Source organism: Phaseolus vulgaris, chromosome 10, assembly GCF_051622355.1.
Source record: "Phaseolus vulgaris cultivar YP4 chromosome 10, ASM5162235v1, whole genome shotgun sequence".
NCBI classification, from domain to species: Eukaryota; Viridiplantae; Streptophyta; class Magnoliopsida; order Fabales; family Fabaceae; genus Phaseolus; species Phaseolus vulgaris.
In genome coordinates, this window is record NC_143507.1 from 19,956,149 (window position 1) to 20,028,237 (window position 72,089).

At 45.4% G+C, this 72,089-nt stretch overlaps 2 protein-coding genes across 2 annotated transcripts; one reads left to right on the forward strand and one right to left on the reverse strand.

Moving 5' to 3' along the window:
• Nucleotides 1-27,555: 27,555 nt before the first annotated feature.
• On the reverse strand, nt 27,556-28,191 carry LOC137817586 (uncharacterized). The gene has a single exon (XM_068620872.1). The coding sequence runs from the start codon at nt 28,189-28,191 to the stop codon at nt 27,556-27,558; it is 636 nt and encodes a 211-aa protein (XP_068476973.1).
• A 21,529-nt stretch (nt 28,192-49,720) lies between these two features.
• LOC150024677 (uncharacterized) lies at nt 49,721-50,419 on the forward strand. The gene has a single exon (XM_090296091.1). The coding sequence runs from the start codon at nt 49,721-49,723 to the stop codon at nt 50,417-50,419; it is 699 nt and encodes a 232-aa protein (XP_090152217.1).
• The last annotated feature ends 21,670 nt before the right edge of the window (nt 50,420-72,089 follow it).

Consider the following 72,089-nt stretch of genomic DNA (forward strand, 5'->3'; position numbering starts at 1 on the left):
AAACCTATCCAAATACGAGCATATCTCATACACTCAAGCTAGAGAAATTTAGTGTTTTAAATGTGGTAAGGGTCATTTAGCATCTCAATGTCCCAATGAAAGAACTATGATCTTAAGGGACAAAGATGAATATAGTAGCCAAGAAGGAGAAACTAGTGAGAGTGAAGAAAATGAGAAGAAAAAGAAAGAAATAGAAAAGCCAAGTGAGGGGTTGTTTGAAAAAGAAGAAGAGGAATCTAAAAAGAATGAGGAGTACCTTACAACACCTCCTACAAGCATAGTGAAAAAAGAATCTTTAAAGGGGGATTGTATAGGTAAATATGTAGTAGTTTACTTTGATGATATCTTAGTTTATAGCCAAAGCCTAGATTTCCACCTAAGTCACCTTAGGGAGATTCTTTTAATGCTTAGGGACAATAGCTTGTTTGTTTTTAGGCTTTATAGTTAACAAAAATGGAGTACATGTTTACCCCAAGAAAATCAAAGTCATCCAAGAGTGGCCAACTCCACAAAATGTAGGAGATGTTAGGAGTTTTCATGGTCTAGCAAGTTATTATAAGAGATTTGATCCTAACTTCTCATGTCTAGCTTCGCCACTCAATGAGTTAGTGAAGAAAGACACTCCATTTTGTTGGATGGAGAAGCATGAGCAAGCTTTTCAAAGGTTGAAAGCTCAACTCACCAATGCATCCATTCTAGCTTTACCAAACTTTGTAAAAACTTTTGAGCCTTAAACAAGAGGGGGGTTGAATTGTTTATAAAAGATTTTTGAAAACTTTATTTCCAGAAAATCAACCGGTTGTTTTTGTGATTCAACCGGTTGTTTTTATCAGCAGTTAATAAAAACAACTTAAAACATTTATATGTGAGATCAAGGAAAGAGAGAATCAAACAAACAAATTTATACTGGTTCACTCTTACACCAAGAGCTACATCCAGTCCCCAGAAATCACTAGGTAATCCAGTATAGAATCAAAACCAGATTACAAACACCACCACCAAAGTAGTGACCTTGAATCCCTCAAGAAACACACTACCTTTGGCAAACCACACCAAGAGTATTGATCTTGAACACCTCAAGAACACACAACACTCTTGGCAACACAACTACAGAAATACAGAAGATTGAGGAAGGATTACATATGATCAAAGCATAACTGAAAAGTATACAATTGCAATCCTATTCCATTCTCACTTGAAAATCCAAAGCTTGATGTGAATCTTGAAAACTTGAAATCAAATTTTCCAAACTGAATTCTCAAAGTTGCTTCTTACCTTCCAGGAGCATATAACAAACTATATATACTTCCAAAGGTTGGTTAAAAACATCTAAAGCAAGGAGCCTATTCAATTAGAAATCATTTAAGACATATTCACCAATCAAAACTGAATTATGTTAGGATTTTCAAAGAAACAATCGGTTGAAAACACGAAACAACCAATTGATTTGGTTTGACAGTTAAGTCAACCAAGTCAAACAACTTTCAACCTTTTTCAAAAACCTCTAAGAGCAAAACAACCAGTTGATTCGACAAAACAACAGGTTGTTTTTCACTTGGTTAGAAAAACACCCATTTTCAGAAAGGTTTTAAATCACATCAGTTTTAGATTCAACAAGGGAGTGAATTACACTTTAATCTACCTAGATCCCATCCACACACAACAACAACACCAGCCTTTCATCAAACACCTTGGATTTGGATTCTTCAAAGCTCTTGATCACTCTTGTTCAACAAAAATGATTTGGAAAAGCTTTGTCTTTGCCTTTACTGTCAAACAAATTTCAACAGGTTGAAATTTCGAAACAATAGGTTATTTTGACACTTAGTGGATTTTAATGCTGTCAAATAAAAATCAATCGGTTATTTCGAAAAATCAATCGGTTATTTCGAAAAATCAATCGGTTATTTCGAAAAATCAACCGGTTATTTCGAAAAATCAACCGGTTATTTCGAAAAATCAATTGGTTGTTTTGTTGAAAACCTTAACAAAATTCTGTTAAGTGGTTTTTAAGTTTTAAATGATTCCAACTGCTTTTGAGCTTTTGTTGTAACTTTTTTAACTGATCCTGCCTGTTGACCAAGACGCAAGAGCCTTGCCTCGTCAAACCTGGATCGACTTCTGCGCCGTGTTAGCTTCGGTCCTTCGCCTTGATTCACCTCAAGAACCTGCAAAAGACAGAACGGCGTCGCTGCAGCCAATCACGCTCCGATGCCCAAGTCAGCGACTGAACCACCAAATACTAAGAGAAAACTTAAGTGGTCACGTCACTACCGATCTACGTGGCGCTGGCGCAGAATTCCAAACATTCGTACCTTCTGCTTTTTTGACGCTCCACCAAACACCTCTCCAATCGCTCGACACGTGGCTTCATCAACGACATCTTTAGCTGTCGTTTGCGCTTCCAAAATCGTTTGAAAAACCCTTAAACCCTTTTCATTTTTACTGTTTCCTCATCTTTCTGCCTTCGAAACGCTCTGAGCTTTCTCTGCAAACCCACGACGCTCTTCGACTCTCTCAATCCCCAACTCCCTTCAACGTTTATCTGGTCATCGAAAGGTACCTCCTTTACTTCTTCTGTTGATATTTGCTGCATTTTAACCGATTCGCATCATCCATTAACTGTCTGGTGCATACGCTGTGGGTTGTTTCTTCTTCTTCTCCCTTTTCGTAACTTAGGGCTTCGTCTTCCATTACTTTCATCACAACGAACTTTCGTTCGTTCGTTTTTCATCCTTCGTTCACAATCGAGTCGACCTCTACGTCCTTCGCTCATCTTTCTTTTCCTTTTTCCCTTGCAGTTCCCGCGATGGCTCGTACAAAGACCACCGCGAATCCTCCTCCTTCGTCGCGAAACCCTCCATCCCAAGCGCATAACCCACTGCGAGCACCTGGTGCTCCCTCTTCCCAGGCTGAGAGGCCTGCAACCTCTCGCCCCAACCTTGCTCAGGCAACTCCACCAGTCGCCGGAGGAGCCTCCATCCCCTCTCCAGACTACAAGAAGCTATACCCAAGGGCCACCTCAACTTGGCTGAAGGAGACTTCTTCAGTAAACTCTGCTCTGGCGGTGCTTCGGTTGAAGAAAGGGGACGAACCCAACCTCTCGTTCCACAAGGAGCACGATGACAAACTGATGGTGCTGTCTTGCCCCCCTGACGTGCCGATCTGCGCGGATGACAAGGGGAACAACGACGAGTTGTTCTGCTTCGTGTATACTACCCTCTTCAAGAAGGTGAAACTCGGGTTTCCCCTCACCCGTTTTGAACGGGAACTCTTAACCGAGCTCGACATCGTCGCCGCCTAGCTCCATCCCAACAGCTGGGCATTCGTGCAGGCGTTTCAAATTATGTGCGCGCACTTGGGACTACCGGCCTCGGTAGATGTATTCCTTTTCCTGTTCGAGGCCAAGAATCCTGGAGATCGCCTTTGGGTGAGCCTGAACGGAATTGCTGGGAGGTCGATCCTTTCTATCTTCCAGCAATCTTACAAAGATTGGAAGGGAAAGTTCGTCCAAGTGCGCCAAAATGACCGAGACCCTTCGCTACTCGATGACTTTCCCTTGTACTGGGTAAACAAGGGAAATAAGGACTCCAAGGGAAGCTTCAGAAGGCCAACACATCTTCAATAATCACCTTCCCCAACTCTGGAAAAGCGTGGCAGCTGCTAACATCACCTTCCCCACCTCTTCAATAATCACCTTCGAGTTCCTCGAGAGCCAACTCGAAGCTCACATAGGTTAGCATTTACTTCGACCTTTAGGTTTCATCTTGTGCTGCATCTCTGTTACCTGTTATTGGGCATCCTGCTGGTCGCACACTAGATCTGGTTTTGTTTCCTGCACCATTTGTTTGTCTCGTTTGCACATGTACTCATATATTTTACCTTTGTCTTTGAGCTTACTTGTATATTTTTGCACTGTGCAGATCTCATGCTGGGCAAAGGCAAGTTGGCTGAATTGAGGGCGCTCGCCCGAACCCACAAACTGGCCTCGGGTTCCCAAACTGTGCCCAACTCGGTGGTGGAGATCGCCGCTGCTCAGGGCAGATCGCCCCCTCAAGGCCCGACCCCTCCAGAAGCACTGCCCGCTCCTCAACGAAAGAAACTCATCTTGAGGAAACCAAAGAGGAAAACTCCTCAAGTGGTCCAAAAAGATGAAGAAGAGGACGACGAGGCAACTGAGGATGGCCTCATCACCAAAAGGAGAAGGGTGGCACCTTCTTCACCACCTGCTCCACCTGCTCTTCCAACACCAACACCGCCTTCTCCTCCAGCTCCAACACCGCCAGTCCAAGCAGTACCTTTGGCGGCTGCACTTCCTACGGTTGAGGCTAACGAGCCCAACTTCATGGAGAACCCTCCGAGCGCCTCCACGCCATTCGTATCCGCTGGAGAGGGTCCTCCTTCAACTGCCTCAATCGCCGAAGCTGCGCCAGGTGGGGATGAAGGCGCTCATAACTCGCCAATAATCATCACCGAATCCCCCACGTCACCACCACGCCACGAAGCCCAACCTCAACAACCAATCCAAGAGGGCGGTGGTGAGAGCCAGCACCAGGCTCCTTCAGCGCCTCCACCAACAGCGGTTGCAAACCTTCCCCTCGCGGTCAAAGGAATCTGGGGGCCCTTCACAGCTAGGCTTAAAATGATGGCAGAGGACCTCCCCTCTATCATAACAAAAGCTGTGGAGAGCTCCAACAAGAAACTTCAGGATGATATCTCCACACTCGAAGAGGAGAATCGCCTGATAAGAATCGAGGCGGAGAAGTTATCTTGCAACCTTATGATGGCGGAAATCGAACACTCGAGGGTGGAGGACGCCATGAGCACCGAGCTGAGGGTGGCGCGTAAGGAGGCCACCGATCTGCGCCAGAAGTTGCACCTCCTAGCTCAAGAGAAAATCGAGCTGAAGAGCAAGCTCGTCCCCTACCGTCTCAAGGTGGCTGACCTGGAGGCATTAATAAAAGCGGATGCAGCCAAGGTAGAGAACCTTGAGAAGAGGTCAGTCGATCGGGAGGTTCTCTTAGGAAAAGTTGAAAAAGAGAGGGATGACGCCGTGGCTGAGCTCGCCGAAGCCAGAGAGGAGAATGCAAAGATCGCTGCAGAGCTGGCCCAGGCGCGGGAGGAAAACAAAAAGGTGGCCGAAGACCTCGCTCAGACTCGCATGGAAACTGAAGAACTGAAGAAGCGAGCTGACGAGCTGAAGCAACAAAACGAAGAGCTTGAGCTGAGCTCCGCCCAAGTCCTCACCGCTGGGTTTGACGCTGCCCTGGAGCAATTTGCCTGCCAATACCCCGATCTGGACCTCTCCATGGTGTCAATATGCAACGAAGTGGTGGATGGGAGGATCGTTCCTTCTGAAGATTAGCTGCTTCCCTCCATCATTTATTTGTCTATTTTTTCTGCACAAACTTTGTAATAACTTTCACTTCTTTGTATTTGAACTGATGCCACTTTATCATAAATCTTTCTACTTTTTCATATGATCTCTCTGTTTGCCTTGCTTTTTCTTGTAAAAATCGCTTAAACGAAATTGACTTAGCAATTCTGTGGGCGCAACTGTTTACTTACTGCTTCGAACTCGATCAAACTATCAACTTTCGAATGATAGCATGTAATAACTTGTGAACCTGATCTGCTCCATCAACACGGGCCCTTACTCTTGCCATCGTTTGAGTTTCTTCTGATCGCCCAAGAGTCTTGGCGATACCAGCTTCCTCTTGCCTTCATAACTCGACCATTTTTCCCTCATCTGGGGGTAGAGGCGCCTTTCGGATCCTCCTCTACCTTCTCTGAGTTTTAGAATAATAAGCCGGATAGCTAGGCGTTCTCTTCGAACCTACCTTAGCTATCCTTTAAACTTCTTCCACCCTTCACACCGTACCTGAACTCGTTCGACGGCGAGAAGGATTTTATCTTGCCTGAACTCGCTCGACGGCGAGAAGGTCTTTAACTCGCCTGAACTCGCTCGACGGCGAGAAGGTCTTTTATCTCGTGCCTCTACATTGCCCCAGGGGCTACATCTTCTCTCCCCGGGAGGCACTGAGGACTTTTTACTGGTGCCTCTACATTGCCCCAGGGGCTACATCTTCTCTCCCCTGGAAGCACTGAGGACTTTTTACTGGTGCCTCTACATTGCCCCAGGGCTACATCTTCTCTCCCCGGGAGGCACTGAGGACTTTTTCTCTTTCTCGCCTGCACTCGCTCGACGGCGGGGAGGTCTTTTATCTCTTTCTCGCCTCAGGACGCATGAGGGCGTTGAGGTCTTTTAAACGTCGCTGGTGCCTCTGATCGCCGAAAGACGATGAGGACTTTTAACTTTAACTGATGCCGCCAATCGCCGAAAAGCGATGGGGTCTTTTAAATTTTTAGAAAGCATGCAACATAACTTCAACTCGCCTTAAATCACATACGAGTGACAAGGTCTTTTTTCAAAACTTTCGTAATAATAACAAGCATGCAATCTAAAACACTTTAAGCTTTGAAAAACTCTTCTTTATTGGGTGGCCTCATTAAAAACCCTCCTAAGGGAAAAAAGAGTGCCCCCTTCAAACTGTTTTAACAGAAAGCTTGCAAGCTCTTCGTGTTTGTTTTTACTTACAAAGCTTTTAATTGTAATATAACTTGAGGTGCGTGGCGTTCCAAGTGCGAGGAATCGCCCCTCCTTCCAATGTTTCTAAGCGGTAGGCGCCGTTCCAGAGCGCCTCGGTAATCCTGAAAGGTCCCGTCCACTTAGGCGACAACTTGTTCTCCATCTCGTACTGGTGGGCCTTCCTCATCACCAGGTCGCCTTCTCTAAACTGCCTTGGCATCACCTTCGAGTTATACCTTTGTTCAATCCTTCTTTTCACTGCCTCAGCTTTTACTCTCGCCTCCTCCCTGACCTCATCCAGCAAATCCAGATTCAGCCTTCTTTCCTCATTCGAGTCTTCCGCTACAAATTTCTGGAATCTCGGCGAGCTCTCCTGGATTTCCACTGGAATCATTGCGTCACATCCATAGACCAAGCTAAACGGGGTCTCATGGGTTCCTGACTGCTCGGTGGTGTGGTACGCCCAAACTATACGGGGTACCTCCTCAGCCCACGATCCCTTGGCTTTCTCTAGCCTTCTCTTCAAACCTCTTAGCAATACCCGATTGGCGGACTCTACTTGGCCATTTGTCTGAGGGTGCTCGACGGATGCAAATACTTGTTGAATTCCCACCCCTTCGCACAGCTTCTTCAACAGGTGACTTGCAAACTGAGTCCTGTTGTCCGACACCAGGCGCTTAGGCACACCAAACCGGCACACGATGTTCTTCCACACGAAGCTCTCGATCTTGTGTGCGGTGATCTGGGCCACTGGTTCCACACGAAGTACTTGGTGAAATATTCAATCGCCACCACCAAGTACTTCATCTGCCTGATCGCCAATGGGAAAGGTCCCAGAATGTCGATTCCCCATGTATGAAACGGCCAAGGGCTGTAAATCGACTTCAACTCCTTGGGAGGCGCCTTGTGCCAATTGGCGTGCCGCTGACATTGCTTGCAACACTGTGCATACTTCTTGCAGTCCTCCCTCATCGTAGGCCAATAGTAACCTGCACGGAGGGTTCTTGCGGCCAGAGCTCGACCCCCGACGTGACTTCCACATATCCCTTCATGGAGCTCGGCCATGATTCTTGTACATTTCTCTACGTGCACACATTCCAGAAGTGGATGTGTGAACCCAAATCTATACAACTCGCCATCAATCATTGTGAACTTGCTAGAATTCTTCTTTATCTTCCTAGCCTCCGTCGGATCTAGCGGGAGAAGCCATCTGCCAGGCATCGCTGGTACTGTGTTATCCACGTGTCTGGCTCATGCGTAGCGCAGACCTGCGTCATGTTCACCCTCTCTCCCCGACATGCTCTTATTCTCAGCGATCTCTAGGTCTCCTGAGTCAAAGACCTGTGACTCCTCGCCGCTTTCTCCGTCGACTTGCTTATTTGAAGGACCAGGTGATCTGCTACAAATGCTCTAGGCGTCTTCAGAGTTTCTTGAATCACCGTCCTCTGCCTACCCCCCTTGCCCGAACTGGCGAGCTTAGCTAGCAAGTCAGCTCGGGCATTCTGCTCTCTGGGCACATGCACTACTTCAAAGGAGACAAAGGAACTCTTCAGCTCCTGCACATATTCCAGGTAAGCCGCCATTTGTGGATCCTTGGCCTGGAACTCGCCTGTTTCTTGCCCCGTGACCAACAGCGAGTCACTCTTAGCCATCAGCACCCTAGCTCCCATCTCCTTGGCCAGCAAGATTCCGGCGATCAGCGCCTCATACTCTGCTTGATTGTTGCTGGCTTTGAAGGCAAATGTCAGGGACTGCTCAATCAGCACGCCGTTGGGCCCTTCCAAGATGACTCCAGCACCGCTACCCTACTGATTCGACGACCCGTCCACCGAGAGCACCCAACAAAAATCATCCCCCTCAACTCGCGCTGCTTCTGACGAGAGCTCGACCACGAAATCAGCGAAAATCTGCCCCTTGATCGGACCTCGGGGCTCATACTTGATATCGAACTCCGACAGTTCCACCGCCCACTTCACCATCCTCCCAGCTACATCGGGCTTCTTCAGAACCTTCTGGATGGGCAAGTCGGTCATCACCAGTATTGTAAAACTGTGAAAATAGTGGCGCAACCTCCTCGCCGAAAATACCACAGCCAGCGCGGCTTTCTCCAAGGCCTGATACCTCACCTCCGGGCCCTGCAACACTTTGCTGACGAAATAAATAGGCTTCTGAGCCTGGTCTTGGTCTTGGGCGAGCACCGCACTCACCGCCCTCTCAGTCACAGCAAAATACAACCTGAGAGGGGTCCCCACCAACGGTTTGAACAAAACCGGCGGGCTCGCCAGGTACTCTTTAAGCTTGACGAAGGCCTCTTCACATTCCTTCGTCCAGGCAAACTTGTTGTTCCGCCTTAAACACTGAAAGTACGGATGTCCCTTCTCTCCGCTGGCTGATACGAAACGAGACAGGGCGGCCCTCCGACCTGTAAGTTGCTGCACTTCCTTCACGGTAGCCGGGCTCCTCATCGCCAAGATGGCAGCACACTTATCAGGATTGGCCTCTATTCCTCTTTCAGTTAAGAGAAATCCCAAGAACTTCCCCGCCTCCACGCCAAAAATGCACTTCTCGGGGTTCAGCTTTAGCCTGAACTTGGCGATTGTGGTGAACAACTCCTCCAAGTCCGCGACGTGCTTGCTCTTCTCCGGCGAGGTCACGACCATGTCATCTACGTACGCTTGCACATTCCTCCCCAGCATAGGTGCAAGTACCCGATCCATCAACCTCTGGTACGTGGCCCCCGCGTTTTTCAGCCCAAAGGGCATCACCTTGTAGCAGTAGCACGATCTCTCGGTCATGAAGGCGGTCTTCTCTTCATCCATGGGATGCATCTTTATCTGGTTGTACCCCGAGAAGGCGTCCAAGAAACTCAGCAACTTACACCCTGCAGCACTGTCGACCAGGGCTTCTATGCTTGGCAAAGGATACGAATCCTTTGGGCAAGCTTTGTTCAGATCAGTGAAATCGACGCACATGCGCCATTTCCCATTGCTTTTCTTCACCAGCACGACATTGGCTAGCCACTCAGGGTACTGGACTTCCCTGATATGGCCTGCAGCGAGGAGCTTCTGGGTTTCATCCCTGATCGCCTGCCTTCTCTCCTCGTTGAATTTCCTTCTTCTCTGTCGTACTGGTCTGACCTGGTTGTCCATTGCTAGATGGTGACACAAGAAGTCGGGGTCAATTCCCGGCATGTCTGAAGCAGACCATGCAAAAGCATCTAGATGCCGCTCTATCACCTTAGCAATTTGGTCTTGGAGCTCAGCCTCCAAGGATCTTCCCAACTTGAAGACCTTTCCCCCGATCTCCCTTTCGTGCCACTCCTCGACGGGTTTGGGTCTAGCTTCCCTGGCGATCACCGCCCTGGCGATTCCCAGCTCCCTCGCTTCCTCTGGGTGGTTCCTCGCCTCTTCTTCCCGCTCGGCGTTCTCTCCCTCAGCCTCAGCATCCATCATGGCGACGTCGCCTCCGGCGGCCACCTCCATCGCTGCACCAACAACTCGCCACTCTGCTGGCTTGGGCTTCACACCGGGAGGCGGCGTCGTTGTGATGTAACTCACTGACCTCTTGTTTTTCAAGCTATTCTCATAGCACTTCTTCGCTTCCTTCTAGTCAGATTTGATGGTGATCACCACCCCTTCCATCGATGGCAACTTCACCTTCATGTGTCGGGTTGAAGGCACAGCTCCTATTCTAATGAGTGTTGGTCTTCCCAACAGAATGTTATATGCTGAGGGAGCATTCACGACGAGGTACTTGATTTTCTCCGTTCTCGAGCCCGCCTCATCCGTGAATGTAGTTCTTAACTCTATATACCCCCTAACCTCCACCTGATCGCCAGCAAAACCATACAAACACCCTCCATAGGGCCTCAGCTGGTCAAGGGGCAACTGCAACTGCGTGAAAGTCGGCCAGAATATCACATCTGCTGAGCTTCCTTGGTCCACCAGAACCCTGTGGACCTTCCTTCCCGCCGTAACCCACGAACCTCGCATATTTCTTCCTCTACGACACGGTGCATCCACCACCCGAGAAACCTCCCGCGATGGTGTGGATCTCTCCATCAGTGGGCATCTCGTGCTGCTGAGCCTCACCACCCGCCGGCTGGGAGCCCGACGCGCCCCCCGTCCTTCTGTCCAACAGGTAATCATTTAGGAACCCGCTCTTGACCAGGTCGTCGAGCTGGTATCCTAATGCCAAACATGAGTCAACGGTGTGGCCAAAGCCCTGGTGGAATTCGCACCAGGTGTCTGGCTTTGGTCCCAACACCTTGTCGCCCACCTTCTCGGGCGCCTTGAGCCTGGCTGCTATATTGGGGATGGCGATCAGGTCCGCCAGCCCCATGACAAACTTATGCTTCGGCGGGCGATTGTACTCCCTGGGGCGCCCTGGGCCCCTGCCCTTGTTTTTCCTTGGATCATAAGGATGGCGGGCCCTTTGATCCCTCTTGGCTGCCGCTATCTCCAGCACCCTCTGTGGCTGGATCCTGGTCTAGGCACGTGGCCTAGCGGGGGCCACGCTCCCTCTCTTCTCGGCGACCTCGCTCTCATCGGCGATGTGGGCCACCACAAGTCGCCTAACCTCAGCAAACGTGGCGGGGTGAGCCCTGATCAGCGCCTCGCAGAAAGGTCCCGGCAGCACGCTCTTTTTGAAGGCGTAGACCAACATCTCTTCGTCCTTGGCCGGCGAGCGGACCATCTGCGCCCCAAAACGATTCAAGTAGTCCCTGAGGGACTCTCCCTGGTACTGCCTTATGTCGAACAAGTCATAAGACACCCGAGGCGGCGCCTTGTTCACTATGTACTGCTCGACGAACAGCTTCGAAAACTGCTGGAAATTGGTTATGTGACCGGTAGGCAGGCTCACGAACCATTCCAGCGCTGTTCCCTGGAGCGTGCTCACAAACATCTTGCAATACACAACATCCGAGCCTCCTGACAGCATCATCAGCGTGTGGAACGTGGTGAGATGTGCCTCAGGATCCTCCACGCCGGTGAAAACAGCCTTCACGGGTACCACACTCGCAGGGATAGGCGTGTCTGTGATCGCCTGAGCAAAAGGCATGGGGAAAACGCGAGGCGGCGTCGACGGCGCGACCTCTTCAGCGACTGGGCGCCCTCGTTGCTCCTGAAGAGCTTGGCGCAATTCCTCAGTCACTCTGCTGAGCTCTTCGTTCCTGGCCTGAGAGGCGACCAGGTCCTCATGCATCTTTGCCTGCTCTATGCGCGAGGCCTCCACATTCGCCTGCAACGCACGCATAATCTCCACCATCTGCGCCATAGTCATGGCGCGTTCAGCAGCAACTGGCGCAACTGGACTTGAACGGTTGCTTCTCATCTTTCTCATGAAAACTTGACAGATCACAATGAGCGACGAACAACACCTCCTTCAGCAACGATCGATCCAGCAATCAATCGGTCAGAACTTCGCAAACTCCAAAGAATTCCAAGAACACAACCTCAACAGCAAACCTTCACAGAAACTCGCAACTTCACCACAGACCACCGCTTCTCCACCAAAACCTCTGATTCACCGATCGAAAAGTCCGAACGAACGTCGAAGCTTCGATTTCACCGATTGAAACTTGCGTAAACAGCGAAAAACCTCACCTCACCGAACAAGAACTCAAACGAACGGTGGAAAACACGAATCTACCGAACAAAGCTTGAATGAACGGCGGAAAATGGTTGCACCAGCACGCAACCACACAGAAACCGCAGAAACTTCCATGAATTCACGCTGTGGATTGGAACAGGTTTTACACGGCCCCACGGTGGGCGCCTGATGATCCTGCCTGTTGACCAAGACGCAAGAGCCCTGCCTCATCAAACCTGGATCGACTTCTGCGCCGTGTTAGCTTTGGTCCTTCGCCTTGATTCACCTCAAGAACCTGCAAAAGACAGAACGACGTCGCTGCGGCCGATCACGCTCCGACGCCCAAGTCAGCGACTGAACCACCAAATACTAAGAGAAAACTTAAGAACTCTCAGGAATCGTGCAAAATTCTCTCTCAGCGTACTCAAGTTCTCGCAAGCGTAAAGAAGTAATCTAAACGTGCGTACCTCAGAAGTTCGTTAGAATCTCTTATATAACTGTGCACTTTCTCTCTCCTGACAGTTACACATCTGGACACGTGGCTCGCATCCAGCTGTACACGTGTCACCATCTGGAGCATCCTTGACTTGGGCGCCACTTCTTATTCTTCAGGCTTTTGGCTAAGTTACTTACGCATGAAACAACTCAGCGCATAGCTGCCTTGGAGCGTGATCTCTTCTGCGTGGCGAGTATGGGTGCCTTCATACACACCTTCCCTGTGGTCTCGCCGGCCGCCTTCATGATCTACTTTACTTGCTTCATCGTGCATGCTCAGGTAAGCTGTTCCCCGACCTCAACCTCTGGCTAGCTAGGGGGTGACTATCTGACAACTTTATCCTCTGCTTCGAAAGCCTGGAACAAGCTTCCCCTGATCCTTCGACGATGTCCTTCTTTCGGCGATCTCTGACCACTAGGTCGTCTGGGTTCGCATCCGGCGACTTCATCTCAAACCCGGTGACCGCCGGTTTAGGTATGCTAGAGATCGGAGCACGCCAACTTAATAACTGGCGACTACACGAGCCCCCCCAACTTCCTTCCCTTCTGCCAGCCGCGAGCCCTACTTAGCACGCCTTCATAATAGCTTGCTGCCACGTCATCACTTCCGACTACCAGGGCGGTACATTAACCATTTGATTGAAAGATAAAAAGGTGGTTTTACGCTTCTATTCATTAACTAAGTGAGAGAGATCAATCACAGAGAGTTTTCAAGTTTCAAAGAGCTTTTGGATCATCTCAAGTGTGGAATAGGATTGGGTCTTGTATTATGATATTTAATCTTGTGATTTACCCAAGTGTTTTCTATTCCCTTCCTTCTGAATAATTGTATTTCTGTACTGGTGTTGCAAAGAAGTGTTGTGTGTTCTTGAGGGGATCAAGATCAACATTCTTGGAGTGGTGTGTGGTTGCAAAGAGGGTGAGTGGGTCTTGTGGTTTTCAAGGTCACCTCTTTGTGGTTGTGTTGTTTATAATTTGTGATTGATTACATAGTGAATTCTCAGTGGTTTCCTAGGACTGGATGTAGCTCAGGTGTTGAGTTCTCAGTGGTTTCCAAACAGCACACCAATTCAAAGCAAAAATTAAAAAACAGCAAGACAATATGGAATGTAAAGATGAACAACAAGGAAATAAAGAAGAACTCAAAATGAAAATGACCAAGAACTACTCATCTTTGAAGAACCTATGCTCATGATACCAAATGATGGCATTCTCATGGAGCTCTTATTGGATGTTGATGAATATGGTGCGGAAGCTAATGGTGAAAATGGGCAAGGACCTCCTAGGAGTTGTGGTGTCCTTGAAGGTGCATGTATTGTATGGAAAGAGGGAGGTTCAGTCAGCCCCCTTGGTAGATGGTAAAGAGAAGATTAGGTCCTAGAAACTAGGCAAAGGCAATGTATGGCACAATATGGGCAGCATAACATTACTCTCATTAATCTTGCAAATACAAGTGATAGGTTTCTCCTTTTATAGGCTAAGGAGGCCGTAAATGTTAAGCTAAGAGAAGATGAAATGTAAGCCAAATGAAATGGAAATGTGAGGCACATGGGCACATGGAGCACATGGGTGCACATGGGTGCACATGGCTTCACAAAACCGTCCCTTGATTAGTGAAGGCTTCTAGAAACCTTTAGCTAATCAAGGTTAACTCATCCTTAATTCTAATGTGCAGAAAAATAAACATTTGTCCACATGGCTATGCTATTTACACACCAATTAAAGCTAAACTACACTTGATGGGCCTGCACGGAATATGTGCTAGTATGCCACTCTCCCATTCATAGCTTGATCCAAGTCTTCATTGTCCTAGATGCTCCTAGCTTGGCCTTCTTGTCCTAGACGCTCCTAGCTTGTCTTAGATGCTCCTAGCTTGGTCTTTAGACGCTCCTAGCTTGTCTTAGACGCTCTTGACTTGGCTCTTGCCTTTCATGGAAGGTTGTGCTTGGCCTTCTTCCATCAGTAACTGCGATGTTCTGAAGGCGCATAACTGAATTCTAACGAACTTCTCTCTGGTACTCAAATCACACGTGCGTACAGTGTGTAAGCGTGCAAATGATTAGAACGTACCTTACTAAGCTTCCAGAAAAGCTTATATACCTTGGGTTTCGGTGCTTACTGCCACGTGGCTTCTCTGACTTAAGCATAACTCCACGTGGAAGGCCTTACGACGCTGTAACACAACTTAGGGAAATCCCAGCGCGCAAGTCTTCCTTCCTCGAAGTGCATCTGGCGCAAGGGGTGACTACCTGAGTGCCAACTCATGCGCCCCAGCCTCTAGTCACTCGCCTTGGAGTATATCAGCCTTCCTCTCGTACCATGCGTGTGGATTACCCCTGGGGCGTGGCCCTCTCCCGAGTCGTATCTATCCCAGGGATTCTCCAAAGGTGGCGCGGGTAGCCACGTCCTACACCTCTCACATGAGTACTTCACGAGTCAGGTTACTCCCTACTGGTACTGGGAATATGACCTTGAAGCCACCTTTCTCTTCTCTTTATTACCGTGGCCTCTTATCGTGCCGCCCCCTCCACGGTCTTCCCTACCCGTGGGTTTCGGGGGTTGGCACCATCGGGGCCAAAGCGCGCTCTTAGGACAACGAGTCACGCCTTTAAGGTGGGAGATGCTTAAACCTGGCAACGCCCACACATGGCGACGCCCATACATGGCGACGCCCATACATGGCGACGCCCATACATGGCGACGCCCATACATGGCGACGCCCAAACATGGCGATGCTCAAAGCGGTCAACACACTAACTTACCTCCTTGGAGCCCCTTGGTGGGTCCCACCGTATGTTTGACTTTTGTCAACGCCCGAGTATGGGTCGGTACACAAGCCCCCAGTCTTGAGCTGATAATTGTTTTCAGCAAAAAGACTAAGGCCTCGCCCTACCGTCCACGTGGCGTTCTGATGACGTGACATTCTCTGCGCTGGTGACGTGACACTCTCTGTGCTGGTGACATGACACTTTAAGTCACGCTTTAATCTCTCGACACGTGGCCCAATTGCACGGCCACCACTTAACGTCTCTTGCGCTCCTCAAGTTTACGTTATATCTTTAAAAAATCGCGCACTTCAGTTACTGTTTCATCACTTTTCCCATTCCTTCACACTATTCACCTTCTTCTCGAAGCCTTCTCTACACTCTCTCTTCACACCCCAAACCTTCGTCAATCTGATCATTCAAAGGTATGGTTTTTCTTCTTCGATGGCTCTTTCTCTTGACTTTTTGTATTGATTTACCTGCCTGGATTTGTTTATTTTTTTCACATTCGCGCATTTCCTTCTCATTTCTTCGTTTCCCCCTTTTCTGAACTTCTCGCATGGCTAGGATTTTTCTGGGGTTTCTTCCTCTTTTGCGCCATAACCCTCGTTTGTTGAACCTTTGTTCTTCTTCATTCTTCAGTTTCCCTGCTACCTCATGGCACGTACTAAAACGACCGCCAACCCTCCACCACCCAGCGTCAACTACAAAGCCCTGTACCCTTGGGCCCTTGATGAGTTGCTCAATGAGTGCTCAAGTCTAACCTCCCTAAAGCATTGGAGGGACCATGTGGGCGAACCTGGCGCTTACCAAGGCAGTGCCTTCGCCAAGAGGCATGATATCTACATAGTTGTGCGTCCTTGCACACCTGGGGAGCCCGTTTGCGTGGACGAGCGGTCAAACAATGGGGAGGCCTTCTTCTTTCTCTACCAAACCGTGTTCAAATGCATAGGCCTGTGTTTGCCCTTCTCTGTTTTCGAGACGGAACTCCTAACCGAAATCAATGTCGCCCCTGCCCAGCTACACCCCAATAGCTGAGCCTTCATCAGGGCATTTAGGATTCTTTGTGGATATTTCGGCCAACCCCCCTCTGTGGACATATTTCTCCACTTCTTCGAAGTCAAGAAGCAAGGGAAGAGCCTTTGGGTGAGCTTCAGCGGCATCACCGGGAGGATCCTGCTATCTCTGTTCCAACAATCCTACAAGGGATGGAGAGGCAAGTTCTTCAGGGTGTGTTGCACTGAACACGACCGTACTGCACTGGATGGCTTCCCCTTATACTGGGTGAAGAAAGTGAAGCTGACTAAACCCAAAACTTTGGATGAACTACCCTCGAATGATCGAGAGGTTTGCCAGATTTTGGCTAGCGTGGGGGTCTTGGATACTGCCGAGTTAATAGCACGCGAATACAACTCCGAGGCCCTCACCCAATACATTAGTATGGGAACTACTCCCTACTTATCTTCTTTGATTTCTGCTTCTGCTAGTTTTCGCTCTTGCTTGCATATGAATTGTCTATTTGCTTCATGCTTTAACTTAGCCTGTGCCTAACTTCTGCTCTGTTTGCTTTCTTGGTGCAGATTCAAAAATGGACCAGAACAAGAGGATGAGGCTTGTCAAAGCTTTAACAGCCCGGGGCAAAGCTACCTCCAAAGGAGTTGATGCTTCCCCACACCCAGCCACCGAGCCCATTCCTCCAACCTTCCCAACATCCCCTTCTCAAACTCTCCCCATCGCAGCACCGAGCCAACCTTATCCTTTACCACATGCCACTCCCAACCCTAACTCTCCACCTCCAATCGCGGCCGTGCCCATCACTATGGTCGAGACTGCGACCACACCAGCCCCCCTAGACAAGGCCAAAGGGGTGGTGGTGGTTCCTTCCGACGAGGATGAGGACTCAGCGGATGGGCAAGTCTTCAAGAGGACGAGGACTACCAAGGTCGTCACCTCCACCTCTTCCTCCACTCACGGCGCCGAGTCCTTGCGGGAACACCCTCCTAGCGCTACTTCACCGCCCCATCAACTTGCTTTAGAGGGTGGGTCGAGTCTGAGCCCACAATGCCGGCCCCAGAGCTTCCCCAACCAATCCAAGAACTACTGAGGGGCTACTTGCGCCGGGCGACGCCAGGGGGCCTATCTGAAGAGGCCAAGAAGGAAACCATGGCCCATTATCTCTGGGCATTCCTTGTTTGCGCCAACTCTTGGCGTGATCAGGCTAGAGCCAAGGCCAGTGAGCTCTCAACCCTTCAGGATCTTGAAAAAGAGTTGGCTTCACTGAAGGAACAAAAGGAGATCCAGGAGTGTCACTGGGTCCGTCAAGAAGACGCCTACAAAGACTCCTTGAAGGAGGCTCAGAAGGAGAAAGATGTCTCCAACAAAAGGCTCCACGAGGCTGGGCAAACCTACGCCGAACTTTTGGGGCAGGTTGTGCCTCTTCGCGTGGAAGTCGCGGAGCTCAAAGATGTTGCTAAAGCCTCCGAAGCCAAAATGAAGAAACTCAAGGATCAATGCCTTGACCGAGAGGTGAAACTAGGCGTGACGGAGGCAGCGCTTGATGCTAAGACCAAGGTCTTTGACCTGTTGGAAGATGAATTTGTAAAATTGCGGGCAGAGCAGGTCAAAGCTTTAGCGGCCAAAGACTAAGAGCTGGCATCCCAAGCTGAGCGCTTCGAGAAGAAGGAGAAGGAGCTCATTGACGACGTCGCGGGTGCCTTTGCCGATGGGTTCGCAGAGGCCCTAGCCCAAGCGGCATGCGCAAACTCGAGGATCGACGTCTCCAGCTGCGGCCCCCTCAACCAAATCGTGGAAGGAAAAATCGTGCTTGTAGAGGTTCCTAAGGATTAGCCTCCTTTTACTATTTTGTAACTCTGTAAACACTTATTTCTTTGCATCGCCACACTTGAATATAATTGATCATTTTAACTTCATATTCTTGTTTACTCTTTTCTTTTCTCACTGCTTGGTAATCGTGTTTGTGTTTTATCTTCGCATCTACCATCGACTCTCCTTGCTTTGATGTATACTTTCCTCTTGTTCTTCGAATTCCTTCTACTTCTTTAACTCGTAATGAACTTTTGGCTTGATATTTGCTTTATCCTTCGTGGCCCCGAAACGCCTACCGCCGAAGGTGTTAATGGCCTCGTCATCGCTTAAGATGAAAGAGGACTCATCTCTTCCCTGGCCTCAACATCGCTTGAGGGCGAGGGAGGACTTAGCTCTTCTGACCTCATCATCGCTCGAGGGCGAAGGAGGACTTCTCTCTTCTATGGCCTCGACATCGAGCAAAGGCAAAGGAGGACTTATCTTGGCCGAAGCCTGCTTACCTGTACTGGGTGCCCACACTCGAGGAGAGACCTGCTGGATGCAAGGTCGTTTCGTCCTCAGCGTGTCTAAATACTTAGGACAAAGTTGCATTTTGGTGCCCACACCCGAGGAGAGGCTTGCTAAAGCAATGCCGTATCGTCCTCGAGGTGTCTAAACACCGAGGCAACTAACCCTTATCTCTGCACACTTGGTGCCCACGCCCGAGGAGAGGCCTGCCCGAAAGCAGCGCCGTTTCATCCTCGGAGTGTCTAAAAACACCAAGGCGATCAGTGTTCTTGGTGCCCACGCTCGAGGAGGGGCATGCTGAAAGCAGTGCCGTATCGTCCCCGGTGTGTCTAAACACCAAGATGACCAGGGACTTTGGTGATTACGGCAAAGGAGAAGGTTTCCCGAAGGATGGCGCTTCTCCTACATGGCGTGTATCTGCATCAAGTCACCTGGCTCTCCACTGCTCCAAACTTCCTCACTGCCTGATGCCCACACTCGAAGGAAACGCCCCTTGCCACTTCCTTGCGAGGTGTCTAGGCATCAGACACCAGGGCTAGCCATTCTTACCTGGGAAGGGGGCGTCCCGAAGGAATCCGTTAACCCCTGCCCAGGGACTAAACACCCGGATTTTAACTATGTTACCTTTCAAACTTGACGCCCACGCCCGAAGAGTGCGCTCCTGCCACTCCCTTTGGGGTGTCTACACGTCCAAGTTGGTTCGCACGCTTAGAGGAGATATCTGCGTCCCTCCTGTTGAGGTATCTACACACCATGGTGGCAGGTTCGTTTCTTAATGAACCGCGCCCTTTCCCTTTAGCGTTTCTTTACATTGCGAGAAAAGGAAATTTGAGACAATGTAAACTTGAACTGATTTTTTACTTGGGTGACCTCATTAAAAAACCCCCGAAAGGGAAAAAGAGTGTCCCCTTTAAACTGTGTACTACATAAAGTTTTTAACTAAAGTAAAACTTCAAATTAGCTGCGTTCCAGGTGCATGCAATGGGGCCTCCCACCAGGGTTTCAAGCTTATACGATCCATTCCCCTTAGCCTCGGTCACTCTAAAGGGCCCGGTCCACTTGGGAGACAGCTTGTTCTCTAACTCGTAGGGATGAGCCTTGCACATGACGAGATCCGCCACCTGGAACTGGCGAGGCCTCACCTTGGAGCTGTACTGGTGCTCCACCTTTCTCTTCACTGCCTCAGCCTTTATTCTCGCCTCTTCCCTGGCCTCGTCCAAAAGGTCTAGATTCACCCTCCTCTCCTCGTTAGACTCCTCTGCCACAAAGCCTTGGAAACGCAGCGAGCTCTCATGAATTTCCACTGGGATCATGGCGTCTGACCCATACACTAGGCTGAACGGCGTCTCCATGGTGGAAGACTGGGGCGTGGTGTGGTAAGCCCACACAATTCTCGGTACTTCCTCCGCCCACGCTCCTTTGGCTTTCTTAATCCTCCTCTTCAAAGCCCTCAACAAAATTCTATTTGTGGACTCCACCTATCCGTTCGTTTGTGGGTGTTCGACTGATGCGAACACCTGTTTGATGCCTACCTCTGCACACAACTTCCCCAATTGCTGGCTTGCAAACTGAGTACCATTATCCGAGACCAGACGCCTCGGCACACCGAAACGATACACAATGTTTTTTCAAACAAAGTGATTTGTGCAGTGATTTGTGCAGTGATTTGTGCAACTGGTTCTGCCTTATCGCCAGTGGGAAAGGCCCCAGAATGTCAATTCCCCAAGTGTGGAAAGGCTATGGGCTGTAAATTGACCTCAGCTCCTCTGGCGGCGCCTTGTGCCAATCGGCGTGTTGTTGGCACTGCTTGCACCGCTGGGCGTACCCTACACAATCTTGCCTTACAGTTGGCCAATAAAAGCCTGCACGTACCACCTTGGATGCTAACGATCTCCCCCCCACGTGGCTTTCACAAATTCCTTCATGGAGTTCAGCCATTATCCTAGTGCATTCATCTCCACTTATGCACGTCAGGATTGGGTGTGTAAACTCGTGCCTGAATAACGTCCCGTCCACCAGGGTATACCTTGCGGCATTTCTTTTAAATTTCTTGCCGTCTTCTGGTTCCGCTGGGAGGATCCCATCTGCAAAGTAGCGTCTGTAAGGAGTCATCCACTTACGCTAGGGGCCCTCGCCGTTCCCTGAGTCAAAGACCGATGCCTCTCTGGCTTTCCCTTGGATACACTGACCTGGAGAACATCCACTCTGTTATCTGCTACATACTTACGCGGCGCCTTGAGGGTCTCTTGGATGACCGTCCTCTGCCTTCCCCCCTTGCCTGAGCTGGCCAGCTTGGCGAGCAGGTCAGCACAAGCGTTTTGCTCTCTCGGGACGTGCACCAACTCAAACGCCTCCAACGCCCCCTTCAGCACTTGGACGTACCTCAAATACGCAGCCATCTGCCGGTCTTTTGCTTGATATTCCCCTGTCACATGCCCCATAACCAATAGCGAGTCACTCTTCGCCAAGAGGCTTCTCGCACCCATCTCCTTGGCCAAAAGCATTCCTGCGATCAGGGCCTCGTACTCTGCCTAGTTGTTGCTTGCCTTGAAGGCGAACCGTAGGGCTTGCTCAATCAACAACCCATTGGGCCCCTCCAAGACTATTCCGGCGCCACTTCCCTGCTAATTCGAGGATCCGTCGACTAATAACAACCACTGGGAATCAAGCTCCACTTCCTGTTGGGCGCCTCCTGGTGAGAGGTCTGCGACGAAGTCTGCATAAATCTGCCCCTTGATGGAGCCCCTGGGCTCGTATACTATATCAAACTCTGAAAGCTCCACCACCTAGCGAACCATCCTTCCAGCGACATCTGGCTTCTGCAACACCTTCTGGATGAGGAGATCCGTCATCACCACCACCGTAAAACTATGGAAATAGTGGCGGAGCCTCCTGGCAGAGAATACTACTGCCAAGGCTGCTTTCTCCAAAGATTGATACCTCGTCTCCGGGCCCTGCAAGGCCTTGCTCACGAAGTATATAGGCTTCTGCACCTGATCCTGCTCTTGAACTAGCACAGAGTTGATGGTCCATTCCGTCACTGCGAAATACAAGCGGAGGGGCACACCTGCCCGTGGCTTGCATAGCATGGGAGGCGTCGCCAGGTACTCCTTCAGCCTGAGGAAATTTGTCTCACACTCCTCTGTCCACACGAAGCAGCGGTTCCTTTTCAGGCACTGAAAATATGGGTGGCCTTTATCTCCACCAGCGGATACGAACCTTGACAAGGCCGCCATGCGCCCCGTCAACTGCTGCACTTCCTTTACTGAGGTTGGGCTCCGCATGGCGATGATTGCTGCACACTGTACCGATCAGGTGATCGGAAGTGGACGTGGCAGCAAGCAGCGATAATATAGGCGTGTTGAACGGGGCACCTGGCTGACAGAAGGGAAGTACATCGGAAAGTCTGTGTAGTCGCCAATTGTTGGCTTGGCGTTCTCCGATCTCTAGTATGTATAACCGGCGGTCACCAAGCTTGCGTCATAGTCGCCGTATGTGAGTTTTAGGCGATCAAGTGGTTAGAGATCGCCTAAAGGGGCACATCGCCGAAAGATCAGGAAGGCTTGCTTAAGGCTTTCAAGGGGTACAAGTACGAAGGACGAGGTTATCAGATGATCATTCCCTAGCTAGAGGTCGAGGCAAGGGAACAGTTTCCCAGAACATGCACGATGTGCAAGTGAAGCAGATCGTGATAGCGGCAGGCGAGACCACAGAGAAGGTGTGCATGGTGACACCCCGTACTCGCCGCTTCAAGGGGTCGCGCTCCAAGGAAGCTATGCACCAAGTTACTCCTTGCATGGGTAACTTAGTTGAATAGCTTGAAGAGTAGAGGTGACGCTCAAGTAGAAGGGGGCTCCAGATGGCAACACGTGTACAACTGGATGCGAGCCACGTGTCCAGAGGTATAACCGTCAGGAGAGAGAAAGTGCTCAGGTATATAAGGAACTCTTAACAGACTTTGAGGTACGCTTTTTGAGAACACTTGAGTACACTTTGAGAATACTTTCGAGTACACAGAGATTCACTGCGCACGGTTCCTTGAGTTTAGATTTTCTCTCTTAGTTTTTGGTGATTCCGTCACTGACTTGAGCGTCGGAGCGCGATCGGTCGCAGTGGCGCCACTCTGTTTTCTTCAGGTTCTTGCGAGGAATTGAGGCGTGAAGGACAGAGGCTAACGTGGTGCGAAGCTGATCGAGAGGAGCATCCTTTGACGTGGCAAGACTCTTGCACTCAGGTCAACCGGCAAGATCACACACTTATCGGGGTTTGCCTCTATTCCCTGCTCAGTGAGCATGAATCCCAGAAACTTTCCCGCCTCCACCCCAAAGACACATTTCTCTGGGTTCAGCTTGAGGCGGTACTTAACTATCGTGGCGAACAGCTCTTCCAGATCAGCTGTTTGTCGCCCTCTTTCCTGAGAGGTCACCACCATGTCGTCGATGTAGGCTTGCACGTTCCTTCCCAGCATAGGTGCAAGGATCCTATCCATTAACCTCTGGTAGGTGGCGCCTGCATTCTTCAGCCCGAACGGCATGACCTTGTAGCAGTAACTACACGTCTCGGTCATGAACGTCGTTTTGCTCTCATCGCGTGGATGCATCTTGATCTGATTGTACCCTGAGAATGCATCCAAGAAACTCAGCATTTTACAGCCTGAGGCGCTCTCTACCAACGTGTCGATGCTGGGCAGAGGATACGAGTCCTTGGGGCACGCCTTTTTCAGGTCGACTGTGAGAACGGCATGAAACATTCGCGATCTTCTGCTTCACGACTCCCAGGGTGGTCACGCAACCCGCGGCGCAACTCTTCGTTCACGCGACACAACTCTTCATTCCTTGCCTGCGACGCCGTCAAATCTGCCTGTATACGCTCTTGCTCAACCTTTGATGCCGCCATCGCTTCCTGCAGGCCTTGCATCATATCCATGACCTGCCGCATGGTCATGTCACCGCTCTCAGCGCGCATCGAACTTTGCCTTATTGTCCTCATTCTTGCAGTTTCTTGAAGAACTTCGAACTGTAACAGTGGTTCTTGAAAATCCTTCGGTGAAAACGAGCGGAATCACGAACGAACGGTACAAACTCAAGAAAACTGGGGAACGAACGGTTGGAACTGATGAAGACCGAAAAGAATCGGTAGAAACTGGGCCAAACTAAAGAACGATCGGTGAAACTAAATGAAAACGCGAACAAACGGTGGAACTGAGCGAAACTTCAACGACGAACAACGAAAACTTGAACTGGACCGAAAGCAATCGGTGAAACTGCGTAAACTTCAAGATGAACGGTGAACCTTGCAAGATTCTTGGAAAACTTCTCGAAAACTGCTACTGAACATCTTAACACTTGCGGTGGGACAGATGTTTTAGATCCGCCCCACGGTGGGCGCCAAATGTTCCTGCCGGTTGACCAGAATGTGATTCATGCGTAGCTGTGACTCGCGTATCAAGAACACCTTCGTCTTAGTTCCAGATCTTCACCCTACACCGTCGTGAGTACATGAAACAGAGAGAACAAAGGGCGCCCTCGCGACCGTTTGCACTCCAATGATCAAGTCAGTAGACAGAAAACACTATGCACCTCCGTATTAGAACACCGTAACTGCGATGTTCTGAAGGCGCGTAACTGAATTCTAACGAACTTCTCTCTTGTACTCAAATCACTCGTGCGTACAGTGTGTAAGCGTGCAAATGATTACAACGTACCTTACTAAGCTTCCAGAAAAGCTTATATACCTTGGGTTTCAGTGCTTACTGCCACGTGGCTTCTCTGACTTAAGCATAACTCCACGTGGAAGGCCTTACGACGCTGTAAATCCCAGCGCGCAAGTCTTCCTTCCTCGAAGTGCATCCGGCGTAAGGGGTGACTACCTGGGTGCCAACTCATGCGCCCCAGCCTCTAGTCACTCACCCAGGGAGTATATCAGTCTCCCTCTCGTACCATGCGCGTGGATTACCCCTGCGGTGTGGCCCTCTCCCGAGTCGTATGTGTCCTAGGGATTCTCCAAAGGTGGCGCGGGTAGCCACGTCCTACACCTCACACATGAGTACTTCACGAGTCAGGTTACTCCCTACTGGTACTGGGAATATGGCCTTGAAGCCACCTTTCTCTTCTCTTTATTACTGTTCTGAGGTACCGGGGCCCGAGGCCTCCTCGCCCGTACCGTGGCCTCTTATCGTGCCTCCCCCTCCACGGTCTTCCCTACCCATGGGTTTCGAAGGTTGGCACCATCGGGACCAAAGCGCGCTCTTAGGACAACGAGTCACGCCTTTAAGGTGGGAGACGCTTAAACCTAGCGACGCCCACACATGGCGACGCCCATACATGGTGACGCCCATACATGGTGACACCCATATATGGCGATCCCCAAACATGGCGATGCTCAAAGCGGTCAACACACTAACTTTCCTCCTTGGAACCCCTTGGTGGGTCCCATCGTATGTTTGACTTTGGTCAACGCCCGAGGACGGGTCGGTACAAAATCAGTTTCATATTTGGCTGGACAAATTTTTCATTGATTAATTCTTCATTGCTGATAAATCAGTTTCTTTAAATCTGTTTTGATAAATCTGGTGATAAAAACAACCGGTTGAATTTCTACATCAAGCTTAAAATCAGTTTCATATTTGGCTGGACAGATTTTTCATTGATTAATTCTTCATTGCCTTTCACTTTACCTTCAGTACTTGCGAAAATCTTTCAGAAACACTTGACCCTCCCTCTTGTTTTTGCCCTATAATTCTAACAATTTGGGCTTGTGCCAAGCCCACCTTTCATGACAAGTGCTTCTAGGTTTAGGATTTCTTTTACCTACCTTTTAAAAGGCTTCTCACAAATGACACCTGTTCCGTCCGGTTGACCGGGACGTCTTCGTGCGTGGCCTCAACCGTCAGCTAAGGACTCCTTCCCACTGATTGCCTGCGAATTCCTGCAAAAAAGAGGACAAAGAGGCGCCCTAGCGGCCGTTTGCACTCCGACGCTCAAGTCAACCAGCAAGAAACACCAAAAAACTGTCCACCCCCGTATCTGAGCACCGCGTGTGGCACTCTGAAGGTGGTAAAAGAACTGTGTATCTGTGTGTGTGTTGTCTCCTTTAGGCAGAAATCTTCTCCGATCACTTGTACGTGACCTTAAAGCACGAGCAAGCAACCAAAGAGTTTTTCCTCAATTTGCCAAAGGTTCCAACCCTTTTTCCGACATTCTCAGCGCTATTTAAACTGCCCCCCAGCATTTAAAGCGCCTTAAAGCGCTTTTAAACTCAAACGTAACGCACTCATTAAAGCGCTTGATTACGAAACGTAGCGCATTTAAGACGTCGAAACGCTTGGGAGCCATAATAGTACCTGAATGCTGAAAAGGGAAACTGTATTGAATATCTTTAATTACCTGGCACCTGACTAGAGGGTGTTTCTATTCCGGCATTGCTGTCATATACGTGGAGGGCCTCACGACGCCTTGACCCCATCTGGGGGCGTTTCTGCCCATCCGGGGACGTTTCTACGTGTGGGTCCTCCTGCTTGGGAGTGCTACTGCGCTAGGGGTGGCTTTTTGGGTGCCAACTCATGCCCCCAAGTATCTAGCCACTTACTCTGAGAGCGTATCTGCCTTCCTCTCACACCCTGCACCCGGTTATCCTGGGCGTGACCTTCCTCTTGGGTCGTATCTGTCCCGAAGGCGTCTCTGGGGCGGCAGGGGTACTTCGCGAGTCAGGCTGCCCTTCACTGGTACTATCACTATGGCCTTGAAGCCACCTTTTCCTTCTCTTTATCACTTTCCCGAGATATCGGGACCTGAGGCTTTCCCACGACGTCGCTCCCTCCATGGTCTTTCCTACCCATGGGTATCGGGGAACCACACCGTGATTGCCTTGCTTTTACACTGTTTGATCTGGCGACGCCCTCGCCTGGGCGACGCCTTCACCTAGGCGACGCCTTCACCTGGGCGACGCCTTCACCTAGGCGACGCCATGCCTTAGTGACGCCTTGTCCTGCCTTGGCGACGCTTCCTCTTGGCGTCTCTACACCTGGGCGACACCTTGAGTTGACTTTGACCTTCCAGTCGTTGACTTTGACCTTGACTTAGTCAACGCCCTGATACGGGACGGTACAACACCCCTACCCCTCTGTCTTGTTCTCCAAGACACTCTCTTCTATAAATAGAGTGCCTTACCTCATGTATTTCACACTTGATTTTGAATATAGAAAAGAAACTCTACAAGACTGATTTTGTGAGACTTGTGAGCTCTCATTTTTGGGTCTTATCTTGGGTGGGTAACATCTCAAGTGGCGACTCTTTGCACCACTCATCTTGGAGTCCTCTTTTCTCCAAGTGGCGTGACAACCTTCTTATTCTATAAGCTCTCTTCATATTTTCCTCTTTTTATCTTTCTTTACGCCATCCTTCCATTCCATATATGTCTTTTTCTACTCTTTAATTTGTTTTTTTATTTTATTCTTTTCCTTTACTTATTCCTTGTCTTAATTTTCGTGCATCATTTGTCACCTTATAATTGTCTTTTTCTCTTTGCCCTTCTGAAGTGAACCTTCACTTTTACTTAACCACTTGGTTAAATTCGTGTCCAGTGGAATCTTCTTAGGGTTCTCACCATAATTGCTAAATAAAAAATCATAAATAAAGAGCAACCAATAAAATGTGCAATCCTAAAATCAACTCACATCAAAGCTCATGCCCAATCATCTTACAATGAGAGCAAAATGGATGGAGCCATTCATATTCCACATCAGCTACACAAGCAAAGTCTGGACGTTCAACCAAGAGGTGATCAGGAAGAGGGGGACAACATATCAATATCCACCAACACTCTAGCAAAAAAAACCCTATTCTTTCTCGTTGTATGATCATCCAAAAACAAAGGGTTACCAAGACCTCTGGTGATGGAAAATATTGTCGTTGGTCTCCAATACTCCAAAGGTAAATGGTAAATTCTAACCCAGTCTCGAGTTTTAGTACTCTTCATAGTAGCTGGAACAAAGTCTTTTATCCAGGCAAACAATCTCATGAAACTAGGAGATAACTGCAATGAACCCATCCCGAGGGCCCATCGCATGTATTCTAAAGAAGCGAACTCAAACTCATAGAAACCCTTCCCAAGAGGAATTGCTTTCAATGGTCTGAGAGCCTTCCACACCAGTTGCAACTTTTTAGTTAAATCAAGTTGTGTGAGAGGTTTATCCCCCTTAGATAGAATAACCTGATTGTGTAAATGGGTCTTGCAATCCTCAAGACCAGTCAAGTAATATGCCTCATCAACTCGGACAACAACCATGCCTCCCTTAATATAAGGAGTAGGTAGTTGGGACAAAGGAATGTCACATGTATTTCCCAAAGCCTGAGCAAAAGTCAACCTTTGGCCTGGCATAACAAACACTTTCTTATTACGGAACACTTCTCGATCCATCAAACAAGCCCATGGGATGAGGAAACCCGTCGAGCCCTCCACGATTCTCAAAGGCTAACAAGTTGTGGACTAGCCCAAGCCAGCCACCACCGTCCCACTGGCCGTACCACCCAAAAATCTTGACTTTACCACAAATGTTGATAAAAATCGTGACTTTACCACAAATTTTGATAAAAATCGCGACTTTACCACAAATTAGAACTGGCTACATGAAAAATGTGGCAACTTTGGTTGTGTACAATAAAATTTCCAAGAAGAAATTTAAGGAAAGAATACACCTTGGATGCATACGTAGAGAGCCACCGCGATACCGACCAGCACCCACGAACCATGCGCCACCACCGTCCACCACCAAGTTGGAGAATTAACGACCACCCACACAAACTCTAGTCGCTCCAAAATCCTTCGGAGAAGAGAGAATAAAGAAAAAATATTATCTCCAAAGAGCTATTTTTATCCAACTCATTATGTTTGGGATGAATCTCATTTGTTTAAAATTAGTGTAGATAATTTACTGAGAAGATGTGCTCCACTAGATGAAGCCAAGAGAATTATATGGTAATGCCATAATTCATCACATGAAGGACAATTTAATGGGGAAAAGATAACTGCAAAAATTATTCAATCAAGTTTTTTCTGGCTCTCGTTGTTTAAGGATACACATGTTTTAGTACAAAGATGTGATAGGTACCAAAGAACATGAAGCCTTTCTAAAAGACATGAGATGCCATTACAAAACATTCAAGAAATTGAAGATTTTGACTGTTGAGGCATTAATTTTATAGGACCTTTGCCATCTTATTTTTCAAATCAATATATATTATTAGCAGTTGAGTATGTCTCTAGATGGGTTGAAGCACTTTCAGCACAGAATGCAGATTCCAAACAGTCATTAAATTTTTTAAAAGGAATATTTTTTGTAGGTTTTGTACTCCTAGAGTATTGATAAGTGATGGTGGTTCTAATTTTTGTAATACCTAGTTGAATAAGGTTTTAGAACATTATGGGGTTAGTCATAAGGTGGCTTCAGCTTATCATCCACAAACAAATGGGTAAGTAGAACTTTCTAATAGATAAATAAAAAAAATATTAGAGAAAACAATGGCCTCATCGAGAAAAGATTGGTCAATCAAGCTTGATGAAGCTTTGTACGCCTATAAGACTGCATATAAAACTCCTACTACTCTTTCTCCATTTCAATGGGAAAGCATGCTATCTTCAAGTGGAATTAGAATACGAAGCATATTGAGCATTAAAGACGTTAAATTTAGATGTGAAAGCTGTTGGGGAAAAGAGAAAACTGCAAATCCAGGAACTAGAAGAGATAAGATTAAATGCCTAAAGTTCTTCAAGACTCTATAAAGAACACACAAAGAAATGTCATGACAAGAAGATTATGGAAAGAAATTTTCATATTGATCAATATGTGTTGTTATTCAACTCTAGATTAAGACTTTTTCCAGGAAAGTTAAATCAAAGTGGTCAGGCCCTTATATTGTGAAAAAGGTAAAGCCTTATGGTGAAATAGAGTTAGAAGACCCAATATCACATAGAAGCTGGGTAGTAAATGGTCAAAGGGTAAAGCCATACTTGGGTAATGAGAAGGAGAACTTCACAACGCTGATTTTTTTAAACGACCCCTAGAGAAACAAGCATCAAGCTATAAGTTAAATAAGCACTTACTGGGAAGCAACCTCGTGCACATTTAAGTTTTATGATGATTTGTCTTTATTTTTATTTTTACTGCTTAAAAAACCATGTTTTAATGTAGGGAAACTTGCCCAAGCGTCATATGTCTCACTTGGGCGGGTTTGACGACGTAAAAGTTCAATTTTTGTGTAGGGAACCTCGCCTAGGTGCAGTATATCTCTCCTAGGCGAGGTTGACAATGTTAACTCAATATTTCTTGTAGGGATCCTCGCCTAGGCGTGGTATATCTTGCCTAGGCAAGTTAGGCAGATAAACAAGGGGTGCTCTCTGGAGTCATCTTGCCTAAGCGAGATAAATCTTGCATAGGAGAGATTCCACATATAGAATCTCTCCTGAGTAAGACATCTAATTCGCTTCAATGAGTTTGACGGTTCCAAAGTACGAAATTAAAGGCAACCCAATCCCTATACGCCTCCCGATCAGTTTGCAACCTATGTAGCTTGGCTTAGGGACAGGTTCTATTATTAAAGGGGGTCAGATCTAGCAAACAAAGCAAGGCCATCTACACCTGTAAATGAATACTTTAATATAAAGCTGGATCACTTCTTAGGAAGAGAGGATTGAGAAAAACATGGTTTTATTTTTCTACTTTTCTTTTCTTTTTAGTTTTTTTTTGGTTTATTTTTTATTTCTGTTTATTTTGTTATTTTTATGTTTTGAATTATTTTTCTTGAATGAATTTTAATATTAATTTATTTGTTGAGTAGTTTTCTAGTTTATTTTCCACAAATAAAAAAGAACTACAATAATAAGTTTGAGTTGTGGAAAAAGGGACTTCGTGTTTAAATATTAAATAGTGAGATGAATTATACATAGGTTAGAAAAGAAAATATGATTGAATCCCTATTCAAATGTAGTTAAATGATACATGAAAATTTAACAGAATGATTAATTAGAACAGAGAATGACAAAACAACAAGGAATGAGACCAATTAAACCAAGTGAGTGTGTGAACCTTAAACAATTTTGAGAGTTTTACTGATGAATTGAAAGTTGTGGTTGCTTAATTTTTATTTTTTTATTACATCATAAAAGATTATAAAGATGATTGAGGCATTTGTTTTAATTAGGAACCCAAGGCCAAATAGCCAACCTTTATTTTATTAGAAGTCTAATTTTTTATATATCCCCTTTGATCCAAGAATTTTTGTTATGATTGCACCCTAAAACCTTTCATGATATATTTTTCTACCCTTTGTCATGTTTAAGGAAGGAGAACATAGATGCAAAACAAAAAGAGTATGTTAAAAAGAAAAAAAGAAAATGAGAAAAAGAAAAATTCATGTTAAAATGATGAAAAAAAATATAAATAAAATGAGTTAAAGTGTGAAGTCAAAAGAAAATGGTGATTCGATAACAAATATGTTCTATAATTGGATTGTAGGTATGTTCTTCTTCTTTAAGATATGCATTTTGTTATCTAAAAACTAATACTTTTTGGAAGCCCAACCTCATTATAACCCTGTAAAAGAACTCAAGATTAATGTTTCTAATATGTTTGTGATATGAAGATGAAATGAAAAATAAGATTATAACCCTAAACTCCGCACCCAACTATTATTTATCCACATTCATATTTCACATAACTTTGTGTCTTTGTTACTAGATATATCATACAACCTAGGGAACATGTCTTTGAGTGGCATGTTACTACCTATTTGTCATCCCAAACTCTGATATATTTCCCTTTAACAATTTTCCATTGAATGTCATTTTTAAAACAACTTCCCCACTCCTCCATACTAGCTATAATCTTGATACCCCTCCACCAGATAAATTCATCATTTTTTACTCCTATATTTCTTATTTCTCTCCACCCCCATATTTAGATACTAGTATTTCTTTCCAAAGCCCTTCCTTTTGTGTCCCTAAACGCCAAATCTACTTTCCTATTAGGACTATGTTAAAAAATCTTATCTCCAAGATCCCAAACCCTCCATCCTCATTAGATTTGCACACTTTTTCCCATGATACCCAAGTTATTCACCTTCCCTGTCTTCCTTAACCCCACAAAAACTGCCTTTGGATTTTCTTAATTGTATTTGTGACAACTGTAGGAATTTCAAAGAAAGGAATATAAAAGAGAGGAAGATATGTAATCACTGATTTCAGAAGACAAATTCTCCAGCCAAAGGATAAGTGTCTTCCTTTCCAACCTACCAATCTTTTCTTTATTTTATCAATTATCCCATCCCAAAATATAAATTTTCTATGATTTGCCCCACACTCATACTAAGATACTTAAACAAAATATTCATTGTATCGCAATTCAGAACCGAAGCATACATATGAATTGTATTTGTATCCAAACTTGTGGATGACTACTCTGGGAGCTTTTGGCTTGGGCGAGTGTTGGTGCATTTCAGCTTCCCTTTTAAGCTTTGTCTATTTTTCTTTTGCCCTTCCATCTCCATTCTTCCCTAAAATCCTGAAATTAATAAAAATTTAGGAATAAATCATTCTTATACAAATTATAATCACAAAATATGTAAACAGGTTTAAATTCATAAATTAGGGGTTATTTTATGGTTATTTTATCAATTAATATTCATAACTGTATGTATTTTAATATGAAATATTACTGAAATCTGGCAGTTATCAACTTCCCCCAACTTAGAATCTTGCTTGACCTCAAGCAAAGTAAATGAATATAACTAAATCATTTTTTAATTTAAATATCAAAACCGCTTAATTCACTAAACAACAGATTAAATTAGAAACTTATGTTACTTCTAAATTCAAATATAGCAAAATATGGATACGATCAACTTCAAAGATCACATCAAAAATAATAAAATGACAATTCATCAAGGAATTTCTTATATGCTCACAGATAAGTGTTTCTCTCTATTTTCCCTTAATTGTAACAAATCATGAATTGGAGACGTAGACGATTTGAATGGAAAAGGGACAAATAAATAGGTTATTACAAGAGCTAGATGGTATACAATTGCGTAAAGAAGGAGATGATGAATGACAATGGAAGACTGATGTGACACATGTTACACGGTAAAATAAGCTTATAACAAAATTTTGAATGATTTAAGTGGAGAAGAAATGTTTTTATATGAACACTTTTGGAAAATTAAAGCCCTCCCTTATGTTCACTTACTTTAATGGAGAGTGTTAAACAACAAAGTAACAACCAAAGATAAGTTAGGCCCTTGGGGAGTACATCTAGATAGCATGTTGTATGTAATGTGTGGTAAAAAGGAAGAATATGTTAGCCATCTCTTTTTAATGTGTGAAGTGGTTTTGGTGGCATGAAACCTATGTTATAGGTGAATTGAGGAACATACAATACTGTTGAGCATGGGAGCTTTGATGTTTCAAATCCAAGATGGAGTTTGAAGTTGTGTTGCTTTTGGTTTGAGTTTAGATTAGAATGTTTAGAATCTATGTAAAGATCACTTCTTAATCCTTGCATAAAGCTTGGCCAATTTGTTTTAAAGAAACAAAGTGTTTTTCTAAGCAAAGGGAAAACAACCGGTTGAATTATCGATATAGTTGGTTGTTTGTCACTTAGCTGGCTTAAAGGTTTTGAAACTGTTTTTGACTTGGTTATGTAATTGTCTAACCAATTCAACCGGTTAAATCGTGGTTTCAACCGGTTGATTGTGTGTTTTCATAACAGTTTTTTGAAAACCTGTTTTAGCTGTTTTGAATGGGATCAAAACTGTTTTAGCTCATTAATGCTGTCTTGAACGACTAGTTTTCAAGTGCTATAAATATAGCATTTCTTTCAAAACGTATATACAAATTTTACAGAGATTGAGATTTGTTTTTGAAATAAGTTTTCAAAAAGTTTGCAAGATTGCTGTTAAGCTTTGCATTGGTACAAGATATGATCATAGGGCTTCTTGATATAATATTATTTTTAATAATGATAGGCCTATTCCCAAAGAGATTTTTACTATGACACAATTGAAATCTTGGTTTTGGATTACCGAAAATGAAAATAAGACTTCTTTTTCGTATCCTAACAGGTATTATAAGTTGTTTGGAAACTCTCAAAAAATAAAATCAAAGCAATAATCTGATTAAAATTTGATTTACATAATGTTTATGGGCTATAATTGGTTAGTTGATATACCAGGATGGAGGCCATTAGCTAAATTTGCAGGTGGAAGGATCACAAATGATTACATCATGAGCTAGGATAAGTAACATTCAATATCTCTTCACTTGAATCTATAATTGGAATGGGTGTAAGGGGAAGTCTCCACCTAATCATGTAGAATTTGCTGTTAAAGGTCCTGGACTTGGATGGAAAGCAAAATAAGAAGCACAAGTTACTGGTTGGGTTTGACCACTTCATATCTGCTAGGTTTCTGGTTTGATGTTTGCAGGTGGAAAACAATCGCTCAACGAGACTTTCATCACCTTGGGCACAATATTGTGAAGGAGAAATTACATTATCCAAGTAGGAGCAAAGTGAGCATGTCTAGTGAATGGAGTGGATAGATAAGCTCCAAAAGCATCATAAGTTTTTTGTCAGCAGCTATAACGAAACAAGGTGGAAAATCTGCTCAAAACTTGGGCACAAGGTTGGAAAGAGGATGGAAGGATCTAAGAATGTTCACAACATTATCGAATCTCATGGACAATGTAGTTTGATAGTACGCTAACGCAACAGTCCCTGTACTGTCAAAGCAAGGATATATCTACATTACTATGAATGGAATTTTGGAGGAAAAAACATGGAAAGCTCAACCAATACCAAAGGTTCAAAGGCACTTCTGCTGGAATTCCACTATTATGATATATATGTTTTTATTTCTGCTCAACCAATACCAAAGGTTCAAAGGCACTTCTGCTGGAATTTCACTATTATGATAATGTTTTTATTTCTGCGCATCTGGTGTTTTTTTTTTGTACAATTTATGTTTTTGTGAAGTGTTCTAAGGATGATTAAATATTCTTTGTAGGTTTTAGTAGGTTATTGTAGGTTTGTGTTAGTGGTTTTGCTACTTAAACATGTATGCTTGACTACTTGAAGTAGTTTTTTTTGTAATATATGGTTAGAGTTTCTTTTAAATACTTCAATTTATTCATATTTTTGTCGATAAAAAAGACTATTCTCATAATTACTATATTTTATAATATGATTATTTTCATCAAATATTATTATTAATATTTATTTTTGTTTGGCTTTTTTGTTTACATTTTTAATCACTAAACGAGTCTCACCGTCTAAATAAAACCAATAATGAAGAAAAATATTACATCAAATCTATGTAATAGTCTATTATTTAAATTAACAACACCAAAATCTATATTATTAGCCGTAGTAATATGCCATTTTATCATGTAAACTCCAGAATTGTACATTATCAGCTTCAAGCATACGATCTCATTCAGTTGTGACAAAGTTATGAGACTTACTGACAAAGCTTAAAGAGTAGTTGACAAAAAGCAAACAGAATTTTAAGAGGCATCACATTCTCAACACAAAGAACAAAATTGAAAAACAAAAGTATAAAAGTTATTGTAACAAAAGGAACATAGTACTCTTTTATTGTTTAAAAAGTAAGAAGTTATTAAGGAACAGAATAATTAAAAAAAAAGTCAAAAGTTATTGACAGAAGGAACAAAAATATATATGAACACAAAAACATTTCCATAAACATCTTTAGCGAAACACAGAGGAAACAACCACTTGTTACTTTCATTCACCACTTTCAAGGGAAGGAAACTATGCATGTATGAGTTTTCATGTCTGAATGAAAGTTTTCTATTATAACTTTCCTTTCTTTTACTCCATGAACATGGTTTATTAATCTCAAATTGTCTCATTTTTAATATCATTTGACTAGTTAAAAAATCATTTTTGTTTTAAGTTCACACAACTTAATTATTTAATTATACTACTTATTCTATAAACTTTTTAGGTTTAATACTTTTGAAAGTAATCTAGTTGAAAACAAAAATGAAATAAAGACTTTCAATTTTGTCCGTTCAATCTTGACTTCAGTATCTCGCACAAAAAACATCTAATTAAATTGAAGGTTGACTCAGATAATCATTGGGGAATGACTTATAACTTATAATAAGTTATGCATTCTAAACCACAACATAAAGTGACCAAAATTCCCAAGTAATGATTACACTTGCAAATATACTTCGGGTCTTAATGAAGTTAAAAATCCTAATTATGATTATTATAACAAAGTAAAATGTAATTCCCTCTTAAATCCACTATCACTTTTTTCTTGGAACCAGGAGTTCCTTGTGATTGGGGTAAATTCATTTGGTCTTCATATATTCCGCCTTCCAAAACTCTAGTACTCTTGAAATTTTTTCATGGGTGGCTTCCTAGAGATCAACATATTCATAATAAAGGTTTGCATATACGTTCTATGTGTACGCTTTGTGAAAAGCACACAGATAATTTATTTAGCATTTATTTTTTGACTGTTATAATGCTTTGCATATTTGGAGTTGGGTTCGACAAATTTTTCTTACTTCTTATTTCTCTAATAAGGATGATCTTCTTTCTATTATTAAGAGTCCTTTGATTAAATTGATTACACTTGTTGTGATAACTTTTTCTATTTGTATGATATGACGTTTGATGAATCATGCTAGATTTCAGGATAAGATTGATATTTCTAGGACTATTTTTGTAATTAAAAATTTAACCTGTCTAGGACTATTATCAATGAAGAATAGTATGTTGGATTTCAACTTGATTAAGGTTTTTGGTATTAATACTCGTATTGGTAAAGCTCTTTGTCCTCTTCCGGTTAGATGGGAGTTCCCTTCACAGGCTGGATTAAAATTAACACTGACGGGGTTGCTACGAGATATCTTGGTCTTGCTACTTGTGGAGGTATTTTCCGTAGGACTATGAGAGAGTTTATTGGTGCTTTCTCTGCGTTTCTTGAAGTTCAAACTGTTATGGTAGCTGAGTTTTATGGAGTTATACATGTTATGCTTTGGTTTGTGCTGCATTTATTGCTAGGACTAATGTTCCTGGATGTTTCACAATCGATTAAATACATGTCTTAATTACTGTGGGAAAATCAGGTTTGGGGTTACTCATATTTTCCGTGAAGGGAATGCGTGTGCTAATAAGTTGACTAATTTATGATTTATTCATAGAGAATCATTTCATTGGTATAATAGGTTTCCCTGGTCTGTTCTTAGAATTCTTTATGAATGTATAGTCTACCTATGTATCGTTTTTGTTAACATATGGGTTTTGGTCTAGTCTGTCATTTTTTTTGTAGTTTTGTTAATAATATTTTTTTTATGTGATGACACATGGTTATTGTTAATTGAGGTGTCAGCCTAGCTGAGATTTCAAATTGCATAATGATATCTAATATAAAAGTTTTTATAAAAAAATACAAAGTAAAATATAATTATAACTGATGTCAACCTTAGCTAAAAATTAAAATACTTTTTTACTTTAAAACATAACGGTGTAATTTTCTTATGATATTTCAGTGTACCTTAATAAGAGTATTTTTTATTTCTTAATTCTTTAACTGAGTATTGATATTGGTTAACAAAATGTTATCACAAAATAGACATATCTTATGGAAAATTTTCAAAAGAATATGTCAGGAAGTAACGTACTCCATTTTCAAATAGAAAAAAAATACTCCATTTTCAAATACAAAAAAAAAATAAAAATACTCCATTTCACTTTTATATGATATTTTACAGATTTTTTTTTTTTGTTTTGAATAAGATGTCGTTTTTTAAAATTAATGGCATATTAAATAACTCCGCAGACTCAAAAAGAAAACTTTCCAGAACTATTTTAGCTAATTTTCTATGTATTTATTTTTTGGTGAAAGTGTTGGTAGTAGAAAAAAAAGAGTAATTAATTTTGAGAGTAAAAACATAATATATATCTTTTTTATGAAATTTAATAAATTAAATGTATTTTTCAATACTTATATCAAAACCCAAAATGTGTGAAATGGAAAGGTTTAAAGAAGAAAAAACGAAGAGAGGATATTCTTAGTTATTTTTTTTAATATAGAGAATTATATATATATATATATATATATATATAACATACATAAAAATAAATAAAAGATAAGAATATCAAATTTGTATAAATTTATCATTTTATTTTTAAAAAATGATCAAATTAAAATTATATTAAAAATAATATTTTTACTTTTCCTTTTCTTCTCCGAAACCGATTCCTTGATATGGTTAATTTACACAAGCTTTAGGTGTAATGGCACAAAAAGATAACTACAATTTTAACACAGTAGAAAGCCACGAATTGATGCCTCTTTTTTTTTTCTTTCTTTTTTTTTCTGTAAGGAAGATCCATAGCATCCTCCCTCACTTAAAGGAAGTTTTTTTAATTAAAAAAGTGACGTGCTAAGCATCGTGTAAGACATCTCAATAAAATTGGCACTTTAAGACTCTTATCCTATACAATGCATAAAAAATAAAAATAAAATAAAAATACAAATAATTAATATGAAGGAATAAAGGATGTACCTTTTTTGTAGTATTATTTGTTCGTATATAGTCAGTAGGTCATGTGTGATCTGTTTGCTAAAAATCATTGCTATTTCAATAGTTATCAAATATTGGATTGTATATGGAAGCCATACTTTTGCTAAAAATATTACTAAGTCATTGTTAGATTATTGGACATATATATACTCATTATTTATTTACCTTGCACAAGTTCCAATTACTCTGACAAACCTTTAAAGTTAGGACTTAATTAAATAATTAAACTCTGTAATCAAGACTTGTTAAGATAAATTATACCTAAAATGTTGACGTAATTAAGAACACTTTCTTCTTCTTTTGAAAACTGGCGTAAGAACGCTTTTTGTAGAACAAAAAGTTTTGGAAAGTACGTAGAAATTGTCATATTTAAAAACTAATGAGGTATGCAATTAACACTAATAAATAAAATGGCATAATGTCAGTTGATGGAATTTTTGTTGTAACATGTTAGTGAAATGTCTAAGGCATAACGTCAGTGCTTTGAAAAGAGAATTTACTTAACTTACTGTAAGGTTTTGTTAGGTTAGGATGTATATAATTTTTTTATTTGGATTGAAGTATCTTTAAATACATCTATTAATTAATTTTTTATTTATCAATAGAAAAAAAAAACAATTAAGCAAGTGGATAATAACAAGAAAAAGTCTAAGTCAAGTTCATATATTGTTATGAATAAAGAATTGAAAGAAGTTAGATTATGGTGAGACTGAAAGTTGGAGAATTGGAAGAAGTTAGATTATGCTGAGAATGAAAGTTGGAGTTGAGAAAGTAAATTATAATGTAAAAGAAGCAATCATACACTTTATTGGAGTATTTTATAAAAAAATAATCTTTGAAACTGCTGAATATTGAAGTATTTTATAAAAAAATAATCTTTGAAACTGCTGAATATTGAAGAGTGTTCCTGCCAGAAACTCGAGCACCTTCGTGCGTCTCTTCGAATGATGGAACGCGAGCCTTCGAACTTGCTCCTTCTTCCGTGATGATTTCCTGCAACACAGAGATAAATGGTGCACTCGCGACCGTTTGCACTCCGACGCTCAAGTCAGTAAACGAGGCAGAAAACACCGTGCACCTCCGTATCAGAATAGGGCGAACACCGTGCTCTTGGAAGTGCATAACTGAATTCTCTCCTATTCTCTCTCAAGTTCACAAGTGCGTGCAGTTTGCCAAATGACAGAGTATCTGGAAAACGTACCTTGTGTTGTTTCTCTTTGTGCCTTATATACCTTTGTTTGCGCTTCTGCCACGTGGCTTCTCTGACTTAAGCTTACTAGCGAGTGCATCTCACGATGCTGTATCCCAGACTTAGGAATATCCCAACGCGTGTGGTAGCCCTGTTAGAGTGTTGGCGCGCCCAGGGGTGACTACATGAGAGCCAACTGATGCACCCGTCTCTGAGTCACTTCCCCTGGGAGTCCCCTGAGTTGCTCACGTACCTTGCATGCTGACGCCCCTCTGGGGCGTGGCCTCTTATAGGTTCGTATCTGCTCTAGAGGGCATCAGCGATGGTGCGTTCTGCTGCATTCCTACACCTCATGAGCGGATAAGTCGTGGATTAGGGCTCTCTCTACTGGTACTGAAAGTGTGGCTTTAAATCCATCTTTCTCAGCTATGTTCACTTCCTGACATACCGAGGCCCGAAGCCTCCAGGCCCCTACCGTGCCGCCTCCTTCCATGCCGCCCCCTCCACGGTCCCTCCTACCTGTGGGTATCGGGGGGTGGCACTATCTGGACCGAAGCACATTCTTAGGACAACTGGCTACACCCTCCAGGTGGGCGACGACTGTGGCAGTTGAGGCCCAACTATGGGCGACGCCCGATCTTGGCGACGCCCAAGGTCTGTAGACACCCGAAGTGGTCAACACGTTGACTTTCACCTTGGAACCCTTGGTGGGTCCTACACATGTTGACTTTGGTTAACGTCCGAGGACAGGTCGGTAGAAAGAGTATATTAGAAAATGTTAATTTTAAATGTAATTTATCTTAGATGATAGTGTTTTTAGGTTTCGATTAGTTTTATTCACCGTCTTTCCTTTTATCACTACAAAGTATATTTATTAGGAATGGAAATATAGAAGGGTTAAAACACTTCAAATGTTTTCAATTTAATATATTTTTATTTTTGATAAAAGAATGTTAGTGAAATTTATTTTCAATATTGATTAAAAAAAATAAAATTTAAACTGAAACAATTTAGTTTGGTCATTAATTTCACATTTACTATATATATATATATATAATTTTTAATTTGTAAGAAAAACAATTCACCAAAATAAACTAAGAAAATCTAATATTTTGCACACTACATATTCACTAGATTAAATTCAATAAAATCTAAGTGAAATTCAATAAATAAAAGAGTTAAACTTATAAAAATCTTCTAATTTTTAATGGCATTCAAAGTCAATAATAAAGAGTATATATATTTAAAAGAATATGTTGCTAAGGATATATTTAAAAGGATATAGATGACGATATGTAAAAGGTTTTCACTTAGCACTAATCAAAAGACAAACACTTACATATGTCATCATTTCATCATCTCTCACAATGCAAAAAGTTCTCCTGAGTGGAAAGCACAAACGTTTACATGCATTATCTTCTATTATTATAATATTCTATTTATATGTTCTCTTGGAAACTTTTTTTCATTATAACAAAATGGAAGGGTCCAAGTTAGAGAGTGAGGTGAGAGTAGTGGAGGATATTGATCTTAAGCATGTTCATATTCCAATCTATAGGTTAAGAGCCCGAAGAGTTAACCTTGTTCCAAGGGTTAAGCCAAACAAAACCTCAAGGTTTGGCCACACTAAACAACCATTTTCTTTTATATGCCTTTGGGGATTGTAGGATAGAAATTACACCATTTTAACTTTTGTAGCTTTTACATTCTACCTTTTGTTTGCCCTAGACTTTTTCACACTATCTGTAGTCATATTAAGAGTCTTATTATCATGTCATCACATTTAACTAGAATTTCTCATAAACTTTAATCAATAAACAATGCCTTGTTAGTATTTTTCAGTTCATAGGGACATTGTCATGTCTTCTTTTCTCATTATTTTTGCAGTACATCAACTACCAAGAAGGATCAACGACTGGTTATTGCTGCATTCCCATGCCATGAAGTGTTCATGTTTCTGAATCAACAATTCCTTGGTGCCCTTCAGGTTGAATATCAAAACAAGACCAAATCGCCCTTGGAGACACACCCAATTCACATGTGGACTTTCCTTGCTTCCATCTGCTTTTACAGTATTGTTCTTGCATTCAAAGTCCACCCAAAGGCTCGCAGTGGCCACTTTGCTATGATCCTAAAAAATGTTCTTATTTTCTCAGGATCACTTTCTTCTGCATCCCTCTTGTCCATCTTCCAACCATGCTACCATTTTTGGTTTCTCTATGCCATAGGGTTATATATACCTCTAATGCTGGCTCATCAGTACTTGCTCAAAAATCAGGTGTTAAAGATGGTAACAAGGATAATGACTTCAGCTTTTCAACTCCAAAACAATCTAAATTTGTTTTGTGGACGCATAAGGCAGTGACCAACTCGAGCTCAGTACTAGAAGGAATGTCTGCTTTTTTTTACATTTTTTTTTTAGTTTTTAGTGGAAGTTTCTTTGAATTGATGATGAAATCATGTGGATATTACTGTCTGATTCATGCCTCTCACATGATTTTAAAAAATAGTAATAGTAAAAGTAATGAGTTATAAAATTAAACTGCTGTTAATTGGATCTCTTTTTTAGCATTTCATTCAAGTGAGCTAGTATGTGTTAGGAATCTGTTTGCTTGAACAAAGAAAATTTCTGTTTAGACTCCAAATTAGATTCTAAACACATCCTAAATAATTATAGTGCTGGTATCTACCAAACAATGATCATGCTTTTACCCAAAGTAGACCATGTTATGAGGTTTAAGTTGGTTCACTTTTTATATGCGTGCGAGGCTCTATGAATATATAAGGTTTCTTTAATCTTGTCGGTTTTCTTGATTAAAGGATTAAGATATATAATATGCATGGTGATGATATATAAAAATATTGTGATTAGGCCACATTAATTTTTTTTAGTAATTTAGTTAATATAGTGAATAAGTTTTTTTTTTTTTTTTATCTCAAATTAGTCTTTATTTAAGTATTTGTTTTGTAATATATGAAGTGGAAGTAGTTCAATGAAATAATTTTTTTCAAGAAAATGAAAATTATTGTCGTGGTTGATGAATGGTGATAACATTAAAGTAAGAGAGGTCATCTAAAATGTTGTTTCCCTGATATAGTGATTAAGATAATAAAGGCTAAGAAGTCTTAACTATTGTTGAGGTTGTTAAAGCAAATATAGAAATTTTATTAAAGGAGAACTCAGGAAAACACACTGTAACAAAAGAAGTTGCCAACAAAGCGAAAAGAAAAGAAGAGAAGTGAAAGAAGCCATAGTTGTGATCTACAAACTCCCCTGGGGATTTAAATGATCTATAAATTGGTCATTTTTAAATTGTTCATTTTTAAATTCGTCATTAACAAAATAAAGTGATATAATCTACATCCCGAGTATTAGATCCAATAAAAATCTTGTTTCCAAACCTCAGGATGCAGATTACCTGATCCTAAACCAATAATATTGTTTCTTCCTAAAAGGTTTGAAGAAAATTAGTTGAGTCCTGTCATAGCTCTGGTCTTAGCAATTTATAGTTCAAAAAAGTTACGGAATAAAGTAGTCCAAGCTAAATATTAACAAAAATTAGTAATTGAAGCAGTCACTACTTAAGAATTATTCTTATTCTTTTCTAGCCAATTTTATATAAAACCACCTATTTTGTATAGACACTGAAGTTTTGGTTATTTATCAAAATATTGATCTTTTTCATGTACATGATAAAGGATTCTTTGAATATATCAAATTCCTCTGGCCATTTTGGAAAGGACCTTTTTGTTCCGTCTATATGAATGAAGGCGTAAATCTGTTGAAAATAGTTATTCAAAATTTTTGAAGAGTTAAGAGTGAATAAATGACACCAATTTAAGGCCCAATTGCTGCATTTAGATTCATGCGATAATAAGAACTGTTAAATTCTGGAATGAAATGTGATATGATGTAAGGTAGGCTCTCACAGACCAGGTAATGGTGTGTCAAGGGTTGTGTGTCATTAACGTCTTAGTTAGGGGCACACATGCAAAAAAGCTAATGCCAAAGTCATTATATTATCATATATAAAACTATAACAATACACTTCACCATTGCAACCTCAACAGTTTCTATTTACTGATTTAGAATTTGGAGGAACTCATTATAGCATAACACTTTATTGTTAAAGTATGAAGGAACCTCCTTTTCTAATCTCATTTATCAGTAAGATTCCACACTCTCAAAAGTTAATAAATCCAATTTTTAAATAATATATTGGTGGGTATTAAAACTATATAAACCCAATGCAAAATGTAAAAACAATGACTATTTATTTAATGCGTTTTTACGGTCAGATACTGTCATTCAAAACGTGGTGGCATTTTTGAAATTAACTTCATTTACAAATGTTGCTATTTGTAATAGCTGCATTCTTAAATAATTTTTTACCTTAACTTTGAAAGGCGCCACTTACGCTTTCATACTTGCTTTCTTCTTGGTGCTTCGCGTTTTCTCTCTGTTTCTTCTCTGGTGTTCCTCTCTTCTTCTGCGAGCTTCATTGTCTTCTCGTGCCATTGTAAGTTCATTTCGATTAGTTATCTTTCTTCTTCACCAATGGTTTATAAATTTTTTTCGTTTATCTTATTTGTTTTCTTGCATTGCTTGAAGTACCACTGTTTCATTGTCTTCGTCGCTGTTTGTTTGGTTTTTGCTTTACTCCGTTGCTACTAATGCCTCCGCTGTCGCCTCCGTTGCTGCCGGTCCTGCGCCACTCTTCACCACCACTGTTTCCTTCACGCACAAGGTTAGTGGTGTTTAAAATTTTTTGAATTTTTTTTAATGTTATGAATTTGTTTATTTTTTAATTATTATAATTTGTATTATTTAAAATTTATATTATTTTTGTTTTTAGGCTAGAATAAAATTATTAAATTATTAGATGGTAGATAGATCTATATTTTTAATATTTATAACTAATTTAATGATTTATAATTTGTATATTTAGTATTTATTATAATTTTTATTCATTATTAATTTATATTATGTTAGTTGCTAGTTTAGAATATAATTATTGTCTTGGTATTGAGTCTGAGGGTGTTAGACCCTCAACAATTGATACGTGTTGGTATTGAGTCTGGGGTGTTCGACCCTCGGTAAACATGAGATAGAACACTCATTAGAAAACACCTGAATGACTATTACAGAATATAATGGATAGAAATTGGATTAATTTCTTTCGCATAAGTGATGAGTACGAAAGAGGAGTAGAAGAATTTATACAATTTGTGCAACGTAACGCGAATAATAGTGGTCATGATGGAGCAACGATTAGGTGTCCGTGCGTTAATTGTTTGAATGAAAGGATACTGGATGTTAAGAAAATCAGGGAGCGCCTTCTATGTGATGGGTTTCTTCGATCTTATACAACTTGGACATGGCATGGTGGGTTATTAAATTTACCATGTGTTTATGTAACTGAAGAATATGTGGTGTCCACCATGGATGATGCAGTACATGATTATGTAGATGATGATCGATTGGAGGACATGATTTGTGATTTGAGAGCTGAGTCTTTTGCACAAGCGCATGGATATAGAAGTATGTCAAATGATGTTGAGACTCCATTGTATCCTAGATCAACTAACTTCACACAGTTGTCGGCGATGTTAAGAATGATGAATTTGAAGGCAATATATGGATGGACTAATAAAAGCTGCACGAAATTGCTTTAGTTGTTGAAGGATATGCTTCTAGAGGGAAATACTCTACCTAATCGTAATTATGAGGCCAAAAAGATTCTTTGTCTAATGAGTATGGAGTATAAAAAGATACATGCATGTCCTAATGATTGTATATTATATAGGAAAGATTTTGAATTGTTGAAAAGTTGTCCAAGGTGTGGGTTATCACGTTATAAGTTGAAACAAAAGATGATGATACTATTGAAGAGATAGAAAAGCATGGACCCCCAATGAAGGTTATGTGGTATCTTCCCATCATTCCAAAGATGAAGCGTTTGTTTGCAAACCTAAACGGTGCTAAGAATCTTAGATGGCATGTAGATGAAAGGAAATGTGATGGCATGTACCAACATCCAGCCAATTCTATTCAATGGAAGAAATTTGATGATAAGTTTCTAGAGTTTGGTAAAGAATAAAAAAATATCTGATTTGGTTTAGCTATAAAAGAAATGAATTTGTTTGGTAATGTGAGTACGAATCACAGTTCATGGCCTGTTTTACTAGTTATTTACAACTTACCTCCTGGATTGTGCATGAAGCGAAAATACATGATGTTGTCTATGATGATATCCGGTACGAAATAGTCAGGAAATGACAGATGTTTATCTAAGTCCCCTAATTGAAGATTTGAAGTTAATATGAGATCAGGGTGTTGAAGTATTTGACAGATTTGCTAATAAAACTTTCAAGATGCATGCCATGTTACTTTGCACCATCAATGACTTTCTGGCATATGGTAACTTATCAGGGTCTAGTGTTAAGGGTCATAAAGCATGTCCAATATGCGAAGAAGACACCGCTTCTCAACAATTAAAACATGGAAGAAAAAAAATATATCTTCGATATCGGAGGTTTCTTAGAAGTCATCATCCTTACCGAAGGTTGAAAAAAAGCCTTTAATGGACATCAAGAGACTAGTAGTCCACCAACTCCATTAACTAGTGTTGAGGTTTACGAAAAGGTCAATAACATAGATCACACCTTCGATAAGTCAAAAAAGAAGTCATGTGGGACAAACACTTGGAAGAAAAAATCAATCTTCTTTGATCTTCCGTACTGGTCGAGGTTACAAGTCAGACATTGTATAGATGTAATGCATGTTGAGAAGGATGTGTGTGATAGCTTAATTGGTATACTTCTTAACTTTAACGGGAAGACGAATGATGGTCTAAATGCTCGTTTAGATTTGTTTGAGATGAACATACGAGGCGAGTTGGCACTGATAGAAATGAGTAAGCGTACATATTTGCCCCCAGCCTGTTACACCATGTCAAAAGATGAAAAAAATAAGTTTTTGTCAATGTCTAAAGGGTGTGAAAGAGCCACAAGGACATTCCTCAAATGTGAAGAGCCTAGTGTCAATGCAAGATTTGAAATTAATTGCGTTGAAGTCTCATGATTGCCATATCTTGATGCAACAGTTGTTGCGCTAGCTATTTGAGGGATCTTACCAAAAAATGTTAGACATATAATAACCCGTTTGTGCTTATTCTTCACTTCCATTTGTTGTAAAGTCATTGATGCATTAAAATTATATGAACTTGAAGATGAAATTGTTGTTATCTTGTGTGAATTGGAGATGTTTTTGTTGAAGATGGATAAAGCTTCTTCTCTGCGAGTCTTAGTGTGTTTGATGTAGAAAATTGTATTTTTTGCTTTGAAGTTAGTGATGATGTTATTAGTGATCATAGTAGGTTAGAGTTAGTTTAAAGTGATTTCTTGCTTCGTGACCTACTTCATGTCCCTAACCAAGGTGGTAAGATAAAGCACAAAATATTTTTTTCAAAATTCTTCTATCAACTACCTAAGTTTTTTCAAAATTAGTTTTCTGCACAGATATAAATATAAAACAATAGATTCTCTTTGCACTGGTGCTATTTTATCAAAGCTTTTTCAAAATTTTGTTAGGGCACCAAAAAGTTTGTTATTGTCCTTTATTACCGTTTAAGCTGAGCTGAAATTGGATTGAAAGTCATCTTATGCCTTTTCAAAAACAATCCATTTATTTTAACTTCAAGATGTTCTTTTTTATAACAACTTGAACTATTTTTTGAAAAACTATTACAAACTGTTTTCTATATAAAGAGAGGCTCATCTCACATGAAATATGACTGAGTGATCACGTTTTTGAACACATATCAAAGAGTTTTGAAAGGTTCTCTTAAAGAAATTCACGTGTACTTGTTCATTGTGTCCCTTGGTCAAGGTGTGAGGTTATGTTCTTGTTGTGCTGCAGTGGTTCTGGTTTAGGTTTCTTGCATCTTCTATTTAGGTGCTTTCTTTCATTATTCTTTTCTTGTATAAAGGTGATTGTATAAACACTTCTTGATAGGGTTTCTTGAAGTGCAAGTCTTGCTGAAATAGAGTTTTTCAGCATTGTACGTCTTGTTATTGAAGAGTTCAAGAACTACAAAGTGTTTGTAAGTGTTTTTGGTTTGGTTTAGTGAATTCCACCTTGATATGAGGTGAGACTGGATGTAGCTCTGAATGAGTGAACCAGTATAAACTGTGTGTGTGCCTTATTCTTCTCAATCCTTGTACTGATTTATGCAAATTTGATAATTTGAAACAAAATAAATCTGTTGATTTAAAATTGAATCTGTTATTTCTGGGTTGTCACATACTGTTCTTCAAAGATTCTGAAAAAGTTTTTGTTACTTGTGGATATCTGAATTTGTATATTGGATGATTAAAGAAAGTAATAAATTCTTTGAAATAGCTTTGTTCAAGATACATATTCTTTCCAAGATTGGTTGTTAAAGATTCAAGGTTGGAATTCTTGTTGTAATATTATTCTCAGTCTTGCTGTTGTTAAGGTGCCTGCACTATTCTTGAAAATCATTCACTGAATTTCAAACTAATTTGATCAAGGTTTTGGATTTGATAGAGTACTCAGAAAATAAATTAGTTCCTTTTAAAATCAATTTGTTCTTTTTCTCAAGGTTACTTGAAAATAGTCTTGTTTGTGAAAATTCTTTAAAAGCTTGTACCATCCGGGTCTCGGCCTCAGCCGTTGACCAAAAGTCAAAGTGGGATCCTGAGGGTTGGGCCCACAAAGGAGGTTCAGTTGACCAGGAAGGAGCCTTGTTAGGCTCGCAGGCAAGGGGAACTGAGGAGGAGATATTGGGCGTACGAGTTGACACCTGAGTGATCATCCCGCGACAGATGCACTTCGAGAGGGCCTTCTTACACGCTGGGATTTCCCTAAGTCTGGGTTACAATGTCATGAAGGTGCGCCCATAGACAAGCTTAGGTTAGAGGCAGACACGTGGTAGAAACACTGGCAAAGGTATATAAGGTTTTACGAAAGACAAAGTGAGGTATGTTTTTACACATTTACGCACAAGTGAATTGAGTTGGAGAGAATTCAGTTACGCACTTCTCTGAGCACTGAGCTGGTGGTGTTTTGCGACGGGAAGTGTCACGGTGTTTTCTGCCATAACTGACTTGAGCATCGGAGTGCAAACGGCCACGAGGGCGCCCATTTGTCTCTTTGTTTCAGGTGTTCGCAGGGGCGGAGAGAGAACGTTGGAACGGGAGCGAAGGAGCCCTTGAAACGCAGTTCGCAGTGACGCGCGAAGGTGTTCAAGTCAATTGGCTGGAACATTTGGCGCCCACCGTGGGGCCTGATCTAAAACATCTGTCCCACCGCAGGAAGTAGGAGATTCAGCGAGAGTTGTGGAAGTTCGTTAAGGTTCTTCAAGATTCTTGAAAGGTTCATCAAGAATCCTCAAGGTTTGCTCAGATTCACTAGAGAAAGTTCCAAGATTCTCCTATAAACATCCAAGAATGAGGAATACCAGGCAAAGTGCTACAGCGCGCGTAGGGAATGAGGCTTTGACCCTGCAGCAGGTGATGGGGGTGATGCAAGGCCTTCAGGAGGCGATGGCGGCATCGAGGGCAGAGCAGGAACGCATCCATCTAGATCTTGCAGCTTCGCAAGCCAGAAACGAAGAGCTGCATCGCACTAACGAGGAGTTACGTCGCGGGTTGCACAACCAGCCTGGGAGTCGTGAAACAGAGGATCAAGAATGCTTTACGCCTCCCAGGGATTTCCCCATGCCCTTCTCTCAGGCAATCATGGATGCAGTAATATCATCCACATTCGTAGGGCCGAAGGCTACATTCACTGGAGTGGAAGATCCAGAGGCGCACCTCATTGCGTTTCACACGTAGATGATGTTGGTCGGCGGTTCTGACACCGTGAGGTGCAAGTTGTTTATGAGCACGTTGGTGGGGGTGGCGATGGACTGGTTCATCAGTCTCCCAGATGGCCACGTGACTTCGTTTGCGTAGCTGTCGCAATTGTTCAGGGAACAATACATCGTGAACCGCGCTCCCCCGCCCATTTCTTATGATCTTTTTGATGTGAGGCAGTATTAGGGGGAAACGTTGAAAGAATTTGTTAATCGCTTTGGGGCACAGGTGGTGAGGGTCAACACCATTGACGAGTCGATGATAGTCCATGCGTTCAGGAAGGGAATTTGCCCTGGACCGTTCAGCGAATCGCTTATCAGAAGTCGCCCCAAGACTTTTGCTGAAATCAGGCGTCGTGTGGTGGCGCATATCGCAACAGAAGGAGAAGTAGTTGAAAAGCGCGCGTGCGTGGTCCCCACGCGCCCTCGTGCACCGCCGCGTGCGCAGCCCATGAGAGTGCATGAGGCTGCGGCGGGGAAGAAGACTCAGGGAAGGAAGCAGCCTTACGAGGCTAGAAAGCCCCAGGCCAAGGGGCGCTCAAGGGGAAATAAGCCATTGAAGCATAACTTTGTGGTGGAGTTGAAAGACCTGATCGTTGTGCCCAACATAGCGGATAGGTTGAAGATGCCAGCAAAGACGGATAAGGTGTTGGGATCGCACAAGGATGTATGGTGCGAGTTCCATCAAGCGTTTGGTCATCCGATCAACAATTGCTTGGCATTGGGCCATCAGCTGGATGAGCTTGTGAAGAGCGGTTTCTTGAATGACTACCTGGCGGGGTCATCAGGGGCCGAGGCCTTGACAGCCTCAGTAGAGGACCAAGTCCACGAGATGCCCATCCACGGGGAAATCCACACCATCTCAGGTAGATTCTCGGGTGGAGGGTGCACTACCTCTCAGTGCAAGAGGTACATGCGTTCGGTAATGTCAGTAGCAGAACAGGTGGTGGACGACTAGCTTGACGTCGATCTCACGTTCACGAAGGATGATCTTCGCGATGTCGTCCCACACGATAATGACCCTGTGGTGATTTTGGTTGTAACTGCGGGAAGGAAAGTACACCGAGTGCTAGTAGATTAGGGCAGCTCAGCAGATGTGATGTTCTGGCCTACGTTTAATAAGTTACAGTTGTCTCCTGATCAGCTTAGGCTATACACGGGATGGTTGTATGGTTTTGCAGGGGATCAGGTGGAAGTGCATGGTTATTTGGAACTGAGGACGACATTTACAGATGGCATCGCGTCTCGCACAGAAAACATAAGGTACCTAGTGGTAAACGCCGACTCGGCGTATAACATCTTGTTGGGAAGGCCAGCCTTGAATTGGCTGAGGGGGGTGTCATCTACACGCCATATGAAGTTGAAGCTACCCGATCTCAGTGGGAAAGTAATTGTGATCAAGTCTGATCAGAAAGAGGCCAAGAAGTGCTATGAGAATACCTTAAAACGAAGAGGGGCGTGTTCATGGTGGTGGAACACCCACCCATGGAGGAGGCGCCTGTGGAGACGGTACCCATGGAGGAGGACCGCGTAGGCGTATCTCGCGCAGAGAGGGCTCGGAAGAGGCGACCCGAGCCGGCTGAGAATGTGGTGGAGAGGCTGATTGGTGGCAAGACGTTCAAGTTGGGTAAATCGTTAGACCAGGAGGAACAAAACCAGGTGGCAAAGGTGATATCGCGCCATCTGGACGCCTTCGCATGGTCCACCTCGGACATGCCAGGCATTGACCCGGATTTTCTATGCCACCGCCTCACCATGCACCCCAAGGTCCGACCTATGCACAAGAGAAGAAGAAAGTTTAACGAAGAGAGGCAGTTGGTCGTACATGAAGAAATGAGGAAGCTGTTGAACGCTGGTCACATAAGGGAGATTCAATATCCTGAGTGGCTGGCCAATGTGGTCTTAGTTAAGAAGGCCAATGGGAGGTGGATGATGTTCGTAGACTTCACTGACCTCAACAAGGCATGCCCAAAGGACTCGTACCCATTGCCAAGCATTGACGCGCTGGTGGACAGCGCCTCGGGCTGCAAGATGCTTAGCTTTCTGGACGCGTTCTCTGGGTACAACCAGATTAAGATGCACCCCCGTGACGAGTGCAAAACGGCGTTCATGACCGAGACATCCTGTTACTGTTACACAATGATGCCGTTTGGCCTAAAAAACGCAGGCGCCACCTATCAGAGGTTCATGGATAAGGTCCTGGCACCTATGTTGGGAAGAAACGTGTAGGCCTACGTGGGCGATATGGTGGTGGCCTCCCAGTTGAGGGGACAACACATAGCTGATTTGGAAGAGCTGTTCGCTACCATAGCCAAGTATTGTTTGAAGCTGAACCCCGAAAAGTGCGTATTCGAGGTCGAGGTGGGTAAATTCTTTGGGTTCCTACTCACCGAGCGAGGGATAGAGGCGAACCCAGACAAGTGTGCGGCGATCCTTGCCTTGAGGAGCCCCGCCTCGGTGAAAGAGGTGCAACAGCTGACAGGGCGGATAACGGCCTTGTCCAGATTCGTATTTGCTGGAGGAGACAAGGGCCACCCCTACTTCCAGTGTTTAAAAAGAAACAGTCGGTTCGTGTGGACCGAGGAGTGAGAGGCGGCGTTCCTCAAGCTGAAGGAGTACCTGGCTGCTCCCCCCTTCCTGTGCAAGCCACAGATGGGCGTTCCCCTCCAGTTGTACTTCGTGGTGACCGAGCGGGCGATCAGCTCAGTACTTGTTCAAGAGCAGGATCAGATGCAAAAGGCGATATACTTCGTGAGTAAGGTGCTACAAGGGCCTGAGACGAGGTATCAAGCTTTGGAGAAAGCCGCGCTGGCCGCGGTGTTCTCGGCCAGGAGGCTTCGTTATTACTTCCAAAGCTTCACGGTGGTAGTGATGAGCTCCAGGCGTGAGCTCCAGGCGCCCCGGTTGTCTTGGTGTTTAGACACCTCGAGAGAGAGCGGCGGGGATGCCTCCTCCAAGCTGGGCACCAAGTGCGCTGATCGCCTTGATGTTTAGACACACTGAGGGTGAGCGTCGCTGCCTTTGGCACACCTCTCTTCGGGCGTGGGCATCAAGCACATATAGTAAGGTCCGATCGGTGGTTGAACTGGTTACTCTGGTGTTTAGACACCGCGAGGGAAGGCAGGAACGCCCTCTGGGCCACCCCCTCCCCGGGCGTGGGCACCAAGTATACCGGTCGACTTTATGTTTAGACACCTCGAGGAGGGTGGCATCTCCCTAGGGGACGCCTCCTCCCTGGGCGTGGGCACCAAACCTACCGATTGACCTGGTGTTTAGACACCTCGAGAGGGAGCGGTGGGGGACGCTTCCTCGAGTGTGGGCACCCAACACAAACAGTAGGCTTCGACCAAGATAAGTTCTCCTTCGCCTTTGAGCGATGATGAGGCCAGTAACGCACCTTGGGGCTGGACACCTCGAGGCCGCAAAAGTACCAGCAGGGTCCAAAGTAAAGAGTTCCTTGTCCAGAGCAAGAAGTAAAGGCGAGGGTGGTTAAAGGTTCACACGCACTCACTGCCTTAGCAAGTCGTTGAGCAAGTTAAAGAAGAAGGGTAAGATGGCGTGCTACCTAAGGTTTGAAGTTTTAGAAGTCCTGAAGGCGTTATCTAGAGTCAGCAACAGAAGCGCTGTTGGTAAAGGGCGCGAGGAAAGAAATACGAAGCAGAAACATGAGCAAGCAGTTAAGATAAAGAGTATAGATTTGCTTTCAAAATATATAAATATTGTCAAAGATACCACTTGCAAGTAAAAAAGTTAAAAGGTGTTTTAAGGACGAGCCCGCGGCACGATCTCTCCGTTGACGACGTAGTTGGCCGTAACGAAGAATGAAGTGTCAACCCCAGGGTGTTTGCAAGCCACCTGAGATAGGGCATCTTCAAACCCAGCACCTCCGCCGCATTGGTGAGGAGCTCTGCCTCGGCCTTCTTGAAGTCCTCAGCTTGAGCAGCTTTCTCCTTTTCAGCTTGGGCGAGGGCTTCAGTTTTCTTTGCAAGCTCCTTTTTGCATGCCTCAAGGGCCTTGTTTTTCTCAGTGAGCTCAGCTTCAACCCTACCCAGGTGCACCTCCCGGGTAACTAAGCGCTCCTCGAGGTTGGTCATCTTGGCTTCCTTAGTCTTGAGGACTTCCTTGAGGTCCACTAGTTCAACCCGAAGTGGCACCACCTTGGCCAGGAGGGTGGTGTACTTCTGGCCCTTGTCGTGCAGCCTCTTGTTGGCCTTCAACTCAGCCTTGCGGAGCATGCCCAACTCTTGATTCAGTGCGGTTTCTTGGGCAAAGGAACGCTGTGTTTGTTTGGGCCAGCTCATCCACCAAGGCTTGCTGTTTTACCTCAACTTGGTGGAGGGAGGTGTGAGCACGAGCAACGTATCCCCCAAGGCTGAGAGCCATGCTCTCTTGGAGAAGAGGAGTGGGAGGTTGCCACCATGGTTGTTTTCCTCCTCTTGAAGGCGGGAACTTCAACAGAATCCTCATCATCATCCGATGTGATGAGCACCACCTCTTTGTTTTTTTCCAGGGGGGTTGGAGGTGAAGCAGCCCAGATTGTGGCCAGAGGGAAAACTGCAATCGGAGCCGGAGAAGCAGGTGCGGGTGTAGCCTGTGGAGAAGCAGGGGTGGGGGTGGCTTATGGTGAGGCAGGTGTTGGAGTGGTTTGTGTGGAAGACGCAAGGGGAGTAGTGGCAGGGGCAGGTGGGGCAGGGTGTGCAGATGGACCCGCCTTGCTTGTGGCAGCCTCGCCACGAGACAAGAGCCCAACAAGTCTTTCCCGTTTCTCCTCAGTCATCACCATCCCTGCACCAAAGAAGAGGAAATGAGAACAAGTATAAACAAGTTGAAGTATGAACATCAGTTAAGGCAAGTATCAGTTAAGCATGAGCATGAGTTAAGCGCGAATGTGAGTTAGCAAATGAATGAGGAAGCATGAGCGAAGTCATGTGTGGAGAAGGTTGGTGAAGGGTTCTTATACCTAAGTGGTTAGAAAGAGCGGTGGGGTCGCGCCCATGCTTGATGAGCTCCGTGGTGTTAAAGACCACACCCAGGCTAGCCAAGACCTGGCATACCTCACGATCAGCTGAGGAGAGTTCGTCCAAGGTCTTGGCCTTCTTGAACTTGAGCTTCTCCACCCAGTACAATGGGAAGCCATCGAGGGCTGTGCGATCTTGATTTGCGCAGCACACCCTGAAGAATTTACCCTTAAATCCCTTGTAGGATTGCTGGAATAAGGTGAAGATGACTCTCCCCGTCACCCCGCTCAGGCTCACCCACAAGTTATTCCCAGAGCTTTTTGCTTCAAAGAAGTGCAGAAAAACGTCCACTGAGGGGACGTGGCCAAAGTAGCCGCAAAGGATAGAGAAGGCCCGGATGAAGGCCCAGCTGTTGGAATGCAGCTGGGCAGGGGCTACGTTAAGCTCTGTGAGCAACTCCCTTTCGAAGTTGTTGAAGGGGAGTCGTTGACCGATGCGTTTGAAGACCATTTGGTAAAAGAAAAAGAATGACTCCCCGTCATTGGAGCGGTTATCAACACAGACCGGTTCGCCAGCTGTGCAGGGGCGAACAGAGATATAGGCGTCGTGTTCCCTCCCAAAGGACTTTCCTAGAGGTTCGCTATCTATGTGAGCCCTCCAGTTGGCGACGGTGGTGAGGGAAGAAGTTTCTGCGAGGAGCCTATCGGAGGCCTAAGAATACGAGGCTCTGTAGTTAATGCTAGTAGGTGGAGGGTTGGCAGTGACCTTAGTTCTCGCCATGGTCGGGAAAGCTGAGAAAAGAAAAAGCAAAGGTTCAGCAAATGAGGGTTGTGGCGTGAAGCTAAGGGAAAACCCAGAAACCCTACCCACGCGAAGAAAACCCAGAAACAAGGGGAACAGAGAAATGCAGAGGAAAACGTAAAATGCAAGAATCTAAACAGTCCCATGCAGTTTGTGAGATCATAATATCAAGAGTAAGGAGCAATCAATGGAGAAAAATCGTACCTTTAATTGTTGATCGATGAAAGTTGTGGTTTTTGTGAAGAACTTGAAGCAGAGAAACACGAAGGAGAGAGAGACTTGTGTGAGAAGTTTTCAAGTGATGGAACCGTGAAGTGGAGTGCGCGTTGAGGATAACTTAACGTAAACGAAGAAGCTCAAACGACGTTAAGCCTCAGCCGTTAGATCAAGCCACGTGTAAGTTGTTTAAACGTGGGCAGAAAGTGCTTTGTCATGCATAGTGCACGTCCTATCATGAAGTGCCACCTGGGACGACCGGGCTTGGCCATAGTCTCTTCGATGAACGAGTCGACAGCTCGAGACTGGGGGGCTTGTGTACCGTCCGGGTCTCGTTGGTATGACCATGGAGCATGGAATTTTGAACACTTTGCAATGGTCGTCTCAATAAAACATGACAAGTTTCTTTAGGCACTACATCACATAAAACTTTATCTTTGTAGGTGCCTATAGATAACTCGACCTTCACTTGTTGGTTAGTTTCTATTTTTATATTTTCTTCACTCTCACTATTTTCTTTGTCTTGGATAGTATGGTCACCTTTGTCCCTTAAGATCATAGATCTTTCATTGGAACAATGAGGTGTTAAATGACTTTTACCAAGATATTCTAAACATTGATGTATTCTAGCTTGAGTGTGTGAAATATGCTCAGATAGGTTTTGGGAAAGTTCTAGAGATGTTTCTTTTTATATGTTCTTGCCTTATTTGAAACTCATCCTTGTCATAAGATACAAAGTATGAACTTTGTTTTTGACTTGATTGTTTTCTCAAAATTTGTTTTTCAACTTTAATGCTAAGTTGAATCAAGTCATTTAAATCTCTATAAGGTAAAAGTTCATCTTTGTTTCTTATCTCAAGTTTGATTCCACTTAAAAACCTGGATATGGTGGTTTGGTTTTCTTCGTTAATCTCTCCCCTTGTTATATATAGCGCCATCTTTTGCCAATATTCTTTTACAGTTAAATTCTTTTGATGAAGTCCTTGGAGTTTGTCCATTGACTTCCTATTGTAGTATGAGGGAATATGGCGACATCTCAATGTTCCCCCAAGGTCATTCCAGTATGTAATGGGAGGGTCCTTGTGGAGATGTCTCTCTCTTTTTAGGACAATCCACCAATTCATAGCATTTCCTTGAAAACTTAAGATAGCTAAGGGTACCATTCTTTCCTCACTTACTCTATGGCAAGCAAACAATTGTTCTACCTTCATTTCCCAATCTAGATAGGTTTCTACATTTTCTTTCCCATGGAAATAAGGTAGATCTACCCTAACCTCCTTAGTGCTTTCTTGTTCTTTTCTTTCTCTTCTAGTTCTCCTAGAGGGTGGTTGATAATATTCATTTATCCTAAGACTTTCTTCCCCAAAAGATTCATGATTGTGAGAACTAGATGCATGTGAATATTGTACCCTCCCGTACCCGGACGTTGACAAAGTCAAGGTCAAAGTCAGCGTCAAGGTGAAAGTCAACATAAGGCGTCGCCTAGGTGAGGCGACGCCAAGTGCAGACATCACCAAGGCGAGGCATCGCGAAGAGGAAGCGTCGCCCAGATAAGACGTTGCTTAGAGAAGGCATCGCCAAGTCAAGGCGTCGCCAAGGTAGGGCGTCGCCAAGGTAAAATGTCCCCAGAGCAAGGCATCCACAGTGTCGCTCCCCAATACCCATGGGTAGGAAAGACCATGGAGGGAGTGACGCCATGGGAAGGCCTCAAACCCCGATAACCCGGGGTAGCAATAAAGGGAAGAGAAAGGTGGCTTCAAGGCCATGGTACTAGTGCCAGTGGAGAGCAATCTGACTCGCGAAGTGCCCATGTCACCCCAGAGAGGCCCTTGGGATAGATACGACTCATGAGGAGGGTCACACCTAGGGTAGTCAGGTGCAGGGTACGAGAGGAAGGTAGATACGCTCTCAAAGCGAGTGACTAGATGTTTGGGGGCATGAGCTGGCACCCAAAAATTCACCCCTTGCGCCAGATGCACTCCAAGGAAGGAGGACTCACACGACGAAATACCCCTAAGTTGGGTCGTGGTGTTGTGAGGCCCTCCACGTGTAATAGCAGCCAAGTCATAACAGAAACATCGATTTGTCAGGTATAAGGTAATTAAAGCTATTTAAATTAAAGTTTACGTTTCGAGCGTTTAAGGTACTTTAAATGCTTCGAGCGGTTTAAACGTCTTAAAGGCGTTGAACGTTTCACAACCTTAAATGCGCTTTAAGACGCTTTAAATGCTAGAGGCGTTTAAATAGAACCTGGGATGTTGGAAACGGGGTTCGAACTTTTGGCAAATTTTCCCAGAATACACTCTAGTTGCTTGCTCGAGTCTTGAGGCTACGCACAAGGGACTAGAGAAAGGTTTTTTCCAGAAGGAGGAAAGATACACAATAAACAGTTTCGTTTACCACCTTCAGAGTGCCATTCAAGGTGCTCTGATACGGAGGTGCAGAGTTTTTGGTGTTTCTTGCTAGCTGACTTGAGCGTCGGAGTGCAAACGGCCGCTAAGGCGCCCTATTGTCCTTCTTTGCAGGTATCCACAGGTAGCCAGAGGGAAGGTGTCCCTAGCTAACGGGCAAGGTTGCGCACAAAGACGTCCCTGGTCAACCGGCCGGAACATTTGGCGCCCACCGTGGGGCCCAATTTAAAACATCAGTCCCACCGCAAGTTTCAGTCAACTTATCAGAGCTACCCTAACGACTGGAGAAGCGGTGCACACGTCGATCCTTTGACGAGGCAGTTTCCAGCGTTCTGGTCAACAGGCAGGATCATCAGGCGCCCACCGTGGGGCCGTGTAAAACTTGCTCCCATCCACAGCGTGAGTTCTTGGAGGTTTTCAAAGTTTTCTGCGTGGTTGTGTGCTGGTGCAACCATCGTTCGCTGTTTGCTTGAGATTCGTTCGGTGAATTCGCGTTTTACACCGTTCGTTTGGGTTTTCGATCGGTGAAGTGAGGTTTTCCTGCTGTTTACGCGTAATTTGTTCGGTGGAGTTGAGTTCTTTCGCTCGCTCGGTTGTCCGTGGGAAGAGCAGTGGTTTCTGGTGGAGTTGCAAGTTTCTTTGAAGGTTTGCGGTGTTCTTGAGTTTTCTCGCGGAGTTTCGCACTGTTTTTCCGATTGATCGCTGACTCAATCGTAGCTAAAGTAAGTGTCGTCGCTGCATTCTGTGATTCGCTGAGTTTCATGAGAAAAATGAGAAGCAATCGCTCAAGTCCAGTTGCGCCCGTCGCTGCTGAAGGCGCCGCCGCCATGACCATGGCGCAGATGGCAGATATGATGCGTTCGTTGCAGGCAACTGTGGAAGCCTCGCGCATAGAGCAGACGAGAATGCATGAGGACCTGGTCGCCTCTCGCGCCAGGAATGAGGAGCTCAGCAAGGTGACTGAGGAGCTGCGTCAAGCTCTTCAGGAGCAGCAAGGGCGTTCTTCTGCTGAAGAGGTGGCGCCGTCATCGCCACCTCGTGTTTTCCCTATGCCTTTTGTTCAGGCGATTACTGATACGCCTATTCCTACGAGCGTGGTTCCGGTTAAGGTTGTCTTTACCGGCGTGGAGGATCCAGAGGCTCATCTAACCACGTTCCATACGCAGATGATGCTGTCGGGAGGGTCAGACGCCGTGTATTGCAAGATGTTTGTGAGCACGCTCCAGGGAACGGCGTTGGAGTGGTTTGTGAGCCTACCTAACGGTCACATAACCAATTTTCAGCAGTTCTCGAAGGTTTTCGTCGAGCAATACATCGTGAACAAGGCACCGCCCAGGGTGTCTTATGATTTGTTTGATATAAGGCAGTACCAGGGAGAGTCCCTCAGAGACTACCTGAATCGCTTTGGAGCGCAGATGGTCAGATCGCCGGCCAAAGATGAAGAAATGCTGGTCTATGCATTCAAGAAGGGCGTGCTGCCAGGACCATTCTGCGAGGCCTTGATCAGGGCTCACCCTGCAACGTTTGCTGAGGTCAGGCGACTTGCGGTGGCTCACATCGCCGACGAAAGTGAGATCGCTGAGAAGAGAGGGAGCGTGGCTCCCGCTAGGCCACGCGCCCAGACCAGGATTCAGCCGCAAAGGGTGCTGGAGACAGCGGCGGCGGCCAGGAAGGACCAGAGGACTCGCCATCCTTATGATAGGAGGAACAAGGGGAGGGGCCAGGGACGCCAGCAGCCAGCACGCCGGGAATACAATCGCCCGCCTAAGCACAAGTTTGTTATGGGATTGGCGGACCTGATCGCCATTCCCAATATATCTGCTAGGTTGAAAGCGCCTGAGAAGGTGGGCGACAAGGTGTTGGGAGCAAAGCCAGACGCCTGGTGCGAGTTTCACCAGGGCTTTGGCCACACTTTGGACTCGTGTTTGTCCTTAGGGTATCAGCTCGATGATCTGGTTAAGAGCGGGTTCCTAAATGACTAACTGCTGGATAGGAGGACGGGGGGAGCGTCGAGTTCCCAGCCAGCAGGTGGAGAAGCCCAGCAACACGAGATGCCTATCCACGGGGAAATCCACACCATTGCAGGAGGCTTCTCAGGTGGTGGATGCACCGCATCGCAGAGGAAGAAGTACGCGCGGTCGGTGATGACAGTAGATATGTTTGAAGATCACTCGCCGGAGGTAGACATTACGTTTACCAAGCAGGATCTTCGGGACGTTGTGCCCCATGACAACGATCCCATAGTCATTTCGTTGGTTACGGCAGGAAGGAAGGTCCACAGAGTTCTGGTGGACCAGGGAAGTTCGGCAGACGTGATGTTCTGGCCGACTTTCACGCAGCTGGAGTTGCCCTTTGACCAGCTAAGGCCCTATGGAGGGTGCCTGTATGGGTTCGCTGGTGACCAGGTGGAGGTCAGGGGGTATATTGAGTTGATGACCACGTTTACAGATGAGGCTGGTTCGAGGACGGAGAAAATCAAGTACCTCATCGTAAACGCTCCTTCAGCATACAACATCCTGTTGGGAAGGCCCACGCTTAACAGGATAGGCGCCATTCCGTCGACTCGGCACATGAAGGTGAAGTTGCCGTCTATGGAGGGGGTGGTGATCACGATCAAGTCTGATCAGAAAGAAGCGAAAAAGTGCTATGAGAATAGCCTGAAAAACAAGAGATCAGTGAGTTATGTAACAACCACCCCACCTCCCGGTGTGAAGCCCAGGTCGACGGTAGCGGAAGAGACCGTCGGAAGGGACGTGAAGATGGTGGACGCTGAGCTAGTGGAGGGAAATGCTGGTCTGGAGGAGGAAGAGGCGCGGAATCGCCCTGAAGAAGCGAGAGAGCAGGGAATCGCCAGGGCGGTGATCGCCAGAGAATCCAGGCTAAAACCTGTCGAGCAGTGGCTCGAGAAAGAGATCGGGGGAAAGATCTTCAAGCTGGGAAGATCTCTGGAGGTCGAGCTCCAGGACCAGATCGCCAAGGTGATTGAGCGGCATCTGGACGCGTTTGCATGGTCCTCTTCGGACATGCCCGGAATTGATCCCGACTTCTTGTGCCATCATCTGGCGATGGACAACTTGGTGAGACCAGTGCGACAAAGAAGAAGAAAGTTCAACGAGGAGAGGAGGCAGGCGATTAGAGATGAAACACAGAAGCTCCTTGCTGCGGGCCACATCAGGGAAGTCCAGTACCCTGAATGGCTGGCGAATGTCGTGCTGGTGAAGAAGAGTAACGGGAAATGGCGCATGTGCGTCGATTTCACCGACCTGAACAAAGCTTGCCCAAAGGATTCGTATCCTTTACCAAGTATAGACGCCCTGGTTGACAGTGCTGCGGGGTGTAAGTTGCTGAGTTTCCTGGATGCCTTCTCGGGGTATAATCAGATCAAGATGCATCCCATGGATGAAGAGAAGACAGCCTTCATGACGGAGAGGTCGTGCTATTGCTACAAGGTGATGCCGTTTTGGCTGAAGAACGCGGGGGCCACGTACCAGAGGCTGATGGATCGAGTACTGGCACCAATGCTGGGAAGGAACGTGCAAGCGTACGTCGATGACATGGTCGTGACCTCGCCGGAAAAGAGCAAGCACGTTGCCGACTTGGAGGAATTGTTCACGATGATCGCCAAGTTCAGATTGAAGCTGAATCCAGAGAAATGTATTTTCGGCGTGGAAGTTGGGAAGTTTTTGGGTTTCCTCTTGACTGAAAGAGGCATAGAGGCCAACCCTGATAAGTGTGCCGCCATCTTGGCGATGAGGAGCCCGGCTACGGTGAAGGAGGTTCAACAGCTAACAGGTCGGATGACAGCCCTGTCCCGCTTCGTGTCCGCTAGCGGAGAGAAGGGCCATCCCTATTTTCAGTGCCTGAGGCGCAACAATAAGTTTGTTTGGACGAAAGAGTGCGAGGAAGCTTTCGTCAAGCTGAAGGAGTATCTGGCGAGCCCGCTGGTTTTGTGCAAACCGCTGGTGGGAACCCCTCTCAGGTTGTATTTTGCTGTAACTGAGAGGGCGGTGAGTGCGGTGCTCGCCCAGGATCAAGGTCAGGCTCAGAAGCCTATTTATTTTGTGAGCAAGGTGTTGCAGGGCCCCGAAACGAGATATCAGGCCCTGGAGAAGGCTGCGCTGGCTGTGGTATTTTCGGCGAGGAGGTTGCGCCACTACTTCCATAGCTTCACAATACTGGTGATGACTGAGCTGCCCATCCAGAAGGTCTTGAAGAAGCCTAACGTTGCAGGAAGGATGGTGAAGTGGGCAGTAGAATTGTTAGAGTTTGATATCAAATATGAGCCCCGAGGCCCGATTAAGGGGCAAATCTTTGCAGATTTCGTGGTCGAGCTCTCATCTGAGGCAACGCGAGTTGAAGGGGACGATTTCCGTTGGGTACTTTCGGTGGATGGATCGTCGAACCAGCAGGGCAGCGGTGCTGGAGTCATATTGGAAGGACCCAACGGCGTGCTGATCGAACAATCTCTGAGGTTTGCCTTCAAAGCCAGTAACAATAAAGCAGAGTATGAGGCGCTGATCGCCGGAATTTTGCTGGCCAAGGAGATGGGAGCGAGGGTGCTGATGGCTAAGAGTGACTCGCTGCTAGTCACAGGGCAAGTAACAGGCGAGTTCCAGGCTAAAGATCCACAAATGGCGGCCTATCTGGAATATGTGCAGGAGTTGAAGAGTTCTTTTGCCTCCTTTGAAGTAGTGCATGTGCCCAGAGAGCAGAATGCCCGAGCTGACTTGCTAGCTAAGCTCGCCAGTTCAGGCAAGGGGGGTAGGCAGAGGACGGTGATTCAAGAGACTCTGAAGACGCCGAGAGCATTTGTGGCAGATCACCTGGTCCTTCAGATAAGCAAGTCGACAGAGAAAGCAGCGAGAAGCCACAAAGGCAGAGGATGGTGATTCAAGAAACTCTGAAGACGCCGAGAGCATTTGTGGCAGATCACCTGGTCCTTCAGATAAGCAAGTCGACGGAGAAAGCAGCGAGAAGCCATAAGTCCCTGACGCAAGAAACTCTGAGATCGCCGAGAATTAGAGCATGTCGGGGAGAGAAGGTGAACGTGATGCAGGTCTGCGCTACCCATGAGCCAGACACTTGGATAACACAGTACAAGCGGTGCCTGGCGGATGGCCTTCTCCCGCTGGATCCGACTGAGGCTAGGAAGGTAAAGAAGAATTCTAGCAAGTACACCCTGATTGATGGCGATCTGTACAGGTTTGGGTTCACTCACCCGCTCCTGGAATGTATACATGGCGAGAAGTGCGCGAGAATCATGGCGGAGCTCCACGAAGGTATATGCGGAAGCCACGTCGGGGGTCGAGCTCTGGCCGCGAGGACTCTCCGTGCAGGCTACTATGGCCAACGATGAGAGAAGACTGCAAGAAGTATGCCCAATGTTGCAAGCAGTGCCAACAGCACGCCGATTGGCACAAGGCGCCTCCTGAGGAGTTGAAGTCGATCTACAGCCCTTGGCCGTTTCATACCTGGGGAATCGACATCCTGGGACCTTTCCCGCTGGCGATCAGGCAGAAGAAGTACTTGGTGGTGGCGATTGAATATTTCACCAAGTGGATCGAAGCAGAACCAGTGGCCCAGATCACCGCACACAAGATCGAAGGTTTCGTGTGGAAGAACATCGTGTGCCGGTTTGGAGTGCCTAAACGCCTGGTGTCGGATAATGGGACTCAGTTTGCAAGCCACCTGTTGAAGAAGCTTTGCGAAGGGGTGGGAATTCAACAAGTGTTTGCATCCGTCGAGCACCCTCAGACAAATGGCCAGGTGGAGTCAGCTAATCGGGTGTTGTTGAGAGGTTTGAAGAGAAGGCTAGAAAAAGCCAAGGGAAGCTGGGCTGAGGAGGTGCCCCGTATAGTCTGGGCATACCATACCATCGAGCAGTCAGGAACCCATGAGACCCCGTCCAGCTTAGTCTATGAGTGTGATGCGATGATTCCAGTAGAGATTCAGGAGAGCTCGCCGAGATTCCAGAACTTTGTAGAGGAAGACTCGAATGAAGAGAAAAGGCTGAACCTGGATCTACTGGATGAGGTCAGAGAGGAAGCGAGATTGAAGGCTGAGGCGGTGAAGAGGAGGATTGAACGAAGATATAACTCGAAGGTGATGCCAAGGCAGTTTAGAGAAGGCGACCTGGTGATGAGGAAGGCCCACCAGTACGAGATGGAGAATAAACTGTCGCCCAAGTGGACTGGACCGTTCAGAATAACCGAGGCGCTCGGGAACGGCGCCTACTGCTTAGAGACGCTGGAAGGAGGGGCGATTCGTCGCACCTGGAACGCCACGCATCTGATGTTGTACTATAGTTAAGAGCTTTGTAAGTAAAGACAAACACAAAAGTTATATTACAATGTCTCTGATGAAACAGTTTGAAGGGGGCACTCTTTTTTCCCTAAGGAGGGTTTTTAATGAGGCCACCCAATAAAAGAAGAGTTTTCGAAGTATAAGGCGTTTTCAGATTGCATGCTTGCTATTTTCCAAAAAGTTTTGAAGAAAGACCTTGTCACTTATACGTGATTTAAGGCAAGTAAAGATATATTGTACGCTTTCTAAAAAAGTTTTAAGTCCTCATCGTCTTTCGGCGATTGGAGGCACCAGTTAAAGCTAAAGTCCTCATCGTTTGTCAGCGATCGGAGGCACCAGTTAAAAGACCTCGACGCCCGCGCGCGTTTCGAGGCAGGTAAAAGACCTCCTCGCCGTCGAGCGAGTGCAGGCGAGAAAGAGTAAAAGTCCTCAGTGTTTCCGGGGGCGAGAAGATGTAACCCCTGGGGCAATGTAGAGGCAAGTGAAAGTCCTCAGTGTTTCTGGGGGCGAGAAGATGTAACCCCTGGGGCAATGTAGAGGCAAGTGAAAGTCCTCAGTGTTTCTGGGGGCGAGAAGATGTAACCCCTGGGGCAATGTAGAGGCAAGTGAAAGTCCTCAGTGTTTCTGGGGGCGAGAAGATGTATTCCCCGGGGCAATGTAGAGGCAAGTGAAAGTCCTCAGTGTTTCTGGGGGCGAGAAGATGTATCCCCTGGGGCAATGTAGAGGCAAGTGAAAGTCCTCAGTGTTTCTGGGGGCGAGAAGATGTATCCCCTGGGACAATGTAGAGGCAAGTAAAAGTCCTCCGTGTTTCTGGGGGCGAGAAGATGTAACCCCTGGGGCAGTGTAGAGGCACGATTCAAAGACCTTCTCGCCTGTGAGCGAGTTCAGGCGAGTAAAAGACCTTCTCGCCTTTGAGCGAGTTCAGGCGAGTTAAAGACCTTCTCGCCTATGAGCGAGCTCAGGCAAGATAAAATCCTTCTCGTCTCGAACGAGTTCAGGTACGGTGTAGAGGGTGGAAGAAGTTCTGAGGGTGGCTAAGGTAGGTTCGAAGAGAACGCCTAGCCACCCGGTCTCTTGCTCTGAAGCACAAGGAGGTAGAGAAGGATCCGAAAGGCGTCTCTACCCCAGATCAAAGAACAATGGCCAAGGCGTGAAGCCAGAAAGAAGCTGATCGCCAAGAGTTTCTGGCGACCAGGAAAAGTTCAAACAGTGGCGAAAAAGTTAAAAGACCCGTTTTGATGGAGCAGATCGGGTGAAGCAGTGTTTAAGCCAGTAGCTGAGTCAAAGTTTGTTGCTTGAGGAATATTTTTGCGATAAGGTTAATTGCCTTAAGTTTACAAATTGTTAAAGTGATTGTTGCTTAGGGCTGAAGTGATTCGAAGCAGTTAAGTCAAAGGTCGTGCCTACAGTTTTCCTAAGTCTTTTCTTTGGAATTAAACAAACAAGGAAAGTTGAAGCAATTAAAGAAGTTATAAGAGGAAGAACGTAGACCTTTGTCATTAACAGTTAACATCAGTTCAAAACATATATACGAAAAGGCATAAAGTCTGTTGCAAGTTGTATACAAGGGAAACTATAAAAGCAATGGATGGATTAAATTGGTCAGTCTTCGGCGGGCACCACTTTTCCATCCACCACTTCATTATCCAGTGACACCATGCTGAGATCCAGGTTGGGGAACAAGCAGGCAAATTGTTCCCGCGCAGCTTCGAATCCAGCAGCCAGAATTTGAGCAGAGTTCAGCTTGAGTTCTTCAATCTGCTTCTGAAGTTCCTCAATCCGCTTCTTGAGATCTTCAGTTTGCTCTTTCAGCTCCGTATTCTGTTGCTCCAGCTCTTCAACCTGCTTCTTGAGTTGTTCATTGGTCTCTTGAGCCTGGAGAAGGTCTTCAGCAACCTTCTTGGATTCCGCTTGTGCTTGGGCCAATTCAGCAGCTACCTTTCCCTTCTCTTTGTTGGCCTCGGCGAGATCAGGTATGGCGTCGTCCCTTGCCTTTTCCACCTGCCCAAGGAGGGTCTCTCGCTCGGCTGACCTTTTCTCTAATTTCTGCACCTTGACGGCGTCGGCCTTTATGAGAGCCTCCAGGTCAGCCACCCTGACGCGGTAAGGCACAATCTTGCTCTCTAGTTCGATCTTTTCTTGAGCAAGTTGATGCACTTTGTGGCGGAGATCAGTGGCCTCCTTGCGCGCCAATCTGAGCTCGGTGCTCATTGCGTCTTCTACTCGGGAGTGCTCAATCTCCGCGAGTGTCAGATTGGGAGACAACTTCTCCACCTCGACCCTGATGGTGCTATTTTCGGTTTTGAGGTTGAAGAGGTCGTCTTGGAGCCTCCTGGTGGAGCTCTCCACAACTCTGGTGATGATGGCAGGGATGTCTTCTGCTATCGTCTTTAGCTTAGCAGATAGAGGCTCCCACATCCTCGTGACCTCAAGGGGGAGGTTTGCTGCTTGTAGAGGCACTAGAGGCGCTGTGGGGGCCTGTTGTGGGTTTTCGTCGCCACCTTCCTTAGCTGGTTCTTCAGTGGGCACTTCTCGGCGTGGTGACGACATCGGGGATTCAGTGATCAGAATCGGTGAGGTATGAGCGACCTCATCCCCGATTGGAGCGGCATCTGCAGCTGAGGCGTTAGAGGGAGGACCCCCTCCAGCTGATACATATGGCGTGGAGGCGCTTGGGGGGTCCTCCAAGAAATTGTCTTCGGCGGCCTCAACCGCGGGTGGCGCAGTGGCCAGCGGGATCGCTTGGACTGGTGAAACAGGAGCTTGTGGGGGTGGCGATGATGGAGGAGGAGCAGGTGTGGATGGTGGCGTCGACGTGGGAAGAGGGGGTGGTGCAGGTGGTGAAGAAGGTGCCACCCTCTTCCTCTTTGTAACGAGGCCATCTTCGGTGACCTCGTCATCCTCTTCTTCCTCCTCGTGGATGACTTGAGGAGCTTTCCTCTTAGGCCTTTTAAGAACAAGTTTCTTACGTTGGGCGGCGGGCTGGATGTTGGAGGGAGCTGGGCCCTTAGGTGGCGATCGACCCTGGGCTACGGCGATTTCCACCACCGAATTTGGCACTGTTTGAGAGCCCGTCGCCAGCCCGTGGGTTCGGGCGAGCGCCCTGAATTCAGCAAGCATACCCTTGCCCAACATGTTATCTGCATGGAACGAAAATGCATGGGTTAACTCAAGGAGAAAATAAGTGCATAAGGCAGTATGCAGCAAAGCAGATGATCGGTGCAGGAAAAATAAAACCAAAGTCTTGCGCATAACGCACAAGACGCCCAGAAATAGTTAAATAGAAGCAGTATTAAAACAACAGTTTAAATGTTCTAACCTATTCGAATTTTGAGTTGGTCCTCGTAGAATTCGAAGCAGATCAGGGTGGTGGTAAGGAAAGTGATGTTGGCATCCGCGACCCTTTTCCAGAAAAGGCATAGATCGCGGTCCAACGCTCCCATGCTGTCAGGACTTCTGGGTCTCCTGAAGCAGCTCTTGGACTCTTTCTTCCCCTTGTCCACCCAGTACAAGGGGAAGCCGTCGAGTAGGGAGGCGTCCTTGTCGTTAGGACGCACTTGGACGAATTTCCCTTTCCAATCTTTATAGGATTGCTGGAAGATAGCAAAGATTGACCTCCCAGCAATCCCATTCAAGCTAACCCACAGGCGGTCTCCTGGGTGCTTGGCTTCGAAGAGAAACAAAAACACGTCCACGGATGCGGGCAGCCCCAGGTGGTCGCACATCACTTGGAATGCTCGCACGAACGCCCAGCTGTTGGGGTGAAGCTGGGCGGCGGCAATGTTGAGCTCGGTGAGGAGCTCCCTTTCGAAACGGGTGAAAGGGAACTTCAGTTTCACCTTCTTGAATAGTGTCGTGTAGACGAAGCAGAAGGGCCCGTCAGCACTCACCTTGTCATCAGCACAAACGGGCAGATCGGGGGGGCAAGGCAGCACTATCATTTTCTCATCGTGCTCCTTATGAAACGTTTGGTTGGGCTCATCCCCCTTTGTCACCCGCAAAACTGCTCCAGCAGTGTTCACAGAAGATGTCTCCCTCAGAAGGGTCGAGTTGGCCCAGGGATACAGGGTTTTGAAGTCTGGCAAGGGAACGGGGGCTCCTCCGGCGACAGGTGGAGTCGCCTGGGCCAGGTTAGGGCAGGAAGACGCAGGCCTCTCAGCCTGGGAAGATGAAGCGCCACGAACTCGTGGTGGGTCGTGTGCTTGTGAAGGGGGGTTTCGTGATGAAGGAGGAGGATTCGGGGTGATCTTTGTGCGAGTCATTGTTGCAGCTGCAAAGGAAGAAGAAAAGGAAAAATGATCAGGGGTTACAGAGGCTGACTCGATCATGGAAGGAAGGTGAAAAACGAACGAACGTAGGTTCGTTGCGATGATTGACGAAACCCTAAGTTACGTAGAAGGAGAAATGGAAAAAGCAACCCACAGCATATGCACCAGGCAGTTACAGGATGATGCGAATCGGTTAAAATGCAAGGAAAACCAGCAGAAGAAGGAAAGTAGGTACCTTTCGATGATCAGGAAGACGATGAAGGATGACGGTGATTCGGAATGTTGAAGAGCGCTGAGAGAGTTTTTGCAGGAGAAGGTGAGAGCGTTTGAAGATACGAAGAAAAGTGATGGAACAGTGTGGAGTGAAAATGGGTTTAAGGGTTTTTTCGAAATGGGTTTGGGAAGCACAAACGGTAACTGAAGGTAACCGTTGATGAAGCCACGTGTCGAGTGATGGACGAGGGGTTTGGTGGAGCGTCAGAGCAGCAGAAAGTACAACCGCTTGGAATTCTGCGTCAGTGCCACGTAGGCCGGTGTTGACGTGACTCTTCTAGTCTTTTCGCTGGACAAGTCTTCGCTTAAGACTGGGGGGCTTGTGTACCGCCCTGGTAGTCGGAAGTGATGACGTGGCATCAAGCTACAGTATAGGCGTGTTGACAAGGCGCCAGGTTGGCAGAAGGGAAGGAAGTCGGGGGGCTCGTGAAGTCGCCAGTTATTAAGTTGGCGTGTTCCGATCTCCAGCATACCAGAATCGGCGATCACCGGGTTAAAGATGAAGTCGCCAGATGTAGACTCAGGCGACCTAGTGATTGGAGATCGCCAGAGCAAGCACATCGCCAGAGATGAAGGTGGTGCAGATTATGAAGGCCGCCGGCAAGACCGCAGGGAAGGTGTATGAAGGCACCCTAACTCGCCAGTTCCAGTAGAGATCGCACTCCCAAGTTAGCTATGTACTGGGCAACACCATGCATAAATAACTTAGCCAAAGAGAGAGTCAGGAGCAGCGCCCAAGTCAAGGAGCCTCCAGATGATGGCACGTGTACAGTTGGATGCGAGCCACGTGTCCAAGTCTGTAACTGCCAGGAGAGATAAAGCAACCAGGTATATAAGAGTTCTCAACGAACTTTCTGAGGTACGCACGTTCAGAATACATTCTTTACGCTTGCGAGTTATAGAGCTTACTGTGAGAGAGGATTTGCACGGTTCTTGTTCTCTTAGTATTTGGTGATTCGGTCACTGACTTGGGCGTTGGAGTGCGATCGGCCGCAGCGGCGCCGCTCTGTTTCTTTGCAGGTTCTTGAGGTGGATCTCAAAGAGGAACGGAGGTGTGAAGCGGTGCACACGTCGATCCTTTGACGAGGCAGTTTCCAGCGTTCTGGTCAACAGGCAGGATCAGAGGAAAACAGTGAAGAATGGGGGCACGAGACAAGGTTCCGCGCGCGCAGCACGCGAGGAAATGTCCATGCAGCAGGTCATGGACATGAGGCGGGGGCTACAAGATGAAATGGCGGAATCAAGGGCGGAGCAAGAGCGTATGCAGGCGGATCTCGCGACTTCCCATGTGAGAAACGATGAGCTCCATCGTATCAATGAAGAGTTGCGCCGTGGTTTGGGCGATAACCAAGGGCAACGTGACCAAAATGAGACCGAGCCTCTCACCCCACCAAGGGAGTTTTCCACACCCTTCTCGCAGGAGATTCTGAAAGCTGTGATCCCCAACACGTTCGTGGGACCCAAGGTGATCTTCACCGGGATGGAGGATCCTGAGGCGCACCTCACTGCTTTCCACACGCAGATGGTGCTAGTAGGCGGCTCCGATGTCGTGAGGTGCAAGCTCTTTATGAGCACCTTGACGGGGATGGCCATGGACTGGTTCATCAGCCTTCCAAACGGCCATATCACCTCCTTCCAGCAGCTGTCGCGGTTGTTTAGGGAGCAATTCTTAGCGAACAGGGCCCTGCCGCCAGTTTCGTATGACCTATTTGATGTGAAACAATATCAAGGAGAGACCTTGAAGGAGTACATCAACCGTTTCGGGGCCCAGGTAGTAAAGGTTGGTACTACGGAAGAGCCCATGATCATGTACGCCTTCAGAAACGGCGTGTGTCCCGGACCTTTTTGCGAATCCATCATTCGCAATCGCCCCAGGACCTTCCCTGAAATAAGGCGTCGCGCGGTGGAACATATCGCCTCTGAGGGAGAGGTGTGTGAGAAGCGCACCAGCGTCGTACCCTCACGCCTGAGAGCGCAGATGCGGGCTCAACCCGTCAGGGTCAACGAGACCACGACGGGGAGGAAGAAGCCAGATGGGAGACGCCCCTATGAGACAAGAAAATCCCAGCCCAGGGGTCCAACAGGTGGAAATCGCCCGACCAGGGAAAGGGCCAGGCCAGTGAGGTACGACTTTGTGGTGGAATTGAAGGATCTGATTGCCGTGCCCAATATAGCTGAAAGGTTGAGGCGACCGGCGAAGACCGACAAGGTGTTGGGGCCTCGCAAGGACTCTTGGTGCGAGTTCCATGAAGCTTTCGGTCATCACATCAACAACTGCCTGTCGCTGGGATACCAGCTAGATGAGTTGGTGAGAAGCGGATTTTTGAAGGATTACATCGCAGAGCCCGCCACGACCGCGACCCTGCCTGCACCAGTGGAAGAACAAGTGCACGAGATGCCTGTCCTTGGCGAAGTCCACACCGTTGCTGGTGGCTTTTCCCGGGGAGGACCCATTGCCTCCCAACGGAAGAAATATGCAAGGAGGGTGCGAAAACACAGAGATGATGGGTACAGGTGCAAGATTTCAAAGACCTAAATATTACAGTTGGAGCGCCAAACGACGCAAAAGTAAGCACCGTGCGATCGAGCCACGTGTCAGGAGATGGGAGGATGACCCTGGCGTCACTGGTTAACATTCAGAAAACGTCGTGTCGACAGAATACCCAAGGGTACGATGCGCCGCCGAGAATGAGAGCATCTTGTCAAAGGCTCAGAAAACGTCAAAGATCAAGTCAAGTGAGGGAACATCCCATCAGCCATATGGGAAATGCCACATGGATGGTGCGGGTGAGACCTTAAGCTTTCCGCTACGGCAAGTGTCGCGCCCCCAGGCATCGCCAAGACGCTGAAGACGTCGCCAGTATAAGACGCTGGAGGCGTCGCCAGTATAAGTCATCAGCGGCGGCGCCTCTCCGATACCCACAAGAAGGAAAGACTGTGGAGGGAGATGAGATCGCCAGAGGTAACGGCGTCGCCTCCCCGATACCCACAGGTAGGAAAGACTGTGGAGGGAGGTGAGATTGCCAGAAGCCAAGTGAGCCACCGGCAGGGTTGCTCCCCGATACCCACGGGAAGGAAAGACCATGGAGGGAGCGACCCCATGGGGGGCTTCGAGTCTTCCCGGTGCTTGGCGTTTCTAGACACCCTGAGGACGATGCGGCGCTGCTGTAGCAGACCTCTCCTTAGGTGTGGGCGCCAAGCACCAAGAATTGAGGGACAAATCGCCTTGGTGTTTAAGACACTCCATGGACGATACAACGCTGTTAGACAGGCCTCTCCATGGGCGCGGGCATTGAAGTGCGACCTTGTCCCAAGTGTTTAGACCCAGAGCAGGTCTCAACTTTTGCGTGCGCCGCACGTACGAGATCGCCTAACACAGCGAAAGAAACAGGTAAAGC

Excerpts from the sequence above, each read along its gene's own strand:
- LOC137817586 (XM_068620872.1), bottom strand. The coding sequence starts at position 28,191 with ATGGATCGAGAAGTGTTCCGTAATAAGAAAGTGTTTGTTATGCCAGGC.
- LOC150024677 (XM_090296091.1), top strand. The coding sequence starts at position 49,721 with ATGATAGTCCATGCGTTCAGGAAGGGAATTTGCCCTGGACCGTTCAGC.